Source organism: Hemitrygon akajei, chromosome 4 (genome assembly GCF_048418815.1).
Source record: "Hemitrygon akajei chromosome 4, sHemAka1.3, whole genome shotgun sequence".
Taxonomy (NCBI): Eukaryota; Metazoa; Chordata; class Chondrichthyes; order Myliobatiformes; family Dasyatidae; genus Hemitrygon; species Hemitrygon akajei.
In genome coordinates, this window is record NC_133127.1 from 90,945,425 (window position 1) to 91,017,513 (window position 72,089).

The following is a 72,089-nucleotide window of genomic DNA, read 5'->3' on the forward strand; positions in this document are numbered from 1 at the left end:
GATCCCCTACACAAACTTATGTCACTTGCCCTTTCTTATTCCTGAAGAGGAGATCAAGCATCGCACACTCTCTCATTGGGATATTTGTGTACTGATCAAGAAAACTCTACTAAACACATTTGACAAACTCTATTCCACATAGTCTTTTTACAGTATGGGAGTCCTCATCAATATGTGGAAAGTTAAAGTCATCTGCTATAACAACCTTACGTTTCTTGCAACAGTTTGTGATCCCTACAAATTTGTTCCTCTAAGTCCTGTGTACTGTTGGGTGGCATATAATATAGGCCCAATAACATGGTCATACTTCCCATATTCCTCAGTCTCACCCATAAAGCCACAATAGACAATATCTCCAATCTGTCCTGACTGCTCGCTCCCATGACATTTTCCCTGGCTAGTAATGCCAACCCTCCCCCCTTTAATCCCTCTCACTCTGTCACGTCTAAAACACCAGAACCCTGGAATATTGAGTTGCCAGTCCTGTCTCTTCTGCAGCCAAGTCTCACTAATGGCTACACTATCATAATTCCATATGATCCATGTCCTAAGCTCATCTGCCTTTCCTACAATACTTTTTGCATTGAAATATACACATCTCAGAAGACTAGTTACACCATACTCAACCTTGTGATTCCTTACTTTGTTTGAGATCTTAACAACATTGTTCTCCACGACCTCTCCACGGCCTATTCTGGCACTCTGGTTCCCATCACCCTACAAACTCCAGTCTGAAATGCCCGTGCAGCACAGGCAAACCTTCCCATGAGGGTATTAGTCCCCCTACAGTTCTGGTGGAAACTGTCTCTTCTGTATAGGTCCCACCTTCCCTGGAAGAAAGCCCAAAGATCCAAAAATCTGATGTTCTCTCTCCTACAGCAACTCCTTAGCCATGTGTAAAACTGTATGATCTTCTTATTCTGGCCTCATTAGCACGTGGCATGGGTAGCAATCCAGAGATCACATCCCTGGAGGTCCTATCCATTAAATTAACACCTAACTCCCTGAATTCACTTTGCTGAACCTCAGCACTCTTCCTACCTATGTCATTGGTATCTACGTGGACCATGACATCTGGTTGGTCACCCTCCTATTTAAGAATGCTGTGGACTCAATCCGAGATGGCCCAGTCCATGGTCCCCAAGAGGTCCTGTGAATCTTGTTCTGGTCCACAGAAACTCCTGTCAATTACACTAATGAATCCCCAAACAGCACAGCTTGCTTTGTCTCCCTTCTTTGCTTCTGGATCACACAATCAGACTCAGTAACAGTGACCTGATCGCTGTGACTTTCCTTTGCTAGGTCATGCCCCCTAACAGTATCCAGAAGCAGTGTACATATTATTAAAGTGGATGGCCACAGGGGTACTCTTCACTGGCTTTTTAACATCTTTCCCAGTCTTGACTGTCACCCAGTGTCCCCGGTCCTGCACCTTGGATGTAACTACCTCTCTATGTACCCTGCCTATCACCCCCTCAGCATCCTGAATGATCTGGAGTTCATCCACTTCCAGCTCCAACTCCTTAACATGGATTGTTAGAAGCTGCTGGTGGATGCACTTCATATAAGTGAAGTCATGAAGGAAATGGAGATCTCCCTGCCTTCACACATCCCGCAAAAGAAGCATTCAAATATCCTGCTTGGCATCCCCACTGTTCCAAGTGTGCAAATATAAAGAAGGAAAACAATAAATAAACTGGGAAAAATAAAAAAAATTCTACCTACAGCATTTTACCTTCTCTCTCTCAAGATTCCACACATTGAAGCCTCGAAGAACTAATGCCTCAAATAACCACTCTATCACTGTCCACTCCAACAATAGCCTTTACAACAAAGGTCATTCCATTTGCCTCTACCTTATTTTAATTTGTTACCAATTAATACTAATTGCTGATTGGCCGTCACTCAAAACACCAAACTGATGCAAATCGATGTCTTACGTACTCAGTTGGAGAACCTGAGTGAGCTACATCTTGTCACGCATACTCATTACTGTAAGGTGAACATGAGGGAGAGACCCTTCACTCAGAGGGTAGTGAGAGTGCGGAATGAGCTTCCACCGTAAGTGTTGCATGTGGTGTTGATTTTTAACATTTAAGAGAAATTTGGATAGGTATGGAGGGCTATGGTTCAGGTCGATGTGACAAGGCAAATTAATGGTTTGGCACCAACTAGATGGGCTGAAGGGCTGTTTCTATGCTGTAGTGTTTTATAACTTTAATGCCTCCACAAGAGTCTCAGTATCTCAGAATAGCCCCAAAAGAGAACATGTAGTCCTCCATGGCTGATGGTGTAGAACATAGAACATAGAAATTTACAGCACATTACAAGCCCTTCAGTCCACATCGTTGTGCCAACCTTATAACCTACTCTAGACACTGACTAGAATTACCCTACCGCATAGCCCTCTATTTTTCTAAGCTCCATATACATATCTAGGAGTCTCTTAAAAGATCCTGTTGTATCCGCCTCTACCACCTTTGCTGGCAGTGCATTCCACACACCCACAACTCTCTGGGTGAAAAAGCTAGCCCTGACATCCCCCTTGTATCTACTTCCAAGCACCTTAAAACTATGACTCCTTGTGTTAGTCATTTCAGCCCTGGGAAAAAGCCTCTGGCTATCCACATGATCAATGCTTCTCATCATTTTATACACCTCTATCAGGACACCTCTCATCCTCCATCACTCCAAAGAGAAAAGGCCAAGTTTATTCAACTTATTCTTATACAGGATTCTTACCATTAATACTATATTCTGTCTTCAAATTTGAACTACCAAATGAACCACCTCACACTTAACTGGGTTGGACTCCATTAGCAACTTCTCAGCCAGTTCTGCATCCTATCGATGTCTTGCTATTACCTCTGCCAACCCTCCAGACTATCCATAATACCCCCAACCTTTGTGTCGTCAGCAAACTTACAAACCCATCCTCCACTTCTTCCAGGTCATTTATAAAAATCATAAAAAGGAGGGGACGCAAAACAGATCTCTGCAGAACACCACTGGTCACCAACTTCCATGAACAATATGAACCATCTACAAGCACTCTTTGCCTTCCTTGGGCAAGCCAATTCTAGATCCACTAAGCAAGGTCTCCTTGGATCCCATGCCCCTTACTTTCTAAATGAGCCTTACATGTGGAATCTTATCTAATACCTTACTGAAATCCATATACAATATATCCACTGCTCTACCTTCAACAATGTGTTTGTTACATTCTCAAAGAATTCATTCAGGCTCGTAAGGCACAACCTGCTCTTGACAAAGCCATGCTGACTAACCCTAATCAGATTATGCCTCCCCAAATGCTCATGAATCCTGCCTCTCAGGATCTTTTCCAACATTTGCCCACCACTGAAGTAAGGCTCACTGGTCCTGGGTTATCTCTACTCACTTTCTTGAAGAGGGAACAACATTTGCAAATCTCCAATTTGTTGGACCTCTCCCATCCCATTGATGATGCAAAGATCCTTGACAGAGGCTCAGCAACCTCCTCCCTCGCCTCCCACAGTAGCCTGGGGCAAATCTCGTCCTGTCTCAGTGACTTACCTAACTTAACGCTTTTCAAATCTCCAGCACATCATCTTTCTTAATGTCTACATGCTCAAGCATTTCAGTCCACTGTAGGTCATCCCCACAATTCTGAAGTCCTTTTCAATGGTGAATACTGAAGCAAAGTATTCATTAAGTACCTCCACTACCTCCTCCGACTCAGTGCACACGTTTCCACTATAGCACCTGACTGGTCCTATTCGCACACTGCTCGTCCTCTTGCTGTTCATATACTTGTTGAATGCTTTTGCGTTTTCCTTAACCCTGCTTGCCAAGGCCTTTTGCCTTAGTTCTACAATCTGTGTCTGTCTGCCAAGTAAATACTGATACAAAAAAATCAATTTTTCCCACTATCTTTTGTTGCATGCATAGATGACCACGCTGACCTTGAAGAGTACCAACTTTGTCACTTGCTATCATTTTACTCTTAAGGTAGTTATAGAAACTCTTGGGATTTTCTTTCATCTTCTACAGCACTGCAACCTCATGTTCTCTTTTACCCTCCTGATTTCTCTCTTAAGAGGTCTCTTGCATTTCTTATACTCCTCAGATGCCTCATTTGATCCTAACTGTCCTTCCTTTTCTTAACCAGGGCCTCAATATCCTTTGAGAATCAACATTCTCTAAACCTGTTACCCTTGCCTTTTTCTCCAAAAGGAACATAAATTCTGCGCTTCCAATATTTCACTTTTCAAAACCTCCTTTTTACCAAGCACCTCTTTGCCAGAAAACAACCATGCCTGCCAGATTCCTTCAGATGCCACCAAAATTGGTCTTTCTCCAATCCAAGGACCAATCCTATCCTTCTGCATAATTATCTTGAAACAAACGGTTCCATGTGGTTTTCAAAACCGTGGGGGGAGGGGGAAGGAGGTAGTGGGGATAACCTCCCACTACCCATAAATGCTTTCAACGGCATCTGTTTCAAACAGCCTCTGACAACCAAGTCCAGCTCCTGGCCTTCACATGTGGCTTGCCTCACAAGACCGGTGGAACTGTTTCTCCTGACAGTAATATAAAAGGCAGGGTATTGGTGCCTTAAAACTAGTCACTTCGTGTTTGGCAGCTTATCTAAACAGGAAAACTCTGACCTCAAAACTCCGATGCCTCGCGGCCGTACCCACAGTTTGGGCTTTGATTCATCCTACAGAGCAAGAAATCCTACAGTTCTGGCTTGCGTATGGGCTTACATATCACATAGACAGCTAATCAACAAATAATGCCTTTTTAGACTGCTGCTTCTGAAATGTACAGTGACCCCATGGACAATATAATATGTAATATCATTTTAAGGTGTTTAAAAAGGTTGAGTATGCATTATGACTAACTCCTCATAGAGAACAAATGTGGGAGTTCTGTCTCACTTGTATTCACCCAACCTGGACCATCTAGTGATCAAATGTCATCTCTTTTAGGTGCCGCAGGACTTTTCAGACATAATTTTGGACCATAATATCGGGGCAGAATTAGGCCATTTGGCCCATCAAGTCTACTCTGCCATGTCATCATTTCCCTCTCAGTCCCAATATTCTGCCTTCCCCCGTATACCATCCTGTCCTGACTAATCAAGAATCTATCAACCTCTGCTTTAAATATACCCAATGAATGGCCTCCACAGACACCTGTGGTGATGCCTTCCACAGATCTGTCTGGCAAAAGAAATTTCTCCTTATCTCCATTCTACATAGATGTCCCTCTGTTCTGAGGATGTGTCCTCTGGTCTTAGACACTGACCAGAGGAACCATCCTCGCCACGTTCACTCTATCGAGGCCTTTAACTTTCAGGAGGTTTCATTGAGATCTCACCTCATTACTGTGAATTCCAGAGAGAACAGGCCCAGAGCCATCAAACACTCCTCATATGAGAAGCATTTCAATCCTGGAATAATTTTCGTGAACATCCTTTGAAGCCTCTCCAACGCTAGCACATCTTTCCTTAAATAACATCCCAAATCTCTCACAATACTCCAAATGAAGCCTTACTATTGCCTTATAAAGACTCAACCTTACATCTTTGGTCTTAGTCATCTTGAAATAAATGCAAACATCTTATTTACCTTCCTCTCCACCAATTCAACCTACAAATTAACATTTAGGGAATCCTACACGAGGGCTCCCAAGTCCCTTTGCTTCTCAGACTTTTGAATTTTCCTTCCATTTAGAAAAACTACACTTTTATTTCTTCTATTAAAGTGCATGATTGCATAGTTATTGACACTGTATTCATCTGACACTTCATTACTCACTCCCCTAATCTGTTTAAGTCCTTCTGCAACCTCTCTGCTTCCACGAAACTAGCTGCTCTTCCACCTATCTTCTTATCGTCTGCAAACCTGGCCACAAAGCCATTAATACCATCATCAAAATCATTGACACACTGTATAACATAAAAAAGAAGCTGCTCAACACAGACTCCTGTGGACTACCAATAGTCACCAGCAGCGAAGCAGAAAAGACTCCCCTTAATCCCGCTCTTTGCCTCCTACCAATAAGCCACCACTTTATCAATGCTATATTCTTCCCTGCAATACTACGTGCTCTTAACTTATTAATCTTGCCTGATGAACCTGTTGGAATCCTCTGAGGAAATTACAAGTAGAATAGATAAAGTGGATGCAGTGCATCTTGTATATTTGGACTCTCAGACGGCCTTTGACTAGGTGCTATACATGAGGCTGCTTACCAAGTTAAGAGCCTATGGTATTACAGGAAAGTTACTGGCATGCTTAGAGCATTGACTGATTGGTAGGAGTCAGTAAGAGGGAATAAAAGGATCCTTTTCTGATTCGCTGCCAGTGACTAGTGGTGTTCTGCAGGGGTCGGTGTTGGGACCACTTGTTTTAATGCTGTATATCAATGACTTAGATGATGGAATAGATGGTTTTGTTGCCAGGTTTGCAGGTGATATGAAGACTGGTGGAGTGGCAGGTAGAATTGAAGAAACAGGTAACCTGCAGAAGGACAGATTAGGAGAATAGGCAAGAAAGTGGCAAATGAAATATAGAACATATAACATAGAACATAGAATAGTACAGCACATTATGGGCCCTTTGGCCCACAATGTTGTGCCAACCGTTAAACCCTGCCTCCCATATAACCCCCTACCTTAAATTCCTCCATATACCTGTCTAGTAGTCTCTTAAATTTCACTAGTGTATCTGCCTCCACCACTGACTCAGGCAGTGCATTCCATGCATCAACCACTCTCTGAGTAACAAACCTTCCTCTAATATCCCCCTTGAACTTCCCTCCCCTTACCTTAAAGCCATGTCCTCTTGTATTGAGCAGTGGTGCCCTGGGGAAGAGGCACTGGCTATCCACTCTATCTATTCCTCTCAATATCTTGTACACCTCTATCATGTCTCCTCTCATCCTCCTTCTCTCTAAAGAGTAAAGCCCTAGCTCCCTTAATCTCTGATCATAATGCATACTCTCTAAACCAGGCAGCATCCTGGTAAATCTCCTCTGTACCCTTTCCAATGCTTCCACATCCTTCCTATACTGAGGCAACCAGAACTGGACACAGTACTCCAAGTGTGGCTTAACTAGAGTTTTATAGAGCTGCATCATTACATCGCGACTCTTAAACTCTATCCCTCGACTTATGAGAGCTAACACCCCATAAGCTTTCTTGACTACCCTATCCACCTGTGAGGCAACTTTCAGGGATCTGTGGACATGTACCCCCAGATCCCTCTGCTCCTCCACACTACCAAGTATCCTGCCATTTACTTTGTACTCTGCCTTGGAGTTTGTCCTTCCAAAATGTATCACCTCACACTTCTCCGTGTTGAACTCAATCTGCCACTTCTCAGCCCGCTTCTGCATCCTATCAATGTCTCTCTGCAATCTTCAACAATCCTCTACACTATTTACAACACCACCAACCTTTGTGTCATCTGCAAACTTACCAACCCACCCTTCTACCCCCACATCCAGGTTGTTAATAAAAATCACAAAAAGTAGAGGTCCCAGAACCGATCCTTGTGGGATACCACTAGTCACAACCCTCCAATCTGAATGTACTCCCTCCACCATGATCCTCTGCCTTCTGCAGGCAAGCCAATTCTGAATCCACCTGGCCAAATTTCCCTGGATCCCATGCCTTCTGACTTTCTGAATAAGCCTATCGTGTGGAACCTTGTCAAATGCCTTACTAAAATCCATGTAGATCACATCCACTGCACTACCCTCATCTATATGCCTGGTCAACTCCTCAAAGAATTCTATCAGGCTTGTTAGACACGATCTGCCCTTCACAAAGTCATGCTGACTGTCCCTGATCAGACCATGATTCTCTAAATGCCCATAGATCCTATCTCTAAGAATCTTTTCCAACAGCTTTCCCACCACAGATGTAAGGCTCACTGGTCTATAATTACCCAGACTATCCCTACTACCTTTTTAGAACAAGCGGACAACATTCGCCTCCCTCCAATCCTCTGGTACCATTCCCGTGGACAACGAAGACATAAAGATCCTAGCCAGAGGCTCAGCAATCTCTTCCCTCACCTCGTGGAGCAGCCTGGGGAATATTCCGTCAGGCCCCGGGGACTTATCCATCCTAATGTATTTTAACAACTCCAACACCTCCTCTCCCTTAATACCAACATGCTCCAGAACATCAACCTCACTCATATTGTCCTCACCGTCATCAACTTCCCTCTCATTGGTGAATACCGAAGAGAAATATTCATTGAGGACCTCAGTCATTTCCACAGCCTCCAGGCACATCTTCCCATCTTTATCTCTAATCAGTCCTACCTTCACTCCTGTCATCCTTTTGTTCTTCACATAATTGAAGAATGCCTTGGGGTTTTCCCTTACCATACTCGCCAAGGCCTTCTCATGCCCCCTTCTTGCTCTTCTCAGCCCCTTCTTAAGCTCCTTTCTTGCTACCCTATATTCCTCAATAGACCCATCCGATCCTTGCTTCCTAAACCTCATGTATGCTGCCTTCTTCCACCTGACTAGATTTTCCACCTCACTTGTCACCCATGGTTCCTTCACCCTACCATTCTTTATCTTCTTCACCAGGACAAATCTCTCTGCGAGAGATCCTTAAACATCGACCACATGTCCATAGTACATTTCCCTGCAAAAACATCAACCCAATTCACACGCACAAGTTCTAGCCTTACAGCCTCATAATTTGCCCTTCTGCAATTAAAAATTTTCCTGTCCTCTCTGGTTCTATCCTTTTCCATGATAATGCTAAAGGCCAGGAAGCGGTGATCACCGTCCCCCAGATGATCACCCACTGAGAGATCTGTGATCTGACTCCATTCGTTACCTAATACGAGATCTAGTATGGCATTCCCACTAGTCAGCCTGTCAACATATAGTGTTGGAAAATGCATAGGTCATGCACTTTGGCAGTAGAAGTAAATGAACAGATTATTTTCTAAACGGAGAAAATCCAAAGATCTGAGATGCAAAGACTTTGGAGTCTGTTCGCAGAATACCCTAAATATTAACGCAGGTAGAGTCAGTGGTGGGAAGGCAAATGGAATGTTAGCATTCGTTTCAAGATGTCTAGAATACAAGAGCAAGGATCTAATGCTAAGACTTTATAAGGCACTGATAAGGCCTCACCTTGATTATTGTGAAGAGTTTTGGGCCCCTCATCTAAGAAAAGATGTGCTGGCATTGGAGATGGTTCAGAGGAGGTTCACAAGGATGATTCCGGAAATGAAAGGGATATCACAGGAGAAATGTTTGATAGCTCTAGGTCTGTACTCATTGGAATTTAGGATGATGGGGATCTCATTGAAACCTTTTGAATGTTGAAAGGCCTAGGCAGAGTAGGTGTGGAAAGAATATTTCCCATGGTGGGGGAGCCTCGGACAAGAGGGCACAGTCTCAGGATAGAGGGGCATCCATTTAAAGCAGAGATGCGGAGGAATTTCTTTAGCCAGAGGGTGGTGAATTTGTGGAACTTGTTACAAGAGGCAGCTGTAGAGGCCAGGTTGTTTGGTGTATTTAAGGTGAGCTTCATAGGTTCTTGATTGGACACAGCATCAAAGATTATGAGGAGAAGGTCGAGGAGTAGCTGAGGAAGGGGAAAAGGGATCAGCCATGATTGAATGGCAGAGCAGACCCAATAGGCCAAATAGCATAATTCTGCTCCAATGTCTTAAGGTCTTATGTGTGGCACCTTGTCAAAGGCTTTTTCTGAATCCAAGTACAGAATGTCCATTGATTCTCATTTCAATATCCTGTGTGCTATTTCTGCAAAGGTTTACAAAAACTTGGTCAGGCAAGATTTTCCCTTAAGGAAACCATGCTGACTACAGCCTATTTTATTGTGTGCCTCCAAGTTCTTAACAATTAACTCCAAATGTTCCCAACCACTGAGGTTAGACTAACTGGCTTATAATCTTTTTTCTGCCTCTTTCCCTTTTTGAAGAGTGGAGTGAAGATTGCAATTTTGCAGTTCTCCAAAACCATGGTACAATATATTTATTCTGGAAAGATCATTATTCTTGCCTCCACAATCTCTTCAGCCAGCACATTCTGAACCCTGGGCTGTATACCATCTGGTTCAGGTGATTTATCAACCTTCAGACCTTTCATTTTCCCAAGTGCCTTATTCTTAGTAATGACTATATTACTCTCTCCAGCACCTTACATGCTTGAGCTTCCAGCATACTGCTAGTGCCTTCCACAGTGAAGACCGATGCAAAATACATATTCAGTTCATCCACCATATCCTTCTCTCCAGCTGCTACCTCTCCAGGACATTTTCCAGAAGTCCAAATTCTACTCTCGCCTCTCTTTACATATCTGAAGAAACTTTTGATATCCTCTTTAATATTATTGTCTAGCTTACCTTCATATTCCATCTTTGTGTCTTTTTTTTAGTTGTCTTCTGTTGGTTTTGAAAGCTTCCCAATCCTCTAACAGTCTTGCTGTTCTGGGGAAACGAAGAGAAATTAAATTCACATGCTTATAACTAGACAATGACAGAACCATGTACACTGAGAGTCACGGATTTATACAGCCTGAGAATCTGTCCACACACTCTACACTACCTTGTCTACTTGTGTCGCCTCTTTCAGGGAACTCCATACTTCTACCCATTGGTCCCTCTGTTCTCCCTGGGCCCTGACATTCACTCTCTATGTTCTACCTTGGGTTAACTTCCCAAAATCATACTTGTCCTGTTAAGTTCCACCTGCCATTCCTTGGCCCACATTACCAGGTGATCTCCATTCCATTGTAACCTCAGACAACCCTCATTTTCACCACACATTCATTTTGGTGGCACCCAGAACCTCACTAATTGTTCATCCTGAAATTTTGGAACATAAATAGAAACATCTGAATAACCTGTCACTGGATCTTTTGAAGCATCTGTGTAGATATGCAAGAATCCATACTATCTGCCATGCAGATATTTGTTTCTGGTCTCCAGGTAACCAGAGTTTAAACCCTGTAGTGATGCTGCATCTCATTGTGATGTGTCCCACTCGTGTCACAGTGGCCTTATGATGTCAGTGTTTGACCTCTCCCTGAGTGGTCACACCTCAACAACTCTGTGTTTACTATGAGTGTTTCTCATTGGCTGGGTTACAAAGACGTGATGAGGATGAAAGGTGTAACTGGCTTTCATAGTGACCCTGCGTCTGTGAACTTGGGTATGGTAGAGGTGGGATTATTCACTTTCCTTGCCCCTTGTCCAGGTTAAGGGAGATTCAGTGTTAAAGCAGAGCTTGCAAACAAAGAATTGGCTAACACATTTGCAAGCCTTGTTCTTTCCAAGAGCACTGCCTGTAAATAATGTCCCATTTGTGAGTGTCACATTCCTGGGGACTCTGGGATATGCTGTCACTCTTGGGTGAAAGTAACTCATACATCTATTTCATCTATTCCAACAGCCATTTAACTCCAGGCCTTCAATAATTGAAGTGTAAAATTATATTTCCTTTCTTCATTCCTATTTATGAAATATCTACCTTCTACTAGAACACAAACAAAGTAATAGAGGCCTTCAGCAGGTCTGGCAGCATCTATGGAGAAGAATAAACTGTTGCTCCTTCATCCTGAGACCCTTCATTCTACATTCCCCTGTTCTTGATCCCATTGCTGATATGAAGAGCTTCCTTGACAGCTGATTGTTGGGAGAGTAAGTGAAAGGGTACAGGTTACAGGGAAATCATGTGGGAATGGGGTTGCCTTCGAGCCTTTATAGACTAAAACCATAACACCATAAGACATTGGAGCAGAATTAGGCCAATCAACGCATCAAGTTGGCAAGGCCAAGGAGATGTTAAGAGGGAGAAACCATGAGCCAGTACTCTTTGGTGGATCAGAGTTGGAGAGGGTCGGAAACGTCAAAATTCCTGGACATTTCAGAGGATCTGTCCTGGATTCCGCAAATAAGCGTCATTACAAAGAAAGCATGGCAGGGCTACATTGTAGCGTGGCATTGGAACTCCTATGCCCTTGAACTAATGGATATAGCCCAATCCATCACGGGTAAAGCCCTTCCCACCATTGAATACATCTACTCGGAGGATTGCCATAGGAAAGAAGCATCCATCATCAAGTTCCCACCCATCCAGACCATGCCCTCAGGTTCCCCTTAAATATTTCACCTCTCACACTAAGCCTATAATCTCTAGTTCTAGTCTCACCCAACCTGAGGGGGAAAAAAACATCAACTTCATTAATAGCTGCCTACTTGCATTTACCCTATCTATGGCCTCATAATCTTGTATACCTCTATAAGATCTGCCCTCACTCTGCTGTGCTCCAGAGAATAAAGTCTTCATCATGTGGTGAAGGTTGTATGTGTACAGCTTTGGTCACCCTATTGTAGGAAAATCATTGTCAAGCTGGAGAGGGTGCAGAAGAGATTGACAGGGATGTTGCCTGGACTAGAGGGCCTGAGTGCCGGAGAGGATGGCTACACTGGATCTTTATTACCTGGAGTGCAGGGTAACATGAGAAGTTCATAAAATCATGTGGAATATGGATAAGGTGGACGGTCATTGTCTATCTGTTTGTCTGCAAACTGCCAGGAACTGCACCATTAGTTTGCGGGTCATGTCACTGAGGGAATGGGGCTCTATATGTAATTTATTTTGAGTAACTGTATGTTTGCTGACTATCTTAAATGTGCTGTGTTGTGTTGTGTATCTTTTGCACCTTGGCCCCGGAGGAACGCTGTTTCATTCAGTTGTATTGATATATTGTTGGAATGATAATTAAACCTGAACTCTTCTTCCCAGGGTTGGGGAGTCCAGAATTAGAGGAAACAGATAGAAGATAAAAGGGCAGAGTTTGAAAAGTGAGGTGAGATGTAACTTCATAACACAAAGGCTAGTGAGTGCTTGGAATGAGCTGCTGAAGAAGGTTGTCAAGACAGTACATTTGCAACATTTCAGAGACATTTTGACTGAAACAGGAAGGGAAGGTCTTGGAGGGCAATTGTTCAAACATGGGCAACTGCAACAATGCTGTGATCCGCATGGTCCAGTTGGACCAAAGGGCCTGTCTCCATGCTGTGATCCGCATGGTCCAGTTGGACCAACGGGCCTGTCTCCATGCTCTGTTGCTCTATGACTCTATTTAACTGTTCCCTTTAACTCAGGTTCTCAAGTTCTGGCAACATCCATATAAACTTTCCCTGCACTATTTCAGTCTTACAGATATCGTTCTCATAGGCAGACGAACTCCAGTGCTCGAGATTTGGCCTCACCAACATCCCAACTCTTGTGATGCAACCTTTGATATCTTTGCTTGATGTCCACTTTGCCCCCAATCTTGCTGACATCTGCAAATGTGCTGATCCAGTTTCCCACATTATCACCCAGATTGTAGATATAGATGACAATCAACGACAGAGCCAGCACAATCCCTGCAGCACACCAGCAGTCACAAGCCTCTAGTCAGTCATGAATTTCTTGGGAACTCTTCAGAAAGCTTTACGATTGGTTAGACATGACCTACCATGTACAAAGCCACTTTGATTATTCCTAACTAGGCCTGCCTATGCAAATACAGTAGATTTTGGTTAATTAGTCCAATTAATTGGCTGACCTAATTAGCCAAAATTTCATGGAAATAGTTTTAAAAAGACAAACTACCACTTAACTGATTAAAAAATTTGCATTTAAATGAAATACAGAACAAATTAGAACACTACCAATCTTACTACAGTATGATAAAACTGTGTATTAGTTCCTAATAGTTAATGACAGAGAAATTAATCCATTGTACGCTGCCGTGTTCTTTTGATTGACTGCAAATGAACAAAATCAGTGCAGAGACTTTTAGTGTAGATAATGGACTGCCTTCATTGCCTTCCTGCATGTAGTAATCTCGGAATCCAACAATAAATTTCCCAGCAGCCTCTGCTGTCACTAGCTCAAGTTCAGATGTGTCACCTTCATCACAAGGTGTAGTGTCTAAAGACCACACAAGTGCACGTGACTGTCACTGGTTAGAAAATGTTTGGTAGCAGTCTCCAATCCAGCTGAAGAGGCATTGTATCCCAAATAAACAAAGGGAAGCCTGGCTATTTTCTCAATTAGTTTTTGTTCTTTAAGAGTTGTCCCGGCTGCCCCAATTAACCAGAATCCACTGTATTTATTAATCCTGCTCTTTAGAATGCTTTTCAATAAAGCCTGACATCAGGCTCACTGCCCGATAATTTCCTAGCTTTTTCTCAGAACCTTTCTTGAACAATGGAGCAACATTAGTTAACCTCCAGTCCTCCGGCAGCTCACCCATGACCAAGGACGTTTTAACTATTTCTGCCAGGGCCTCTGGAGTTTCTGTATTAGCCTCCCACAAGCTCCAAGGGGACAGCTTGTTAGGCCCTGGTGATTTATCCACTCTGATTTGCCTGAACACAGCCAACAGCTCCTCTTCTGTAATACAGACACAGTCCATGACCACACTACACTTTTGTCCCAGTTCAACAACCTGAATCTGACTTCCAAGTAAATACTGATGCAAAAAATCCACCTCTCCCCACTCTCTTTTGGTTCCATGCACAGATGACCGCGCTGATCTTACTTAACTTTGACTAACTTTGTGTCTATCCTCTTGCTCTTAAGATAGTGACAGAAACTATTGGGATTTTCTTCATCTTGTACAGCACTGCAACCTCATGACCACTTTTATACTTCTCATTTCTCTCTTAAAAGGTCCCTTTCATTTCTTACACCCCTCACATGCCTTATTTGATTCTAACCGTCCTTACTTTTCTTATCGCCGGCCTCAATAGCCCTCGAAAACCAGCATTCTCTAAACCTGTTGGCTTTGCCTTTTTCTCCAATAAAAACATACAAATTCTGTGCACCCACTATTTCACTTTTCAAAACCTCACATTTACCAAGCATCTCTTTGCCAGAAAACAGCCTATTCCAATCCATGCCTGCAAGAACCCCTTAGATGCTGCAAAAATTGGCCTTTCTCCAATTTAGGATCACAATCTGAGGACTAGTTCTATCCTTATCCATAATTATCTTGAAATGAATAGTTCTTTCAGGTTGTCATAGCCAGGGGGCGGGAGGGGTTAGTGGGGGGAACCTCCTACTACCTATTAAATGTGCTCAATGGCGTCCATCTCAAATAGGCTTTGACAATCATGTGCAACTCCTGGCTTCGCACACTTCAGTCACCTCTCCTGTCTCAATTCCCAAGAAGAGACCCAGCACTTTTTGAAAATAAAATAAACTATATTTATGATAAAAATAATATTTACAAGTACAAACCATTCAATGTCTTTTCACTCTTTACATATATGGTCAATGCAGCAAATTCCAGGGTGACAATAAGAAGGCGACTTGTGTGAGTAGCTCTGACAGAAATCATCAAATTTTCTTTAGATCTTCTAAAATCCTCTTTAGATGGCCACAGCTGAACCCCACAGCTACAAAGTTCAATGTAAAATTTATTATCATGGTACATATATATCACTGCATACAACCCTAAGATTCTTTTTCTGTGGGCATTCTTAGCAAATCTATAGAACAGCAACTGTAAACAGAATCAGTGAACAACAAAGTGTGCCAATGCAAATGTAAGTAAATAGCAATAAACAACTGGAACATGAAATAACAAGATAAAGAGTCTTTAAAGTGAGACAATCGGTAGTGCAAACACCAGAAACAGAATGAGTGCAGTTATCCCCTTTTGTTCAAGAGCCTGATGGTTGAGGGGTAGTAACTGTTCTTAAAACTAGTGGTGTGAGTCCTAAGACTTTTGTACCTTCTATCTGATGGCAGTAGCAAGAAAAGAGCATGGCCTGAGTGGTGAGGATCTTTGATGATGGATACTGCTTTTCTTAGGTAACATTTCAAGCAGATGTTCTCAGTGGTTGGGAGGGCTTTACATGTGATATACTGGGCCAAATTCATTACCTTTTGTAGGTTTTTCCTCTCAAAGATATTGGTGTTCCCATACCAGGTCGTACACATTTCACCACGCATCTGTAGAAGTTGGACAAGGTTTTTGATTACACAACCTATCTCCCCAGACTCCTGTGGAAGTAGAGATGTTGTCTTGCTTTCTTTGCAATTATATTTATACGATGTGCTCAAGCAGGTACTCTGAGGTAGCAACACCCAGGAATCTAAATTAATTGACCCCCTCCACCACTGATCCGCCTATGAGTACTGCCTCATGAACCTCTGGTTTCCTTATGATAAGCCTTTCAATCTCAGGATAATTTTTGTGTACCTCCTTTGAACCCTGTCCATGCTAGCACATCGTTTTCTAAATAGTGGGCCCAAACCACCAACAATACACCAAGTGAAGCCTCCCCAGTGCCTTGACTTTACATCGTTGGTTTTATATTTCAGATGTCTTGAAAGGAATGTTAACATCGCATTTGCCTCCCTCACCACCATCTCAACTTGCAAATTAACCTTAAGGGAATCTTGCACAAGGACTCCCAAGTTCCTTTGAACCTCAGATTTTTGATTTTCTTTTCATATTTCCCTCAATCATAGGACTCTGGAAAGAGTGGTGCGGACAGCCCAGCACATCTGTAGATGTGAACTTCCCACTATTCAGGATATTTACCAAATCAGGTGTGTAAAAAGGGCCCAAAGGATTATTGGGGACCCGAGTCACCCCAACCTCAAACTTTTCTAGCTGCTACCATCTGGAAAATGGTACCACAGCATAAAAGCCAGGATCAACAGGCTCAGGGACAGCTTCTTCCACCAGGCCATCAGGCTGATAAATTCATGTTGATACAATTGTATTTTTATGTTATATTGACTATCCTGTTATACATACTATTTATTATAAATTACTATGAATTGCACATTGCACATTGCACATTTAGATGGAGACATAACGTAGATTTTTACTCCTCATCTAAATGAAGGAAGTAAGTAATAAAGTTATTTCTTCTACTAAAGTGCATGACCATAAATCTCCCAACTCTGTATTCCAACTTTCACTTTCTTACCCTATCTCCTAGTCTGCCTCCGTCCTTCTGAGCCCCCCGTTTCCTCAAAACTACTTGCTCCTCCACCTACCTTTGCATCGTCTGCAAACCCACCCACAAAGCCATTAATTCCATCATTAAAATTCATCGACATTTAACGTAAAAAGAAGTGGTCCCAACACAGATCCCTGTGGAATACCACTAGCCACTGACATCTAACCAGAAAAGGCTCCCTTTATTCCCACTCTTTGCTTTCTGCCTATCAAACAGTACTTCTATCTTTCTTGTAATATCATGGGTTCTTAACTTGCTAGGCAGCCTTATGTGTGGCACTCTGGTCAAAGATCTTCAGGAAGTCTAAGCGCACAACATCCAATGATTACAAAATTACCAATGTCCTCAAAGAATTCTAACAGATTTGTCAGGCAAGATTTTCCCTTGAGGAAACCATGCTGACTACAGCCTATTTTATCATGCACCTCCAAGTACCCCAAAACTGCATACTTAACAATTTGTTCTAACATCTTCCTGAAGTCAGACTAACTGGCTTACAATTTCCTTTTTTCTGCTTCTCTCCCTTCTTGTAGAGTGGAGTAAAATTTGCAATTTTCCAGTCCTTTAGATCCATGCTAGAATCTCTTCAGCCACCACTTTCAGAACTCTGGGGTATAAACCATCTGGTTCAGGTGACTTATCTACCTTCAGACTTTTCTGTTTCCGAAGCCCCTTCTCCTTAGTGATAGCAACTTCGCTCACTTCAACACCCTACACAGTTGACTAACTTTGTCTCTTAAGATAGAGCTAGAAACTTCTGGGATTTTCTTTCATCTTATATGGCACTGCAACCTCACGTCCTCTTTTATCTTCCTGATTTCTCTCTTAAAAGGTCTCTTTCATTTCTTATACTCCTCAGGTGCCTCATTTGATCCCAACTGTCCTTCCTTTTCTTATCTTGGCCCTCAATATCCTTTAATAGCTAACATTCTCTGAACTTGTTAGCCTTGTATTTTACTCCAAAAGGAAGATACAAAATCTGTGCTCTCAATATTTCACTTTTGAAAACCTCCCACTTACCAAACACCTCTTTGCCAGAAAACAACCTATTCAATCCATGCCTGCAAGATCCCTTCAGATGCCACCAAGATTGTCCATTCTCCAATTTAGCATCACAATCCTATCCTTCTGCATAATTGTTTTGAGACTAATGCTTACTTTGAGGTTTAATCTTCTAATTAAACTTGCAGGTGATACTACATTGATTGGCCTTATCTCAAATAATAATAAGGCAGCCTACAGAGAGAAAGTCATCTCCCTGACGCAGTGGTGTCAAGAAAATAACCTCTCCCTCAATGTCGCAAAAACAAAGGAGCTGGATGTAAACTACAGAAAGAATGGAGACAGGCTCACCCCTATTGACATCAATGGATCTGGTGTTGAGAGGGTGAGCAGCTACAAGTTCCATGGTATACATATCAGCAAGGATCTCATGTGGTCTGTAAGTACCGGCTGTGTGGTGAAAAAAGCACAATAGTGCCTCTTTCACCTCAGACGGTTGAACAAGTTCAGCATCAGTCTCCAAATCCTAAGAACTTTCTACAGGGGCACAATTGAGAGCATCCTGACTGGCTGCATCACTGCTTAGTATGAGAACTGTACTTCCCTCAATCGCAGGACTCTGCAGAGTGGTGCGGACAGCCCAGCACATCTGTGGATGTGAACTTCCCACTATTCAGGACATTTACAGTGACAGGTACGTAAAAAGGGACCAAAGGATCATTGGGGACCTGAGTCACCCCAACCACAAACTGCTCCAGCTGCTATCATCCGGGAAACAGTACTGCAGCATAAAAGCCAGGAACAACAGGCTCTGGGACAGCTTCTTCCAGCAGGCCATCAGACTGACTAATTCATGCTGTCACAGCTGTTTTTCTATGCTATATTGACTGTCCTATTGTATACCTTACTGTACATACTATCTATTACAAATTACTATAAAGTGCACATTGCACGTTTTGATAGTGACATAATGTAAAGATTTTTGCTCCTCACATATGTGAAGGATGTAAGAAATAAAGGTAATTCAGTTCAGTTCTGGTTGCAATGGTACACCTCACTGGCTTCACAATTCACTGCCAAGATAAGACTGTTGAGTATGCTTTATGATTAACTTCTTGTGATGTAGACACATGAGAGTTCTGTCCCACTCCTACTCACCTGAACTGGAACATTTAGTGATCAACTGCTGTCTATTTTAGGTGCTGTGGTACTTCTCAGCCATCATCTTAGACCATAAAATCTTGAGGCAGAATTAGGCCACTTAGCCCATTGAGTTTGCTCTACTACATCATTTCCCTCTCAGTCCCCGTACCCCCTCCCTGCCCTGACCGATCAAGAATCTATCAAACTCTGCCTTAAATATACCCAATGATTTGGCCTTCAGAGCTGCCCGTGATGACAAATTCCACATATTCACCACTGTCTGGCTAAGGAAATTCCTCCTCATCTCCGTTCCGTCTCCCTTTTCTCTGAGGATGTGTCCTCTGGTCTTAGACCTCCCTAGCAGAGCAAACATTCTCTCCACATTCGCTGTATTGAGGCCTTGCAAAATTCAAGAGATTTCATTGAGATCTCCCCTCATTATTCTGAATTACAATGAGAACACCTCCAGAACCATCAAACCCTCCACATACGACTGCCCTTCCAATCACAGAATCATCTTGCAGAAACTCATTTGAACCCTCTCCAATGTCAGTACATCTTTTCTTAAATAACAGGCCCAAACTACTCACAATACACCAAATGAAGCCTTACCAGTGCCTTATAAAGTCTCAACATTACATTTTTGCATTTATATTCTAGTCATCTTGAAATGAATGATAACATTGCATTCGCCTTCCCCTCCACCAACTCAACCTGCAAATTAACCTTTAGGGAATCTTACACTAGGACTCCAGAGTCCCTTTGAACCTCTGATTTTTAAGTTTTCTTTCCATTTAGAAAATAGTCTACACTTTTATTTCTTCTACCAAAGCGCATGACCCACACTATTGGTTATAGTTTTTTCATTAATTCTTTTATAGTTCTTAAGTTTACTGAGGATGACTGCAAGAAAACAAATCTCAGAGTATTTACAGTGACATATATATACTTTGATAATAAATCTACTTTGAACTTTGAAACACTGAACTTTATTCTGCATTCTGCTATTATTCTACCTTGTAAAACCTTAATGCACTTTTGTAAAGAATTGATCTGTGTGATTGATATGCAAGATGTTTTTCACTGTAATATGACAGTGACATATGACATATGACAGTAATAAACCAATTTACTAACGTGGCATCTCAGCTCCTGTACTCAGTGATGAATGCATACACGCAATATTACTTTCTCAACACTCTGTCCACCTCTGCTGCCAATTTCAAGTACCAGGACCGGTCTGATCATTATGCATATCCCACCCTGGCTTACCTTGCAAAATTCATCACCTGACATTTGACTGAGCTAAATCCCATCTGCCGTTGCCTTGCCTATGGTTGTAAGCTACAGGATGATTAAACTAATTGGTTGAATAGGCAGAGCAATGACAGGTGAAATTTAATAATGATAAATGTGTAGCGATGCACTTTGAGTTGGCCAATAAGGCTAGTTTATACACAATGAATGGTGGGAACCAAGGGAGTATTGATGAATTATTGGAAAATCCAAGGACCACTGAGAGTGGCATCAAGGTTATAAGGTTGTGAACAGGCATTCTTGCCGTCATTGGTTGGGGCATAGAATGTAACAGCAGAGAAGTTATGCTACTGCAGGACAACAGAGTACAGTTCCAATCACCATACAACAGGAAAAGAGAGATTGCACCAGAGAAGTTCCAAAGGAAATTCACCAGTGTTACAAGGATTAACCTCCAGTAATGATGATCAGCTTAGTACAGAGGGAATCTACTTGCTGACAAGTAACTTTATTGTCTCAGCTAACAAGTCCGTGAATTTACAAAATAATATCTACATGCACATCCACTGGGTTTCCCTGGCTCTTCATGAAGGGTCAAAGAATAGAAAAGGTAATACCTAGACAAAGGCATCTTCACTGGCCAGGCAGTCCCTGGATCCCAATGTAATCTCTACATTTCCGATGTGGGGTCATACACTTCCGCATAAAGTCTCCACAGAATTGTTGCTGTCTGTGCTCCTGAAGTTCACCATTCCTATTGTTTTCCTTAATGAAATCTTTCAATTTCAGTGTCTCAAACTCACCTGGCTGACCTGTGTCACTTCCCATTGGATGTGGCTCAAGGCTACAAGGAGTATTCTCGTACCTTTGTTCTGCCCAACTATTTTGACCAGATCAACCAAACACTGAGCCTTGACAACCAGATCAGAAGTTATTACTTCTATAAGCCTATTATTCTACATAATGAACAGCTTCTTACCTGAACTTAGCTTAAACAGATAATTTGCGGAAACTCTTTTTGTCTATATTCAGTTGCTCCTGTGCTTATATCTTTGAGCAAGAACCAATACCAGGATGCTACCTGGGTTGGAACATTTCATTTATGAGAAGAGACTAGACAGGCTGGATATACACAAAGTGTTAGAGGAAATCAGCAGGAGGGCAACACCTATGCTCCTCCAATTTGACAGTGGCTCGTCATGGTGGTAGAGGAGGTCATAGACCGAGATATTGGAAGGGGAATGGACAGCAAAAGTAAAATGGTTAGCCACTGTGAAATCCCAGCTGTTAGGCCAGATGGAGCGCAGATGCTTGATGAAGTAACATTCATATTCCGCCTTGCTACCCTCCAACCTGATGATATTAACATTGACTTCTCTAACTTCTGGTAATTTCTTCCCCCTCCCCCTTCCCACTTTTTCCACTCCTCATTCTGGCTCCCCTCTTACCTCTTCTCTCCTCCTGCTCACCTGTCCATCACCTCCCTCTGGTGCCCCTCATCTTTTCCTTCTCCCAGGATTTGCTGTCCTGTCTTATTCATCCTTTACCTTTTCCACCTACCACTTCCCCGCTTCTCACTTCATTCTTCCTCCCCCACCCTCCCTCCCAACTTTTCCCTCACCTGCCAGCTTGTACTCCTTCCCCTACCCACATATTCTTATTCTGGCTTCACCCTATTCCTTTCCAGTCCTGTGAAGGGTGTTGTCTTGAAACTACAACTATTTATTCCTCTCTATAGATGCTGCCTGGCCTTGTGAGCTCCTCCTGCATTTTGTGTGTGTGTGTGTGTGCGTGTGTTACTCTGGATTTCCAGCATCTGCAGAATCTCGCTTGGTATGTAAAAGCCAATGCCTTTGAATGGAAAATCCTACAAAAAAGTAGTTGATTTGGCCCAGTACATCACGGGTAAAAGTCTCCCAACCATTGTGCACATCTACATGAAATACTGTTGCAGGAAGCCAGCATCCATCATCAGGGACCCACCCTCACCCCCAACCACCACCCAGGTGACGCTCTTTTCTTACTGCTGCCATCAGGTAGAAGGTACAGCAGCCTCAGGACTCACACCACCAGGCTCAAGAACATTTACTACCCCTCAACTATCAGGCTTTTCAATAAAAGGGGATAACTTCACTCAACTTCACTTTCCCCACCATGGATATGTTCCCACAACCAATGATCTCACTTTCAGGGATACTTTATCTCATTATCTCATGTTCTTGTTGCTTATTGCTATTTATTTATATTTTGCATTTGCACTGTTTTTTGTCCTCTACACTCTAGTTGATCTTTCATTGACCCTGTTATGGTTACTATTCTATAGATTTGCTGAGTATGCCCACAAGAAAATGAATCTCCGGGTTGTGTACGGTGACATATTCAGTATGTACTTTGATAACAACATTTATCAAACAACTTGATCTCTTGTGTTTATAGGCTTGATATGATGTGTTTGTTCTCTTTAGAGCAGAGAAGATAGGAGGGACATAATAGTAAGCATAAGTATGAGGGCCATAGATAGGGCATATGGTAGGAAACACTTCCCCATTACAGAGGTGTCTAAAACTAAGCAGGTAGGTTTAAGAGTAAGGGATATGAAGTGTAGTGTGATGCAGGGAAGAACATTATTAGCTAGAGGGTGTTTGGAGTTCAAAGTGCTCTGCCTGAATGTTTGGTGGAGATAGAGACTCACCGAACACTGACAAAATATCAGGCTGGGTACTTGAATTGCCAAGACTATAGACCAAGCACTGGTAAATTGGATTAATATAGACTGGTACTTGATGATCAGCAAGAACATGGGCTGGAAGTCCTGGAACTGGATTAAAGACTGTGATGAAATACATCTCCGCTCCTGCTGAGAGCCTATAACTCCTGAGAAAGTCAGATTTCGAGAGGCTGTATCTGCACTGAATCAAACCTTTCTAGGACAATGTTGATGTCACTTACAATAATGGTGTATATATTTAGGTTTGCCTGGTATGATACTCAGTCCTACCAGTACTTTTATGGACAGGGAAATCACAGTTCAAAGTTCAGTGTATATTTAATATCAAAGTATGGATATGTTATACAACCTTGAGATCTGTCTCCTTACAGGTGACCACAAACAAAGAAACATCAGAGAGCCCATTAAAAAAGACCATCAAGCACCCAATGTGCAGAGAGAGAGAAAAAAAACTAATTGTGCAAACAATAAAAGTAAGCAAATAGCTTCAGAACTGAAGTTTTACAAAAGACACAAAGCCAGGCATCACTGCAGCCAGAGCAGACCACAGCCTCAGTTCATCACAAAGCCCAGTAAATGTTACGAGACCACAGATGTGAAGCCAGGCATCACTGCAGCCAGGGCAGGCCACAGCCTCAGTTCAGTGCAGAGCAGAGTAAACGTCGCAGAGCAGTGACTAGAACCAGGCAGAACCAGTCGTTCTTGCCTAGCTTCTAGTAACAATGCCCTGGCCTTTTCAGTGTAGCCGCTGTATTTCTATAGTTATCTATACTTTTGACTGCCTCAGTAAAGCAACTGCTGTAATCGAAGACCCCACCCACTCTGGGGATTCTATCCTACTCTCCTCTTTGATGGGGCAGAAGACACAGAAGTCTAAAAACACATACCACCAGGTCAAGACAGCTTCTACGCTGCTGCTATAATATTATTAAATAACTTCCTAGTATGAAAAGTTGGACAACCTAGCTCATGAAAATCTCGCACCTTTCTGTTTACCTGTACCGCACCTTCTGTGTGGCTGTTAATTTTTGATTGTTATTGCTTTAGCTTGTTCTATTTCAATGCACTGTGTAATGAACTGATCTGTACGAGCAGTATGCAAGACAAGCTTTTCACTGTATTACAGTACGTGTCACAATAATAGACCAATTCCAATTCCAAATCCGTCGAATTTAGATCTGTCCTGCCAGTTCTGCTAGGGAAGTCTCAGACCAAAATTCGGTAAAAGTAGGCTGTTATGAGTTTAGTCTTTCTAAAGGCCTCTGAAGTTCATCACAAGTATGCATTGACATTGATATCTGGAGTGATTTCCTCTTAACTTTTGTAGTGGATGCTACCTATAGCTGAGTTTCTGGGCAGACATTTCTGTATGAGGCTATAGAGGGAAATGAAGAGTTGACTTCTCTGTCCGAGACCCTTCGTCAATGTGGGATTAAAAAGTTATACCAAAAGGTGCATTATAGTTAGAATTTATTGTTCACATTATTGAAAGTTATGTGTTATGTGTTACAATTTAAAAAGTGACTAGAAACTGAAGCAAGTTGTCCAAATTGTCCTCCTTTCCTGTGAATCACAATCTCCCTAGCAGACAATGCTGGAAGAAGCCTTACACAAGAGTTCTGAAGGGAGGAAAGAAAAGGCAATTCTTGAATGCATGATGAGAGTAACTGTGCCCTGGAGGAGATGGGACATCCTAAATTCCAGCAGTCAGACCAACTTACAGTACAGACTTAATTTATTAATCATCTGCTCTTCTGCTGTTTGAAATGGTAATAATTATCTGGTTGAGAAACTCAGTGGAATGTTGCTTTTACATCCTACCTGAAATTTTCTTAAATTTATTGCAATGGAGTATAAAATTAGGTCAGTGCAAAGCCAGGCTTGCAGCTATTTCCCAACACGGGTGGTTTAGATTAACATTACTCCTCCTAGTTGACGTGAATGATATCCTATGTTTATACCACACATGTATTTAATAGGTAGCAAAAATTCTTTGTCTGGCCGTGCAGCTGTTCCGCATTTCCAGTGTACATGTTGTCTATGGTATTTCATGGAACAATCTAGTCTATTCATTCACGGAAGAAACACCATCTTCTGTCTTTGCCAAGTTGCAAATGGTACAGAGAAAAGGGAATGTCAAATTCTTGGGTGAGCAGGAACCCTGAACAGTCTGTACACAATTCTGTTGAGAGAAATAAGACTGACTGGAATAAAGACTTTTAGATATTTGAGTTTAAGTTTAATTATCTTTCAGCCATATATGAATATAACCAAATTAAACAGTATTCCTTTGGGGTCAAGTTGCAACACACATTACCAACAGCAGATAGCACAAATAGCACATACGCTTACAATTTCAGAAAAAAAAATCATACAATCACAAAGAAAAAGAATAGTATAACCGAGACTCTCAGTGGCATAACTGTGGTTCTGGTCCAGCTTATTCGTCCACCAAGCAAACACTAGAGCAGTACAGACTGAATGCCAGAGGGTAGCACCAAGCGAACACTGGAGAGCAGCCCCAAGTAAATATTGAGGGCTGCGCGGAGCAAACACTAGAAAGTAGCACAGAGTACACACTGGTGAGCAGCATTGAGCAAATACTGGAGAGTAGCACAGAGTACACACTGCAGAGCAGCACAAGTGAATATTGGAGGGCAGTGCTGAGCAAACACCAGAGGGCAGCACTGATGAGAGGGGCCAGCCCAAACGCAGTACAAATTCCAGTGTGACCTTCAGAGTCTCCCTCACACCACCTCACTGCCTCCTCTCCTGGGTGGCTGCAAAAGGCTTGGGCCTAGTCCTCGCCACAACCATGGCAACATAGCTCCCCCACCATCGGTCTTCCCAATGAACCAGTGAACTGGATTTGCAGTACACTATATCCTGCGATCCCAATAAAAACCTGTAAGATAATTACTCACATCTCATATCGTCTCAGCACAATGCTACGCAACAAGTCCAGACAACTATGTAACAATGGTATGCAGCAAGTTCTGTGCCATCTCTATTGAGCAGCTCGCTGATGGGATAGTCCTGCAGTATCTGATGTTCTTACAATCTTTCAATGTCTTGTGATCGTAAAAAAGATGTACAGGATGATCAAATGCACCTTTGATTGGACCCAGACTGGCTGCTGTGCCCAAGCGCACCACCATCTCAGCAGAAAGCCTTTTCTGGTGTGCACTCAAAATGCTGGATCTGCAATGATAGATGGGAGAGATTTCATGGGTAACGTCCTCAAGAGCAGGCATTTATTGTCATGAGCCTGAAATTCCACTTTCTCAAGGAGGCATTGATCGCAACTTAAGTAGTTTCATCTGTCCAGCTGGCAATCGCTTGTTAAGATGGAGTCTCAGTTTCAAATTCCAGGCATTCTGGAATGACCAGTCCTGTAGAACTATCTGAGTGTAATAAAGCCCTCCATGCCAGATATATTGGCATATGAGACCTTACTGATGTTGGTCTATTTATCCCAGTACAGGATTTTTGAGAATCTTGCAAAGACAGCATTGTTGGTTTCTCCAATACTTTGAGGTACCTTCTATAGTTAGTCCATGTCTCAGATCAGGGATCAGGGATCACTGCTGCCTGGTATACTACATGATCTTGTGCCAAGTTTGAGTTTTGATCTTTCAACACTGTATTCCTAAGGCTGTGTTGACAGATTCAAGGGCCTGGTGATTTTTGATATCAGTGTTTGCCATCATTGATAGGAGGCTCCTACAATATGGGAATTGATCTATATTTTCTAAGCTTTCATCATCATAGCTCTTTGTTGCCAGGAGATGATTTTATATATGGGGGCAGGTGGTACAGGATCAATTTTTTCCACATGATAAGCATGAGGCCTATTCTCTAGATCTTGGTTCAAGAGAGCAGGAAACTGTTTCCTATTTGTTCTACAATTACTTTCACTCCATCAAAGAGCTTGTTGGAGGTTCAATGCAATGCTCTGGAAAGATAATATAGCAAAAGTGTTGAAGTGATGATGCAGCTTTACGTAGAACAGTACAGCACAGGAACAGGCCCTTTGGATGACAATGTTGTGCCAAACCAGTTAAAATGTAAATTAAAAAATTGCAAAAACTAATTCCTTCTACCTGCACAATGTCCATATTCCTCCATCTTCCTCATATTCATGTGCCTATCTAAAGATCTCTTAAAAGACTCTATCACCATACCTGCCATCATATTCCAGGCATCCACCCTCTCTGAGTAAAAAGCTTACCCCTCACATCCCCCTTGAACTGACCCCATCTCACCTTCAATGAATGCCCTCTGGTTTTAGACATTTCTACCCTGGGGACAAAAGATACTCCCTGCGTACTCTATCTATGCCTCTCATTATCTTACAAACCTCTATCAGATCTCCCCTCAGCCTCCACCGTTCCAGAGAAAGCAATCCAAGTTTGCCCAGACTCTGCCCTCAAAATCAGGCAGCATAGCTTTGTTTGACACCAGTCTGCACTGACAATAGTTCTGTAATGGACTCATTGATTAAGAGCATAGAAGTTCCTGCTGCATCAGGTGCTTGGTGACAGTTACCCTCTTGTGCAATCTGATTGCAGCTAGATGTTCAGACTGGAGACACAGGAAACTGCCGATTCTGAAATCTGGGGCAACATAGGAAAAGATCGAGGAACTTAATGGGTCAAGCTGTATCCATGGTGGACGGATGATTTAAGATTGAGACCTTTCATCTGCACAACTGGACATAGATCTCCAGTTAATTTGCATGCAATGTATTTACACAATCAGTATTCATTGTCTTTGCTCAAAGGCATTGCCACTCATTGGATCTCTATCTCTTGCAAACCTTATCTGAGATTCTAGTATGTCTGTTTCATCTTCATGGAGTATAGCTGATTGCAGAAACAAACCAGATAATGATATTCAACCTCAGATGGAAATCATCGGAGTCTCTCTTCCTGCCATCACGGACGTTTACACTACATGCTGCATCCACAAAGGAAACAGCATTATGACGGACCCCATGTACCCCTCATACAATCTCTTATCCCTCCTACCGTCTGGGAAAAGGCTCCAAAGCATTCGGGCTCTCTCGGCCAGACTATGTAACAGTTTCTTCCCCCAAGCTATCAGACTCCTCAATACCTGAAGCCTGGACTGACACCTTGCCCTATTGTCCTGTTTATTATTTATTGTAATGCCTGCACTGTTTTGTGCACTTTATGTAGTCCTGTGTAGGTCTGTAGTCTAGTGTAGCTTCCTCTGAGTTGTTTTTTTTTACGTAGTTCAGTCTAGTTTTTGTACTGTGTCATGTAACACCATGGTCCTGAAAAAAGTTGTCTCATTTTTACGATGTAATGTATCAGCAGTTATGGTCAAAATGACAATAAAAGTGACTTCACTTGACTTGAAAAGTGAACTGTGAAGAGGATGGAAAAAGTGCAAAAGGATTTAAACACATTAAACCAGGGGCAAGAAGTGGGCAAATGGAATATAATATGAAAAAAATGAATTTATCTATCTTGGTAGGAAAAATACTGTATATTATTTCTGATTTTTGCATGATTTTTAAGCTATTCAATATACGTATGCTGTATAAAGTATACAGAATAAGATTTATTTGTTTATTATTTTTTTCTTCTATGTTAAGTATTGCATTGAACTGTTAACAAGTTTCACGTCACATGCCGGTGATAATAAACCTGATTCTGATTCCTCTGGCAGCTCATTACATATTCTCACCAGCTTTTGTGTGAAGAGTTGCTCCTCAGATCGCTTCTAAATCTTTTTCCTCTCACCCTAAATCTTGGCCCCTATGGATGTCAGTGGACTCCACTCCAATACAATGATGGCCTAGATTTCTAAAAGCTACTCAGGTGAAACTTTTTGCAGCTTTTTTTTTGGTGGTGCTGTTGTAGTGGCTTGAGTGTTCAGACCTTTCACTGGTTTTCATCCCAGCCACCAATCCCCAATCCATTGCTGGGCAAGCAGTTTATCTGCCAGCACCTTTAACAGGAATTCACTCTAATCAATCTTGCTCCTTCAAGCAGTAGTTACAATTGTAATCATGGTCCTTAAGGACTTCAGTTATAACAGAACATATTTCAATAAGTTTGCAGTTCCAGCGCAAATACAGAAATACGATGCAATTAATGTACCCAGCTAATCAAAAGACCAAGTTAGCTTACACTATACATAAGCTGAAAAGTTACTCACCAGTAGCCCCAGGTTGAAATTATAGAAGTTCACCGATACAGATTTCATGTGTGTGTTTATCCATATTTGAATTTCTGAGTCTATTTTTAGTATTGCCTATTTTCTCACACATCATCCAAAGTTTTAGTAAAAGATAGTTGCATAACAAGTATATTAGATTTATTCTAAGCACGAGAACATCTACAAATGCTGGAAATCCAAAGCAACACACACGAAGTGCTAGAGGAACTCAGCAGGCCAGGCAGCATCTATAGAAAACAATAAAAAGTCAATGTTTTGGCCCAAGACCCTTTTTCAGGACTGAAAGGGAAGGGAGAAGATGCCAACCTTTCCCACCCACCTGGCTTCTCCTATCACCTTCCTTTCTCTCCTTCCCCACCTTCTAATTCAGGCTACTTACCCTTCCCTCTCAGTCCTGAAGAACGGTCTCACCCAGAAATGTGGACTCTTTACTCTTTTCCATAGATGCTGCCTGACCTGCTGAGTTCCTCCAGCATTTTGTGTGTGTTGCTTTGGATTTAATCTAGGTTTCCCCTGTACAACTCACCTTGCATCTGCAAAAAGAAATCATGATGTTACTTACATGCCTCTCCCATGTTAGCCTGCCCAAGAGCAGCCTGTGTATGGTAACTGAACGTATATGAATTGTTTCACATGTCAGAACATTGTTCACTCTTGCTCTATTGCCCACTGTGCTATATGCACTTGTGTTTGTTTTCCCACCTGTTGAAATACAGGAATTATTTGGTCTAAATAAATGCAATTTGACTATGTTTATTCAGGGTAATGAATTAATGCAAAATGATGTCACAGAGATTCCCAGTGCTCACTTTCTATTAATGGGTGATGGGTATCTGCATTCCTTTGAAGTAACACATTATAATTATTCAATAACTCAGAATCAGGTTTCGTATCACCAGCAAATGTCATAAAATTTGGTGTCATAAAATTTAAATGGCTTAAAATCAAAATACAAAATTTAAAACATCCCACTAATAGTGTCTTTAAGTATCTCTGTTTTCAATATTAGATAAGTCAATGTAATCACCCAGATTCATAGTGATAAGATATGACATCTGTGATGTTCATCTGCTGGAATGAAAAAAAATGACTGCTCTGTTAAGTTGGTAAACCAGGTACTTACATGTACCATTTGTGAGATTGTGCTTTCCCACATGATTTTGAATTGACTTCAAGCACCAGCAGTTAGAAAGTCATTGACTGGATAACTGACCAAATAAAATACTTAGCTGAGAAGGAAAATTCAATCCTGCAGTCAATTAAATGACCATTGGAAGACAATGTTTTTTCCATATATTGCAAATACCAAGGCTTCAGAAGAGATAATGAACCTTTTACTTTGTAGATTGCCCATTATTTTTGTGCTCCCTCTGTCATAGTAGACCTGTACGGATCTACAATATATAGCCAGTGTGCTGAGAATGGATCCAGGGCTCTTGATAAGTTCTTCATGTGAGATGTGTTAACTCTGGGAGACCTCGGGTTACCCTGATAACTACATCTGTATGAAGTACATCAAATTGCTGCTCCTTAAAGACGTGCATTAAAGAAACTGGAGTGGAGCTGGATGACCTTCGGGTCATACAGAGAAGTGAGGAGGTGATAGATGGGATCTACAGGGAGGTAGTCACCCCTGAGTTGCAATAGACTGGTACCTCGGTGACTGCAGAAGAGGGAAAGGGACTAGACAGGTAGTACAGAGTGCCCTTGTGGCCAGTCCGCTCAACAATAAGTATACCGTTTAGGATACTGTTGAGGGTGGGGAACCTAGCAAAGGAAAGCCGCAGTGACCCAGTCTCTGGCATTGAGTCTGGCTCTATGGCTCAGAAGAGAAGTGGGGAGAAGAGGAGTGAAGTAGTGATAGAGGATTCCATAGTTAGAGGAGAAGGCAGAGGACTCTGTGGATGTGAATGAGACACTCTGATAGTATGTAGCCTCCCAGGTGCCGGGGTCAGGGTTGTGTCAGACTGAGTACACAACATTGTAAAGGAAAGTGAGCAGCCGGTAGTCATGGTACATATTGGTCCCAACAACACAGGTAGGAAAAGGGAGGAGGTCTTGAAGAGAGAAGATAGGGAGTTAGGTAGAAAGCTGAAAAGCAGGATTGCTGTCTGTGCTATGCACCAGTGAGGATGAGATTAGGATTACTTGCCAGATGATTACATGGCTGAGGAGTTGGTGCAGGTGCAATGGGCAGTACTTCAGATTTCTGGGTCATTGAGATCTCATCTGGGGGAAGGTTTGACCTGTACAAAAAGATGGGCTTCACCTGAACCCTAGGGGGCCCAGTATCTCTGTGGGCAGGTTTGCCAGAGCTGTTGGGTGGGTTTAAAATAATTTGGCAGGCAGATGGGAACTGGAATGATAGGGCTGAGGATGGGGCAGTTGATATATAATTAGGTCCAATGTGTAGTGAGACTGTAAAGAAGGACAGGTAAATGATAGAGCAAAATTACAGTCAGTGAGATGCATCAAAGTATTTCATGGGGCCAAAATCAACAGAAGGGTGATGAATACTGGACTGAAGGTGTCATGTATGAATGCACACAGTATAGGGAATAAAGTAGATGATTTTGCAGTGCAGTTAGAAATTGGCAGATCTGATGTTGTGGATATCACTGAGTTGTGGCTGAAAGAAAATCATAGTTGAGAGCTTAGCATCCAAGGATAGACATTGTATCATAAGGACAAAGAGGGGGTTGAGTGGTTTTTGTAGATAAAAAATGATATCAAATCCTTAGAAAGAAGCAGCACAGGATCAGAAGATGTAGAATCATTGCGGGTAGAGTTAAGAAACTGAAAGAGTAAAACGACTCTGAAGGGAGCTATATACACAGGCCTGGAAACAGTAGGTAAAATATGGAATACAAATTACAATGGGAGAGGGCATTGAAGTGGGACTACTGGAGACACTTTTGCTTACTGCAGGTGAGATGGGCTGAGCTGACTGTGGCAGCGTGTACTCAAACCAAGTGAGTGAGGCCTTTCTAATGAAACTTCTTCAGAAAAGTCTTCTTTTTGATTTAAGATGGCAATTGGTTTGAGATGGCATCGGTGAAGCACAGTGATGACTTGCTGGCAGCATATCAGGTAACTGCCATAGTTGAAAGTTTTTGAACTTAGAGAAGTTTGTTTTACTTTAATTGTGGGTAGCTGGGAATTGTGTCTCCAAAAAGCTCTAGACCATTTTTGTAAAATGGTTATCTGAGGAAATATAGATATACATCTGAAGTCACCAAGTGGAAAAGAAGCTATGTAAATGTAGAGGGCAGTTCAGCTGATTCAGAATGGGGTAAGAAACATCAAGAAGCATGAATGAAACACCCAGTCAACTCGAATCTATTCCTCTGGCTTGATTTCTGCAACAGACCATTTGTTCGTCAGCTTCATTGGTACATCTTTTTGGTTAATAGGAATTATACCTGTGCTTTAGAAATCCTTGTGTTTAGAAATGTTTCAGATTGAAATCCTCTGTGAGTTTTGAAGTTCAAAATTCATTATCAGAATATGTATATTTTATACAACCTTGAGATTCGTCTCATTCTCGGCAGCCACAAAACAAAGAAACCCAACAGAACCCATTAAAACATCGTCAAACACCCGGTATGCAGGGAGAAGAGAAACAAATCATGTAAGTAGCATTCAGAACTGAAGTTCACAAAAGTGAGCTAGTTGCAGGCCACAGCCTTGATTCAGTGCTGAGGCAAGTAAAATGTCATGGAGCAGCAAGCTGATATTCAGTGCAGAGATGAGTAAACCTCGCCAAGTGGCGAACAGAACACTGACCCGACACTTGGCTCCAGCCCCGACACTCTGACCTCTTTGAAGTGGCCTAGTGCTTAAGTCGGCCAAACCTCGGACCTGGGCTCCGCCATGGCTCTGCCTTCACTCCACTCACTTCGCCTCGGTTCTGCCTCCAAGTCTGCTCCAGCAATGGCCAACACTGGCTCATTCCTGACTCTCCAGCCTGGACCTACCACCTCCACTTGGCCTAAACACATTTTGCCACAACCATCCTGCACCTCTGAGACTTCAGTTCCTACCGCAGAATGCCAGGTGGTTCAACAGCTCAACTCTGACAGGGAAGTTACAGTCTATTGTTTGCCGTGATCACTTACCAGAAAAAGTGTACTCAGTAAAGTATTTAGCTGTTTACTTTGTTTAATTTTCCACCAGCAGGCGGTCGCTGAGCTTCTCCAGCTCTAACTTAAGCTGGAATGTGTTTAAAGAATGGTGTGTGGATTTAAACATGTATTACTGAAAATAAATGCACTGTGTTTTAAACTTCTTTTCCTGTACGTATCTTTTCCTTGGTAAGGAAGAAGGACCCATCGCTCAATTAGTGGGTATTGGCATCTAAGCTCACCATGGAGAATAAACAGGGTGGTAAGCTAGTCTTTGAAGATTGGGTAGTTACAGTATAGCATTCCTTTAGTGAGGGTACTCATGGCTATTTATATTGGACAGGGCTTAGGGTCTGCATTTGAGTTCAGAACTTTGCGGTCAGCAAACCCAATACCATCACAATCACTGGCATATGTCATGAAGTATGTTGTTGTGTGGCAGCAGTACATTGCAATACATAATCCTTCACCCCATCGTAGCAACATCCTGTACTCCCAAGATCCTCCAACCACAGGAATACACCATATAGGAGCAGGAAGGCAGTCAAGGGTTTCCAGGAGACAGGAAGGGAATGCTTGCTGTAAATTCATGCCCAGTTGGTCATGATAAACATGTTAAAAAGTAGCAGCTGTGCGTTCTACTATGCTTCTGAAAATAACTCCCTTTGAAGTTAATGGATTCACATTTTAGAAGCCTAGAAGAGGTGCAGCTGCTGTGTAAAGCATACGTAGTACCACCAAACCGAAGTAACCTTTTAAATGTTTTTTTTCTTTTGGCATTCGGCACTCTATGATGTAAGTGGTTCTTTGGCTTAGGTTATTTATTTTGTTCATTTTGCAGTGATGTTCAGCAGTTAAGAGAAAGCAATCTATGACCGATTGAAGACAGAAAAGACTGCAAATGTTGGAATCTGCAGCAATAAACTTTTTGCTGGAGGAACGGGTTCAGTAGCATGTGTGGGGGGAAAGGAGTTGTCGATGTTTTGTATTGAAACCTTGCATAGGGGTTGGTGCAGGAGGAGGAGGACAGCATTCATGAGTAGAGCAGTTGGATTGGTAGGTCTGAAGGAGATTAGTTGTGTGGCTTCCCTGTTGTTTTTACTCCTTGCTTTCCCTCTCCACAGCTACTCACTACTCATTTAGTGATCAGGACAAAGTCTGCATAATGATGAAGTTGTGAAATATGCAGCAACCCACAAAAATGAAGAATTTTGATGTTCTTAATGGTGCTGTGGTTTTTTTTGTCAGAGTATTCCAAGGGTGTGGAGTATTTGTTTCAAAACCTTGAAGTTACAGTTTATGTTGTATGTATGTTTCTGCTGCTGCTGATAGTTTACAGCACGTTCTGATTCCCAGTTCTGAGCTGGCAGACTGGCCCTCATGCCTCTTGCTTGCACGGACTTCCCAGAACCCAAGGACGTGAAACAGCCAGACACACATGGATGTCCTTCGTCACCCCACATTCCCAACAATGCCACCCAGGCTCTACCAATCACCTGTGTACTAGGGGAAATTTTCAATGGCCAATTACCTACCAACCCACGTATCTTTCAAATATGGGGTAACAGTGGAGTACCCGAAATAAATCCCCATGGTCACAGAGAGAGCATGCAAGTTCCACAGAGGCAGCACCAGGGATTAGGAATGGATGCAGGTCAGTGAGGTCTATTTATGCCACTCTGCTAGCCAGCCTATTCTGCTATGCTAGATGCCTCCAGCTCAATTAGCACAACAAGATTATGAAAAGGAAGCATGGTGGGTGTCTACAGGTAGCTTAAAGCATATTCCTGGGAATTAAGTAAAGGTTGCTAGTCATTAACTTCTTAAAGTTGGCTTTATATCTTCAAAGATTCAAAGTACATTTATCATCAAAGTACAACCTCGAGAATGGTCCTCCCACAGACAGTCATGAAACAAAGAAAACCTTGGAACACGTTCGAAGTAAAATATCAAATCCACCCCATGCACAAAAAAGAACAAATCACACAAAGGACAAAAATAAAAAAGAGTAAAAAACACAGAATACAAAACACAAGAAAGAGTCCAGGCATATTCAGTTCAGTTTGTAGAGCATAAAGGGTTAGACATTGTACTTCCTGGAATATCCAGTATTTTTCTTCATGAATTGGTGCCAGCTTTTTCATTTTTATTTACCTCCACTAAGAATATGGTTATGGGGTTAATGATGCTTGGTTACTTGACAACAAATGGGACTGACTCAGTAAACCAGGTGTATATCAATGGCCACCTGGTTTTGTTTGCTTATATCATCCATGAAGCAGCTTTGATAAATGCAACAAAAATGTAGATAATGTAGATTTATCACAGAATTCACATCAATCAAAATGTCATGCCCTTTGATCCACTTGTGCAGGAAGATGCTTTATAAAGTTACCATAACCTCGATATTTTAGTACCCTAAATAATTATTTTATTGTCTGTCGCATGATTCACTGATTTCAGGCAGAATCAGAATTTATTCTGCAACCTCTTAATTGCTTCTAAGGAGATGGTGGTGAGCCTCATCCTTAATCACTTCACAGCTTGCAAGGGCATTTCAAATAGTGGTGATGTTTCATCAGTCACAAGCAAGCCGGATCAGATCGGCAGATTCTTTGCTAAAAGATGTAGATGCATCCATCAGAAGACTTTGCATGACAACTCAATGTTTTTATGAATCACCTTCACACGTACCAACTTTCCAAAGTAACATACAGATTTTCCGACTGAATTTAAACTTCCTGATTGTTGTGGTGGAAATGTGAGTTCCACACTTCATCATTCCGGAATTCCAGAGCAATTTAATCTCTGTGCCCCTGGAGGCCTCAGTTATTACTTATGAATGGTATAATCTTGCATTTAGGCTCAGAGAATGGCACTTCTGTATGGACCAAAATGACTACTAATTTCAGCATGATTAAGCACAGTATGTTTTATCTTGAGCATCTGACTGATAATATACAATGTACAATGACAGCTAAGTCAGCACATAAAGAAACAGTGCATTCTGTTGCAATATTATTTATTGTGGTTATTGATACAAGCTTTAAACACTATCTGCTCAATAGTGAGTGAAAAGATTCGAGCATTCTCAAACCTTGAGGTCCTTGCACTGGGTTGATCTCATTACCTCGAGATAAGGTAAGCAATGAATGTTGATTGCTATCTGAACCTGGGCAATTGTTTGTTATAATCTGTAATTATCAGTAATGGGTGGCCTGCTCTTAGAGGGCTGCCACTCTCATCTCATTCTGTCCAATTCACTGCATCACATTAACTGTTTACCCATTCGTACTTAAATCCCACATCTCATGTCACCTGAGGGATTAGCATTTTCTTCCTCTTTATATGACGACCTAACTACAGATGAAGTGTTTTACCTGTATCAACTTTCTGTGTTTTCCTCTCATTCAATATGCACCACTCCTTGCATAAAGAAGCTTCCCCTGTTTTTAAATCTTCCATCACTGCTCTTAACCCTCTGCCCTCTTGTTCTGAACATCCTTTCCTAAGGAAAAACCCCTGCCACTGCCCCCTGAGATCTTATATATTGTTATCTGATAATGCCACAATCTCCCACATTTCAGGGAATAAAGCCTTCATTTACACAACCTTTCCTTCTTACTCAGGCCTCCAAGTTCAGACAACATCCTGATAAGTTTTTTTTTGCACTCTTTCTAATTAAATTAACATCTTTACTGTAACAGAGTAATCAAAACTACACAATACTTGACGTGCAGCCTTAGCAATGCCTTAAATACCACATTATAATTTCTCAATTCTTAAACTCAGTAGCATGATTGATGAAGGTCAGCATGCCAAATGCCTTCACCACCCTACCTACCTGTAATGCAGTTTGCCCAACACCGATGCTCAGGCTTGTTTTAGGTACACTTCTCTAGTACCATTATTTAAGTAGCCATTTTCTAGTCCTCCAGAACCTCACCTGTGTGTGGCCAGAGATAAAGCGAGAGCCTTTGTAATTTCTTCCATAGCTTCCCCCAAGGTCCAAGAATACACCAGGTCAGGCCTTGAGGATTTATCCACCATGAAGTACTTTAAGGCCTCCAATACCTCCTCTTTGCTAATTTATATGTGATCCAAAAAAAATTACTCATTTTTCCCCATTTCCTTGGCTTCCATTATTTCCTCCATAGTAGAAACCAAAGAGAAATATTCATGAAAAGCCTCACCAATTTCCTTTGGATCCACACACCATGCTGACTGTTAAGGGACCTTTTCTTTCCATCGCCACCCTTTAGCATTTAGTATAGCTTAAGAACCTCTAGGGATTTTCCCTCATCTCCCTTGCCAGGAGCCTGAGGGCACCCACTCAATGATTTCCCATCTGATTTCTGAATGGACATTGAACCCATGAACACTACCTCACTACATTTTTAATTTTTTTGCACTACTTAATTAATTTAAATAATAATATATTATATATTTCAGCAAGTATATATATTATATTAATTTATATATATAAATAACCACTGTAATACAGTTTTTTTCTTTATTATTATGTGATGTACTTCAGCCACAAAGACAACAAATTTCATGGCATATGCCATGACTTGATTCTGATTCTGATTCGGATCTTTCTTTTTGCTCACCAAACTTTTCCCTCGTTTACTCCTAAGCCTCTTGTAGACATCAGAGATTCAGTAGTTTCCAGTTGCTATTGCGTTATGAGTGCCTCCCTCATTTGCTTAGCCAGTGCCTCAATGTGTCTTGTCAGCCAGGTTTCTCTAAACCTGCCAGACTTACCATTCATTCAAACAGGGCATGAAGGCCCTGAGTTTCTGACATCACATTCTTAAAGGTTTCCCACTTGGCTGGTACTCCTTTCCCTGCAAGTAATCTCACCCAAACAATCGCCGAAAGATCCAAATCCTATTGGATCCAAAATTTGCTCTGGCCCGCTTCAGGATCTTCACGTGTGAACCGGCTGAATCCTATTTGATAGCTACTGTAAAACTAATTCACCTGAACTGGATTGTGCTAGATATCAGCTTAGGTTGAAATTGCACCAAACACGAATTGGATCAAACATTTTGATCGCTATGCATTTTAAGGTACTAATATTTTCCCAGCATCGTGTTTCAGTCTGTATTGGAGCTCACAGCCCAAACTATTATCGTTGTGGAAGTCTCGGTAGAACTAAGGTCTCATTATGCTGTTGCTTGCTTTGCTCACTATTTAAAGGAATATCCAGCTGATATCAAGAGACTGGTTGTGCAGGCTTAGAAATGACAGCTGGCTGCTTTCCAAACCCACTAACTGTGCTGCAACTGAGAGTGATTGCTGCTTTCACCATTACATGATGAGATATTCAGATGATAGAAGCTTCTATAGTAACACAGCTGACCAAATTCTAGTCCTGCAGCTGTTGTTATATCCAAAGCTGGTAATGTGGAGTGAGTCCGAGACAATGGGGCCTGAAGCAATAGTATAACTACCAATGAAGTGACTAGTCCTGCAGTCTTCAGGGGCACTACTTTCTACTGAGATTGCTCTGTTAAACAACACATTCACTGTCTTACTGTATGTTTTCACAAATGGTCATCACTGTGATACATGACACTCTGCAGAATCTTCCTCACTGCAAGCATTCCAAGCACCCGCAAAGGATCTCTGTTGTGTCTTTCAACTTGCTGGTTAGTACGGTATCAGAGAGATCACCTAAACTCCCTAACCATACAGGAATCATTGCCATCTACTAATATTTCAGATGATCCCTCAGGTACAAGGACCTGTTGCTTTCCCATTTGTATAGTTTTGTGTAGTTACATGTAGTTTTTATATATTCTATTGTATTTCTTTTTCTTCCCCTGTAAGTGCCTGCAAGAAACTAATTCTCAATATAGTAGATGGTAACATATATATATATATATATACTTTAATAATAAATTTACTTTGAGCTTTTGAACTTTGAACTTTGAACATGTGCACACAGCCATGTCTCTATATGGGCAATTATGATGCACCATGACCTTTCCATCAATAATGTAGGTCATTGCTTCATAATAACTGACATGTTTCCAAGAAGCACACATGACTCGAACAACCTGAGAGAATCTGCGCTGCTGAACATTGTGCAAGCTTTGTATTTGAGAGGAATTTGAATACCATCTGTTTCACTCATTCCTCATCCCAGTGCACCCTCCAGTCACAGCAGATGTGTTCAACACATTGACAACCGCACAGGTACCAGAATCATAAAGTAAAACCCGATTAGTCTGCTGTGATTTTCATTGACTGATGTAGATGGCAAGAGCTTGTGGAGACTTCATTGTCAAAAGAATTACTTGAGGTTTATAGGGGGTTGAGGAACAAATGTAGGAAATAAATTAGGGCAGCAGAAAGGGTGCATGTAATGAAATAAGGGAGAATCCTAAAATATCTTACGTTAGAAGCAAGGACGTACGTTAGCTAAGGAAGGTATCATGGACTCATGGATCAGAGGAATAATTTATGCATGGAGTCAGGAGTGAGATCATTAATGAATACTTATCTTCAGTAATGACTGGTGAGTTAAGCGAAGGATATGCTGATGTTCTTTCACACAGCTGTATCAAGAAGAAAGGCTAGAAATATTGGAACACAATGAGGTAGATAAATGCACAAGACTAGATGGGATCTGTCCCAGGGTTCCAAGAGAAGCAAGGGAAGAGATCGCTGGGGCTTGGATGGAGATTTTTGCATCTTTGTTAGCCACAGATGAAGTACAGAGGATAGTGACATTTATGTTCACTTGGAAAGGCAGGAAATAATTAGACAGAGTCAGCACAGTTCTGGGCAGAAGAGATCATGTTTCACAAATCTGGTTGTGATTTTTGAGGAAATAACAAAGGAGATTGATGAAGGTAGGAGAGTAGGTATTGTTTATATAGACTTTAGTAAGTATTTTGACAAGGTTCTGCACATCCAGAAAGTTAAGGCATAAGGAATCCTGTCATTGTCCCGTCTGGCAATCCCCCACCTAGCTATTTACCTCAGGAATTGGGCCTCAATCACCTCGTTTACCTTCCAATCATTCCCAGGTTCCACTAACTACAAACACCTGCTTTCCATCAGCAAATACAGTATAAAAACCCTGGAATCACAACAAGGAGCTGCCAGTTCGTTGGTTGACTCTGGTATAAGTAACCTTGTCTCATGGTTTTTAGGACTACCAGTTCTAGGTCAAGCATCACTCCTGGATACTGACTCCACGCTTGCTACGTTAATAATGTCTCCCGACTCTGCCTCCATGCCTGTGTTCTGCACTTGGGTTCGTCCACCGCCACGCTTGTGTAACAGTACGAACTGGCCATAATGAACCCAGTGGACACAAATCCCTGCAACAAGCCCTCACCAGCTAGGGCTCCCTACTGGGCCTACATGATCAGCTGCTCTGGAATGTCATGGAGAACCTCCGTTCCCTGTCAGTGGATTTAAGAAAGGTCAACAACAGGTCGACCAAGTATCTGCCCATCTTACCCCATCGACTCTGGGAACTCTGTCTGACCAGCCCAGACAGCCTGTAGTGGCAACACCCAATGTGTGAACAACACGTCCGCCAAGTGTGCCACAAGTACCTGAACCAGAACCCAATGCTGGAGATCTGGGGAAGTGCCGGGCCTTTCTACTGCAATGCTCCTTGGTGTTCGAGCAGCAGAAATCCACATTCGCCACGGACAGGTCAAAAATAGCTTACATTATGGGGTTGTTGAGAGGAAATGACTTAGCATGGGCCACTACAATTTGGGATAAGCGGCCCGAGACCTGCTCTTCCTTCTCCACATTCATCTCAGAAATAAGGAAGATTTTTGACCATCCTGTCTGCGGTAAAGATGCCACTAAGCGCCTATTCACCCTCCGTCAAGGCTCACACAGTGTTGCTGAATACTCCATGGAGTTCCGGACGCTAGCGGCCAACTCGGGCTGGAATGATGAGGCACTCCAGGAGGTATTCTGGCAAAGCCTCTGTGACAAGGTAAAGGACGAGTTGGTGGCTAGGGATGACACTAACAGCCTGGATTCAGTGATCTCCCTAGTCACCAGGCTGGACAACCGACTCCAAGACGTCTGAGAGAGAAGACTGGTGACCCCGTTCCTTGGGCCATCCCACGGTCCACCTTACCTTCTTCCATCAGCCCTAACCTCTCTCCCCCTTCTGTTCCTCACAGAACTCCTGCTCCTACTGTTCTGGTGGGTCCGCCGACACTCCCTTCAGCCCCCCAGACTCGGATGTGGATCCCGGCTATCGTGAATTACCAACGACAGTCTCTATCCCTATCTGCTTTGGTGGATTCCGGTGCCGAGGGCAATCTGCTGGACGAGGACATAGCCTCCCAGGCTGGAATACCTCGCGAGCCACTAACTACCCCCCTGGGGGCCCGGGCCCTGGATGGAAAACTGCTGGCTCGGGTGACCCACTGTACGTCTCCCCTGACCTTGATCCTATCCGGCAACCATCGGGAGGAGGTACGGTTCAGTCTCATTCATTCACCTCAAGCCCTGGTAGTTCTAGGGTACCCATGACTGACCCAACACAATCCCCACATCGACTGGTCTACCGGGAGGATAACCAAATGGAGCCAGTCTTGCCACGCCAACTGTCTGCGGTCAGCCCCATCTCCCAGAGGAGATACCATGACCCCGCCTGTCCCGGAACCCCTCAATTTGTCCCGAGTCCCCATCGAGTACCATGACATGTGACTAGTATTCAGTGAACAACGGGCTCTTTCCCTGCCTCCGCACAGCCCATATGATTGTGCCATCGACCTTCTCCCCAGGGCCTTGCTACCCACAAGTCGCCTTTTTAACCCATACCGACCGGAGAGAGAGACCATGGAGAAGTATATCAGTGAGTCCCTCACGGCGGGCATTATCAGACCTACATCTTCCCCGGTAGGCGCTGGTTTCTTCTTTATAGAAAAGAAGGATGAGTTACTTCATCCTTGTATTGATTACAGAGGCCTAAAATGTATAACAGTTAAGTACAAGTACCCTTTACCCCTCATTTGTTTGGCTTTTGAACCACTGCATGGAGCCACCATTTTCTCAAAGCTGGACCTTCAAAATGTATACCATCTAGTCAGGGTGAGAGAGGGGGACGAGTGGAAGACGGTCTTTAATACACCTCTGGGCCACTTTGAATATTTGGTCATGCTGTTTGGCCTCACCAATGCTCCCACCGTTTTTCAAGCCCTCATCAATGACGTACTGAGGGACTTTATTAATTGGTTTGTATTTGTTTACCTTGATGATATCCTGATATTTTCCAACACCCCCCAAGAACACGTTCGCCATGTCCGTCAAGTCCTCCAGAGACTGTTGGAAAACCAATTATTTGTGAAGGCGGAGAAATGTGAGTTCCACGTTCCTTCGGTCAGCTTCCTAGGTTATATCATCGAGAGTGGGCAGGTGAGAGCAGACCCTGAGAAGATCCGGGTAGTGTAACAATGGCCTAGGGCCATGATGCACAAACAACTTCAACGATTCCTGGGATTTGCAAACTTCTACCACCAATTTATCAGAGACTACAGTCGAGTGGCAGCCCCCCCTTACCTGGCTTACCTCGCCTACTACCCCCTTCTGCTGGGACTCTGAAGCTGACTCGGCATTCACTGACCTGAAGAGGCGTTTCACCACCGCTCCCATGCTGATCCTGTCAAGAGGTGGGGACAAGGGTGCTGGAAGAGGACTCACACGCCGGACACAAACACGTCTTTCTTAGGTACAATAAAATAACGTTTATTACTCGCTACACAGAAGATCGGGAAATCGAAGACAAAGAGAAACAAGAACCTTGGACTAGGGGACTAGGGACTTGGATCTCCGTAGACCTTGGACTTGGACGGGGGAGCATGGACAGCCGCGGATCTTGGACTTGGACGGGGGAGCATGGACAGCCGTGGACCTTGGACTCGGACAGTGGGAGCATGGACAGCCGCGGACCTTGGACTCGGACGGTGGGAACATGGACAGCCGCGGACCTTGGACTTGGACGGAGGAGCATGGACAGCCGTGGACCTTGGACTTGGATGGAGGAGCATGGACAGCCGCGGACCTTGGACTCAGACGGGGGGAGCATGGACAGCCGCGGACCTTGGACTCGGACGGGGGGAACATGGACAGCCGCGGACCTTGGACTCGGACGGGGGGAGCATGGACAGCCGCGGACCTTGGACTTGGACGGAGGAGCATGGACAGCCGCGGACCTTGGACTTGGACGGAGGAGCATGGACAGCCGCGGACCTTGGACTTGGACAGAGGAGCATGGACAGCCGCGGACCTTGGACTTGGACAGTGGGAACATAGACAGCCGCGGACCTTGGACTTGGACGGTGGGAACATGGACAGCCGCGGACCTTGGACTCGGACGGTGGGAACACGGACAGCCGCGGACCTTGGACTTGGACGGAGGAGCATGGACAGCCGCGGACCTTGGACTCAGACAGTGGGAGCATGGACAGCCACAGACCTTGGACTCGGACGGGGGGAACATGGACAGCCGCAGTCCTTGGACTTGGACAGTGGGAACATGGACAGCCGCGGACCTTGGACTCAGGCAGTGGGAGCATGGACAGCCGCGGACCTTGGACTCAGACAGTGGGAGCATGGACAGCCGCGGACCTTGGACTCAGACAGTGGGAGCATGGACAGCCGCGGACCTTGGACTCGGACAGGGGGAGCATGGACAGCCACGGACCTTGGACTCGGACGAGGGGAGCATGGACAGCCGCGGACCTTGGACTCAGACAGTGGGAGCATGGAGAGCCGCGGACCTTGGACTCGGACGGGGGGAGCATGGACAGCCGCGGACCTTGGACTTGGACAGTGGGAACATGGACAGCCGCGGACCTTGGACTCAGGCAGTGGGAACATGGAGAGCCGCGGACCCTGGACTTGGACAGGGGGAGCATGGACAGCCGCGGCCATGACTGGGACCCTGGGGACTGGGACCGCCATGGCCCTTGGACTTGGAGACTGGGACTTTGATTCACCGCCGCCAGACCCTTGGATACCATGGATCGCTGCAGCCAGAAATGTGGACACCAAAACACAGGACAAGGAATCTTGAACCAGGACTCCTCCTTCAGATCAGGCATCGAGCCGGGACTCTTCGAGGGGTAGACACGGACAAGGGGCATGAACATCGAGTCAGGACTCTGCCTTCCACTCACCCCTGGTAGATTGACGTTGCTCGGACCCACTCTGGCGACGGAAGGCGAATTGCTGGTACTCTGATGTGGGCTGGATCAGTCTTGGCTTGTTGTAGCGGTGGCGACTTGCGAAGGCTTCTTTAACACTCTCGCCCCGAACGGCTAAAGCCAGGGGCTTATAAGCTGCCGGTTCGGGTCGAGGGTAGATGACCTTGATTGCCAAGCTCAAAGGATGCGTGAAATGAAATTAAAAGGGAATAAGGCGTCAATGGTCTGGATCGCAACCTAACTAAATTTAAAGGGGAACCGATCTGGACCATGACAGATCCATCTGGACCCAGCCCGTCAATTCATTGCTGAGGTGGATGCGTCTGACTCCTGGTAGGAGCAGTCCTGTCCCAACAATCAAGTTCAGATGAAATGTTTCACCCCTGAGTCTTCTATTCTTGCTGACTGTCCCCTGCAGAATGGAACTAGAACGTGGGGAATCTGGAACTCCTGGTGGTGAAACTAGCATTGGAAGAATGAAGGCACTGGCTGGAGGGGGCAGAACAACTGTTTGTGGTATGGACTGATCATAAAAGCCTGGGGTATATTCAGACTGCCAAACATTTGAATTCCTGCCAGGCCCGTTGGGTGTTATTTTTCGGATGATTCACGTTTTCCCTCACATACCATCCAGGGTCCAAGAACGGGAAGCCGGACACGCTCTCCCACCAATACAACTCCAAGGAGGACACTTCTAGCCCAGGGACTGTCCTCCCACCATCCTGCGTGGTTGTCACCCTCACTTGGGAGATTGAGTCCAAAGTAAAAGAAGCCCAACGGGATGACCCCAACCCTGGCAATGGACCCAGCGATCGCCTGTATATGCCAGTTTCCGTTAGGCCACAGGTTGTCCAATGGGCGTACATGTCTCAGTTCGCCTGCCACCCCGGGAGTGATTGGACCCTAGCAATCCTGAAAAAACACTTTTGGTGGCCATCCATAGAGGCGGATACTTGTTCCTACATCTCGGCATGTTCCATCTGTGCCCGGGGAAAAACCTCTCATTGGCTACCTGTGGGTTTACTTCGTCCTCTACCTGTCCCTGGTCATCCCTGGTCGCACATCACCATAGACTTCGTCACTGGTCTACCCCCTTCACATGGGAGCACCACCGTACTCACCATGGTAGACTGGTTCTCCAAGGCGGTGCACTTCGTAGCCCTCCCTAAACTCCCTTCCTCTCAAGAAACTGCAGATCTCATCCACCACATCTTCCGCCTCCATGGAATCCCCCCAGACATCGTCCCCGATCACGGTCCCCGGTTTGTCTCACAGGTTTGGAAGGTCTTCTGTCAAGCCTTAGGTGCATCGGTCAGCCTGTCATCTGGCTTCCACCCCCAGACGAATGGGCAAGTGGAACGGGTCAACCAAGACCTGGAGGCGATGCTACGTTGTGTAACGGCAAACAACCCGTCAACCTGGAGCGACCACCTCCCGTGGGTTGAGTACGCCCACAACTCACTGGTGAGCTCTGCCATTGGAAGGTCTCCATTCAAGTGCTCCCTGGGGTACCAACCCCCGCTGTTCCCCGCGCAGGAAGAGGAGATTGCGGTACCATCGGTTCAGGACCATATCGATCGGTGCCTTAAGGTCTGGGAGGAGACACTCACAGCACTACTCGGATCAGCAAAACGCAACAAGAAGACGGCCGACTGACACCAGACTCCGGCGCTTGAGTACCAACCGGGGCAGATGGTGTGGCTTTCATCCAAGGACATTCTGCTGAACAACGAGCATAGGAAACTCGCCCCTCGCTTCCTGGGATCATTCAAGGTCGAAAGTGTTATCAATCCCGCAGCGGTCTGCCTAAAATTGCCAAGATCCATCCACATCCACCCGACTTTCCATGTTTCCCAGTTAAAGCCAGTCTCTGTCATCCCCTTGTGTCCCCAGCTGAGACTCCATCACCTGTCTGTATCATCGACAACCATCCAGCATACACTGTCCAAAGACTACTGGATGTGTGCCGTAGGGGCAGGGGTCTCCAATACCTGGTAGACTAGGCAGGGTATGGTCCGGAAGAGCGTTCCTGGGTCCCCTGCTCCTTCATCTTAGATCTTTCCCTCATCCAGGATTTTCATTGGGACCATCCAGACCGTCCTGGAGGATCGCCAGGAGGCACCCATTGGGGGAGTGGTACTGTCATGGTCCCTTCTGGCAATTGCCCACCTGGCTATTTACCTCAGGAATTGAGCCTCAATCACCTCGTATAGTTCCCAATCATGTGAGGTTCCACTAACTACAAACACCTGCTTTCCATCAGCAAATGGAGTATAAAAACCCTGTGATCATAACAAGGAGCTGCCAGTTCGTTGGTTGACTCTGGTGTGAGTAACCTCATTTCATGGTTCTTAGGACTACCAGTTCTAGGTCAAGCATCGCTCTTGGATACTGACTCCACACTCACTATGTTAATAACGCCTCCCAACTCTGCCTCCATGCCCGTGTTCTGCACTTGGGTTTGTCCACTGCCACGCTCGTGTAACAGATCCAAGGCATGTTGGTGGCTGGATCCAAAATAGGCTAGCTGACAGAGAGACGGTAGTGGAGGATGAGTGATCCTCTAACTGGAAATCTGTAACAAGTGGTGTGAGATCAGTTCTGGGACTTCTTTTGTGTATGTAAGTTATATGGTTAAAAAGATGAGGGGATATGATTGGTAAGTTTACAGACGACACAAAATTCCTGGAGTCATTGATAATGAAGATCATTTAAAAATACAACACAAAGTAGATCAGTTGAAAGTTTAGGTGAAGTGGTGGCAGATGTATGAGAAGGTTAAATTCTGGAAGGACATGGAGCAAATGGCAGATTGATGCACCACTGATGGGGTGAAAATCCATACCTCTGAAAAATGCAACAGAGGTGGATAGGATAAAGAAGTAAGGCCTATGCTTACCTTCACAGGCCAAGGCATTGAGCATAAGAATTGAGATTTCATATCGCATTTGTACAACCATTGGCTGCAGCACATTTGGACAGTTCTGATCACCAGAATATGGGAAGGGTGTGGTAGAAATAGAGAGATACACCAGAACATGGTCTAGAATGGAGGGCTGTGATTATAAGCAGAGGTTGGCTTGAATGAGTTTATTCTCACTGGAGGCTGAGTGCTAACCTCATAAAGCTTCATAAAATCATGAAGGCATCGGTATGATTGATAGAATCTTTTTCCAATAGAGGGCACAGGTTTAAAAGAAAGGGGAGAAATTTAAAGATCTGAGGGGTAAATTTTTTCTTACAGTGGACAGAAATATTTGGAATGAGCTCTCTGAGGAGGCAGGGGAGGTAGATACTGTTACAACATTTAACAAGCATTTGAACAGATAACTACATAAAAAAAAAGGAGAATATGGATGTTTCAAATGGGATTGCAGTGCCTAGTGGGTGGGACTGTAGCGTAGGTGGGTGACACAGTAGTGTAGCTGTTGGTGTAATGCAATTATCAGAGCTAACAATTACCAATTTAGGTTCGATTCCTGCTGCTGTCAGTGAGGACTTTGGACGTTCTCCCCATTATTCTGTAGATTTCCCACAAGGTGCTCCAGTCTCCTCCCACATTCCAAAGAGGTACCATTAGGGTTAATGTATTGCAGGCTTGCTATGATAGTATTTTGGTGTTGGAATCATGGCGATGTTAATGGGCTGCCCATTACCATTCTCGTTGATTAGATATGATACAAATGTCATTCTGATCGGAATGTTTCAGTGTTTTGATACACACCTAACAATAATCCTCCCCCAGGTGTGGTGATGCTGCTGGTGTGACTGCAGGGAGGTTGGTCACTGGTTCTCCTCTAACATTTTCACCGGTCGAACAAAACCCACCCCCTCTAAGAGCTGGGGTGCACTGGACGCTGGCCTGCTCCTGGACTCCCGGACCTGGGTGGGGGGTGGGGGTGATGCTTTCGGTCTCCTGGAGCCTGGGGCCAGAGGTCTCTGTACAACTCCCAGTTTCCAGAATCTGGGGGCAGAGGTCTCTGTACAACTCCCAGTTTCCAGAATCTGGGGGCAGAGGTCTCAGTGCAACTCCTGGTTGTCTGGAGCCAGTATTGACTTGCTGCTCCCAGTCTCCAAGAGCTGTGGACTAATGGCCTCTGCTGTCCCAGTATCCCTGAGCTGGGGATTGGTCAGCTGAACTTCCAAATCCATACTTTCCTTTCTACCTTTTCCTCTCCTATTTGAGGATCCATCTTCTGGGGTTCTTGTTTTCCCACACTCCTTTCATCATCGGATGAGAGATTCCAGTGTCTGTTTGCTGCCCTAAACTTTTCTTCCCATTCCTTTTATTTTCCTCAGCCTGTTGTCATCTAAGACTTCTTTCTCTTCACACCTGCCATTCTTCTTCTTGTCCCTCTGCCTTCCTCTCGGCTCGTGGAGGGTCCTGGAATTTTCAGGCAATGAGGAGGATGTGGGAACTCGAGGTAATTCACCTTCCCTCAGTCACAGTCTATATTTCAGTGCTGACTGTGCCCTCTGCACTGGTGGTGGGCACATTGGTATTTGCTTGGGCACTATTGGTGCCAGCTCCCCTTCTTGTTGCCTACACGCAGGAGCTGGCAAGTGTTGGGCAGGTTTTGTAGCGGTGACCAGCCTCTCCAGAGTTTGTAGCATTTACTCTCCTTTGTCTGGTGGCCTTCCTGATTGCAGTTTTTGCCATTCACTGCATTGCATTGGGCTGTGACATGTCCTGATGTGTTACAGTGTCAGCATAGCCTGGGTTGACCTGCATACACCATGTAACAACGGTTCATTCTGATGGTGAAGACTGATGATAGAGCCATTCGAATCCACCCTCAGCTTTACTTTGACATGGAGCTTGCTTGTCCACGTCCGGAACGTCTCCTTAATGTCCACAGTTTCCTGCAGTCTTGACATGACAGACAAGGACGATGAAGACCTCTTCAGGGGTCCCTGATGATGCATGCTGCTTTCCTACAACTGCACCTCATGTGGAAGGGATGTGTTTTGTTGGTGACCACTTTTGTAGCATGCCACACAAGGCTATATCCAATGTTAACCTTTCTCCTTTTCAGATTCCATAACACAACTCTCCCTAGTCACCTACTACAAACATTCCAAGAGGACGCTGGTAATCGCAACCTGTAGGTGCTCTTTCTGCAAGAGCAAACCAAGGCTACTTGCAGTAAACAAGATACTTCTAGTCAGGAGGGATGGACTACGGGGGTATAAGTACCACAGGACTAAACCCAGGCATCATCCCTGAAGAAGATGGCAAAGTTTGTCATCGAAACGTAGGTTATAATCAAGAACCACAAGTGATAGAAAGCTCTTAACTTCCCTCAGTGAGTGGACCTCCATCTGAGTGAAGAAGCTCGAAAGGATAAAGCTGGCCATTAGATCAGCTCCTCTGCTGTTCACTCACGCTGTCACAGGCACCAAAGCCATGCTGTGGTAACTCTGCAAGGATCGTGCTCAAATTCATGTTGTACACCATCTTTGACAACTTCCCTTTCAGGCTGTACATTTTCCAGAAATCGTTAAACATCACCGGCCGTGGGTCAACATCCTAAAGTATACAGTGGGTACAGCTCCACCAAGCAGCATGAGGGAGTTCAAAAGGCACAGAGGCAAGCAATAAACCTTAGGCTTGTCAGTGGCACCTTGGTGTTGTATAGGAAATGACAATCCAGGCAGTAACAGCTTGAGACACAACAAATTGCAGATGCTGGAACGTGGAACAATGAGTAAGCTGCTAGAGGAATGCGGGAGATCAGGCAGCATCTGTGTAGGGAGATGAACAGTTGACATTTCAGTCAGAGTCATGGAAAAGTACAGCACAGAAACAGGCCCTTCGGCCCACCTAATCCCTACTGAACCATTTAAACTGCCTACTCCCATCAATCTGCTCCGGGACCATAGCCCTACCATCCATGCGCCTATCCAAACTTATCTTTAAATGTTGGAATTGAACTCGCATGTGCTGGCAGCTCATTCCACTTTCTCATGACCATCTGAGCGAAGAGGTTTCCCCTTATGTTCCCCTTAAACTTTTCACCTTTCACCCTTAACCCATGCCCTCGAGTTGCAGTCTCACCTAACCTCAATGGGAAAAAAGCCTGCCTGCATTTACCCGATCTATATCTCTCATAATTTTGTATACCTCTATCAAATTTCCTCTCAATCTTTGTTCCAAGTAATAAAGTCCTAACCTGTTCAATCTTTCCTTATTGGTCAGGTCTTTCAGACCAGCAACATCCTTGTAAATTTTCTTTGTATTCTTTCAAGCTTATTTACAGTTGCAGAACCTTCATCAGAATTGCAAGTCAGAGAGCCTATAGCCAGTGTGAAGGGGTGAAAAGAAGGTGTGGAGCAACGACAGTGGAAGAAGAGGAAGGAGCAGGATGACGGAAGGCTGTGAGGAATGGAGGCACTGGGTGTGAGCAGGAGATAAGGGGAGAGATAGTCTGAGCCTTTGCTGGCAGTAATTTTCTGAAAGATTTCTCTAGCAGGACGTTCAGTGTTTTCGTTTCAGTGTTTCAGTGCTCATAATTGCTACTTAGGAACAGTTGTTCCAATAAAATCCTATTTGGTTACATTTTAATATTTATTCATCAATTTAAAGCATCAGACATTATTCTGAGCCCTCCTTCCTCCCTGTCTGAATTTCTATTGCCATCATCAAATTGGCTTGTATGCTTGTCATGTACTTTATGATTGCTCACTTATCCTTTTCCTTGGTCAGAACATTCATTTCAGTACATTATTAAATACAGATTTTTATGCCATCGTGTCACAGGACGCGTACATCACTGAGGGAATTACATGCTGCTGCATCTCTTTGTTGAAACCTGAAAGCATTCATGACCTGAATTTTAAAATCAAATCAAACACAATCGTTCAGGTAACTCCAATTAAAAGAAACAGCCACACTCCCTCGGTTCACAGGGATGCTCAAAGGGTGCTAAGATAGTTTATGTACAATGGGGAAGGGAACCAAAGGACAGTGGAATCAGGCACGAAAGTGGAATTTAATATTATCGAATAGTTGGGCAGGTTTGATGATTCATTTAGCTTACCATGTCTATTTTCTATGCACAGATCCAATATCTACGTGAAATCAATGATCACAGATGTAAATGAAATTTTTAGGACTGAAACTGGTGGATTTACCTGAGTCATATCTGTGGGTTGATGACTTAAGATGGTTAAATAGAGTTACTGCAAATTAAGCATGATCTAATTGAATGGCAAAGCAGGACTGAGAGGCTGAACAGCTTACTCCTGTTCTCATTTTAATAAAAGCTGAAGTTTTTTGCAAAAGCAGAGCTTGCAGTGTTTTAGAACACAATCAAAGTGACTGGTCTGACTTAGAATGGCAATAGAGCATCAGTCTCAGCACTGTTAGGCTGGGCTGCTGGTGTGGGTGGAGTGGCAAGCAGTAGAAAAAGCCAGGTAGTTGTTCATAACCAGTGCGGATGGGAGTATTTCAGGCGATTGCCAAATTAAAGATCTGCTTCAGTGTTTCCTTACGTAATTATTGTTCAGTCCATAAGAACATTAGAAGTAGAAGCAGGGGATGATCATATGGTGTCTTGATTCTCCTCTGCCACTGAGCAAATTTAAACAGAATTGAACTCTGTCGTCACTGCTTGAGTGAATGTTACAGCAGCTGTTTCCCTAAGATGTGAGAGTTCTACCGACGGCATCGAGTGTAATGCAGCGACTTGCAGAAAATGAAGGAAATTAAACTAAAAAGGATTGTTTTATTTTTTTAAAAAAAAATTCTGTCCTGTGAAGAATCTTTCTCATGCACTTCTTAAGAACTTCTTTTTCCTGAATGATGTTAATATTACTGCATGTAGGGCAATAGAGATAATTTAAATTCAACTTCCTGTTAAAAAAAATGCTTGTAGGCATCTTTGTTCAAACTGTATTGAAATTAAATGTTCACAATCATTCTTTAATAACATAAGCAATAATTTTTAATATCAGCTCCTTTGTTACACAAAGCAAATAGATTCTGCCTTTAAATAATTTCTTTCACAAACATTCAATCCTTGGCTACATCATCCTCATATAATCAGGATATCGACTTAAAATAAATGGGGATTTATTTCTTTCAATTATCAATTAGTTTAAATATATTATAATTCTGGTATGATTTTCAGACCACACTCCTGATATGGAAAACAGAGCGCGGAGGCCATCATCTGAGTGGACGTAGTCAGAGTAGTGATCTTAAGGCTTTAGCTCTTTGAGGCTTCATCCAAGAGAGGTTTCTCTCAGGAAAAGCTCAGATTTTTCCTTCTCTTCTTCATATCTGCTCAGCCAGGTAGAGATGACAGGCAGGATAGTGCAATGCTCCTCTTGTGGGATGTGGGAAGACAGGGAGACCTCCAGTATCCCTGACCACTGCTACTGTGAGAAGTGCATCCAACTGCAGCTTCTAACAAACTGCTTTAAGGAGCTGCAGCTGGAACTGGATGAACTCTGAATCATTTGGTAGGTTGAAGGGGAGAAGGATAGGCCATATAGAGAGGTAGTTACACCCAAGGTGCAGGACACAGGAAACAGTGAGGAAGGGGAAAGGAGTTAAGGAGCAAGTGCAGGTTGTGCCTGAGGCCAATCCCCTCAACAACATGTATATCGCTTTGGATACTGTCGGGGGTTGGGGGGGGGGGGGGGGGAGATATGACCTAACAGAGGAAAGTCACAATGCTCGGGTCTTTGGCACTGAGTCTGCTTCTTTGACTCAGACAGGACGGGGGAAGAAGAGGCTTGCTGTGGTGGTAGGGGATTCATTAGTTAGGGGAGTGGACAGCAGATTCTGAGGGCAAGAACGAGATTCCTAGATGGTATGTTGCCTCCCATATGCCAGGGTCTGGGATATCTTGGACTGAGCTCTCAGCATTCTTAAGTGTGAGGATGAACAGCTAGAAGTCGTGGTCCATGTAGGTACTAATGTCTCAGGTAGGATGAGTGATGAGGTTCTGCACAGGGAGTTCAGGTAGTTAGGTGCTAAGTTAAAGGGTAGGATCTCCAGGGTTGTGATATCAGGATTGCTACCCATGCCACCTGCTAGTGAGGATAGAACTAGGAAGATTATACAGTTTAAAATGTTGGAAAGGAATTGGTGTAGGAGGGAGGGCATAAGATTTTTGGATCATTGGGCTCTCTTCCAGGGAAGGTGAGACCTGTACAGAAGGGAGGGTTTGCACCTGAGGTGGAGGGGGATTGATATCCTAGTGGGAATGTTTGCTAATGCTGTGTGGTGGGGTTCAACTAAAGTTGCAGGGGGATGGGAACTAGAGTGCCAGAACAGATAGTGGAGAGGTTGTGGAGGCAGATGTTGGTAAAACCTCAGACAAAGTTAGGAATCATAAGGTTAAGCATGGTGTAACAAAATCGGAAAGGGTGAACACAGGACTGATGGTGTTGTATCTGACTGTGCACAGTATACAGAATCCGGTAAATGATTTGCCACATATTTGTAGATTGGCAGATATGCTGTTGTAGGCATCACTGAATCATGGCTTAAAGGTTATAGCTGGGAGCCTAATGTCCAAGGATACACATTGTATCGAAAGGATAGGCAGGAACACAGATGGAGCAACTTTGCTCTGTTGGTAAAAAATGAAATCAAGTCACAAGAAAGAGGAGACATAGGGTCGGAAGGTGTTGAATCATTGTGGACAGAGCTAAAGAACTGCAAGGGTAAAAAGTACCTGATGGGAGTTAAATGCAAAAACCCAAACAGTAGTAAGGATGTTGCCTACAAATTGCAATGGACATCGAAAATGCATGTCAAAAGGGCAATGTTACATGGGGGACTTCAATATGCAGCTAGATTGGGAAAATCAAATTGGTGCTGGATAACAGGACAGGGAATTTCTAGAGTGCCAACCAGGTGACTTTTTAGAGCAGCTCATGGTTGAGCCCACTAGAAGATCAACTATTCTGGATTGTGTGTTGTGCAATGAGCCAAAGTTGATTAGAGAGCTTAAGGTAAAAGAACCCTTAGGGGTAGTAATCCTAATATGATAGAATGCACCTTGAAATTTGAGAAGAAGGAGCTAAAGTCATATGTACCAGTATTACAGTGGAGTAAAGAGGCCTGAGAGAGAAGCTGGCCAGAATTGATTGGAAAAGATCACTGGCAGGGATGACGGCAGAGCAGCAATGGCCGGAATTTCTGGAAGCAATTCAGAAGGCACAGGATATATACATCCCAAAGAGGAAGAGGTATTCTAAAGGAAAGAATACACAACCATGGCTAACAAAAAAAATCAAAGTCAACATAAAATCCAATAGATTTTATAATATAATAGAGTGAAGATTAGTGGGAAGTTAGAGGATTGGGAAGCTTTCAAAAACCAACTAAATAAGTCATTAAGAAGGCAAAGATGGAATGCAAATTAAAGTATTAATGAGGATACCAGAAGTTTCTTCATGTACAGAAAGTGTAAAAGAGAGGTGAGAATGGATATCGGACTGCTGGAAAACTATGCTGGAGAAGTAGTATTGGGGGACAATGAAATAGCAGATGAACTGAATAAGTATTTTGCATCCTTCTTCACTGAAGGACGCTAGCAGTATGGTGGAAGTGCCAGGTGTCAGGGGGCATGATGTGTGTGACGTAACGATAACTGGAGAGAAAGTTCTTGGGAAACTAAATGGTCTGAAGGTAGATAAGTTACCTGGACCAGATGGTGTGAATCCCAGAGTTCTGAAAGAGGTGGCTAGAGGGGTTAGTAATGATCTTTCAAGAATCACAAGATTTTGGAATGGTTTCAGAAGACTGGAAAATTGCAAATGTAATCCACACTTAAAGAAGGAGAGAGGCAGAAGAATGAAAACTATAGTCTGACCACAGTGGTTGGGAGGATGTTGGAGACAATTATTAAGGATGAGTTCTCTGGGTACTTGGAAGCACATGATAAAATAGGCCATTGTCAGCATGGTTTCTTCAAGGGAAAATCTTGCCTGACTGATCTGTTGGAATTCTTTGAAGAAATTACCAGCAGGATAGACAAACGAGACACATGAGGCTGCTTAATAAGCTACAATCCATGGTATTACAGGAAAGATTCTAGTATAGGTAAAGCAATAGCTGATTGAGAGGAGGCAAAGTGTGGGAATAAAGGAAGCCCTTCTGGCTGGTTGTTGGTGACTAGTGGCATTCCTCAAGGGTCCATGTTGGGACCACTTCTTTTTATGTTATGTGTCAATGATTTGGATGTTGGAATTGGTGGCTGTTGAAACATTTGTAGATGATATGAAGATAGCTGGAGGTGTAGGAGGTTTGAAGAAGTAGAGGGGCTACAGAAGACATAGTCAGATTAGGATAATGGGCAAAGAAATGGCTGATAGAATACAGTGTTGGGAATTCTATGGCCTTCCACTTTGGTAGAAGTGAAAGGGTTGACTATTTTCTAAATGGAAAGAAGATATAAAAACCTGAGATGCAAAGGGGCTTGGGAATTCCTGTGCAGGATTCCCTAAAGGGTAATTTGCAGGTTGACTCTGTGGTGAGGAAGGTAAATGCAACGTTAGCATTCATTTCAATAGGACTAGAATATAAAAGTGGGTATGTAATGTTGAAACTTTATAAAGCACTGGTGAGGCCTCACTTGTAGTATTGTGAGCAGGTTTGTACACCTTATCTTAGACAGGGTGTGCTGAAACTGGAGAGGGTTGAAAGGAGGTTCGTCAAAATGATTGCTCTGGGCCTGAATTCACTACAATTCAGAAGAATCACAGGTGACCTCATTGAAACCTATTGAATGATGAAAGGAATCAAATAGAGTGGATATGGAGAGGATATTTCCTGTGGTGGTGGTGTCTAAGACCAGAGGTCACAGCCTCAGAGATACGTCCTTTTAGAATGGAGATGATGAGGAATTTCTTTAGCCAGAGAGTGCAGAATCTGTGGAATTCTTTGCCACGGGCAGCTGTGAAGGCCAAGTCTTTATGTATATTTTAGGCAGATGTTGATAGATTCTTGATTGATCAGTGCATGGAGGGATACGGGGAGAAGGAAGGAGATTGTTGCTGAGTGGAAAATTGGATCAGCCATGATGAAATGGCAGAGCAGACTTGATAGAACAAATGGCCTAATTCAGTTCCTCTATCTATGGTCTCATAGTTAACTTTCAGAGCTTATGACTCCCTGGTGTTACTAATAACAGTATTTTAAACAAATGTATTACTATGGTATTTGCATTTATTTTTACACGACCTTTACGAGTCAGAGATTTATCAGTGAAATTGAGAGATTTTTTAATGTTGCACTCTAAAAGAACAAAACAAAATCAAACAGAGGCAAATATAGTTTTAGATCTTCTTCTTGTACAATATATAAATCATGCAAATATTGCACACAGAACTTGCACAATATTAACCCATCTAACTTTTAATCTATTCAGATACTCACCAGCCTCACCCCAAAACCCAGTGCCATGTTGATCAAGAACATCAACTTGAAGTTTGACATCTACTTGGCACTCTGCTATACTCTTAATCAACACAATTTGGCATTGAGCTATATCAGGACATTCCAACCCTGAGGATCAGAGCTCAAAGAAGCATAGTTTAAGGAACATCCTGAAAGGAGGAGAAGGAGGTCAATATGCAGAGAGATTTAAGGAGGAGATTTCAGAGGTTAAGACATGGGTCCCTGAATTCATGAGTACCATGGCTTCTGAGATCATCGAAACTTAGAACTGACAAGGAAGGGTGTTCCCATTTAACTGCTGTCCTTGCCCTAACTAGTGGTTTTGTGGGTGGGATTTGCTAATGATGGAGAAGCCTAAGTGCATAACTTCTGTAGATGTACAGAGGAGAGTATCCGAATTGGCTGCATCATGGCCTGGTATGGTAATACCAATACTCAGGAACAGAAAAACCTAACACTAACATGGTAGATACAGCCCAGACTCTCATAGGCAAAGCCCACCCCACCACTATTGAATACAATTACATAGAGTACTGTCACAGGAAAACAGCATCAAAGACCCCCACCATCCAGTCCATGCCCTCTTCTCACTACTACCATTGGGCAGGAAATACAGAATCCTCTGCTACTGGCCTTCCAATATCCTTTCTGCTTCTCACAATTTTCCACCATTCATTCTCCTCATCTTCCTCACCGGCCAAAGCATCTCAATTTCCTTCCCCCGTGACCTTCTCGCCTGTCGGTCTGAAATCGTTACCTCCCCTCTGCAATCTTTCCCAACATTCCCATATTCTCCCTAATTATTCCCAGATAATCACAGCTGGTAATGCAATCACAGCTACAATCTGCTCCCCACATAACCCTGATCCACTTCCCTCTCTTGTCAAACTCTCCCAACTACGACGTTGTTCCTGCAAACAAATCTCTCCAACTTCCATTATTTTTCTTTCCCACTCTCTGCTCTTCCTTTCAATCCCCCCCCCCCAAACAATTCAGAATATCATGAAAATAAGACATTAAGCAGCTTGCATGCAGTACACATGTGAGGCTCAAGAATGCCAATTCTATCTGCACATTGTTTTAATCATTGTGAAAGGTGCAATACAGACCTTTCTCAGGACCAATGTCATAGCAATCTTGCTGAAGCAAAATGCCAAGGTGTGTTTTTATGCTCTGTAATTTTTTTTCTAGCTTTCATATCTTCTTCATAAACCTGAACATTACTGTTTGATGATCATCATACAAACGACTAATATTTCCATTGAGGTCTTCTCCCTACACTAATGCAGGAGGATTAAAGCCCTTACCATATGCAGGTTTGAACCTTTGTTAAAACACCAGGCAAAGAACTTAATACAATGTAAAAAGTGTTCATCTTAGAACACCAGCGATAACAATTCGTATCCAGAAATGCGTATGAGTGATCATGGAGCCTGTGAATAAGAGCACCAGTTTAAAGAGAATATTTACTCAAAGATTAATTGATTTGTAATTTAAAAAAAAAACAATGGTTTATTGGAACACTTCAAATTGTAGCTGCTGTTTGATTGGCTACAATGTTAGTCAACTATATCGATCCTGTAAGTGATCTATTACAGGATTAATAAATTTAAGTATTTTAAACATAAGCAGCAGAGTTTCATTAGTATACAGTCAACCAAGTATTGTTACCCTTCGTGATAAATATTGTTTAAGGTTTACATAAATGAAGTAGATGTACCTATAATCATTCTTTGATTGTAGTGGAGAATATATTGAATGACTGCCTCACAGCCTGGTATGGAAACACCATTGCCTTTGAAGAGAAAATCCTACCAACAGTAGTGGATTCAGCCCAGTACATCACGGGTGAAGCAAGCCCCAACACATGAGCACATTTCCATGAAACACTGACGTAGGAAACAGCTGCTGACATCAGGTAGAAGGTACAGGAACCTCTGGACTTGCACCATCAGGTTCAAGATCAGTTACTACATCTCAACCGTCAAGCTCTTGAACTAAATATGCCTTTTGATTTAGTGTTTTATATTCTGTGTTTTTGCTTTTTTTGGTTGCTGTTTATGCAATATTTTTTGCATGTGGGGAGGAAGTGGGTTTGATGTTTGATGTTTTTCTTTGAATGGGTTGGTTCCACGGTTCTTATTTGTTTCGTGACTGTCAGTGGGGAAGATGAATTTCAGAGTTGTAAACTGCAAACATACCTTGATAATAAATATACTTCCAATCTTTGAATCTTTGAAACTACATTCAACTTCACTTGCCCCATCATTGAAATGTTGGCATGACCAATAATTTCACTTTCAGGGACTCTTTATCTCATTATCTCATCTTCACATTATTTAGTGCTATTTATTTATATTTGCATTTGCACAGTTGGTTGTCTTCTGCACCCTGGTTGATCGCTCATTGATCCTGTTATAGTTACTATTTATAAATTTGCTGAGTATATCCACAGGAAAATAACTCTCAGGATGGTATGTGGAGACATATATGTACTTTGACAATAGAACTTACTTTGAACTTTGAATAGCCTCTTCATTGATGTAAATGATCCTTCTTCTACTGCTATACATTATAGATACCAGGAGTGCAACAAGTATCAGTGCTTCTTGTTGAATTCCTGATACCTAAAATGCATGTATAGTGGTACCACTTTCCACAAGCCTGCTATTAAAAGCATAAATAAAAATTGTCAATTAGTATGGTATTAAATCGGTGCTCTTGTTCACAATCTACACCCTCTATCAATTTTCATATTGCCCATTTGTTCAGCTGAAGTGTTATTAATGTTCAGCATATTTTCCACTTGGTGCATTTTGGCAGCATAAACAGAAAGCATTGACTGTAAATCCCATTGAATTACTATGCAGTTAGTCAGCAAAATTGCTCGTTACAAATGCCATCAATATAAAATGCAAATAGTTTTAGTGGCATGAATGGAATTTGTATTGAATATCTTCAACTGCGATTCATTCAGCCCTTGATACCCTACAGTCTGCCTACCAGGAGCACAATGGAGTCGATGATGCTGTCATCTTCCTGCTGAACAGGGCCTACTCCCATTTGGATAAGCAGGGCAGCACTGTGAGGATCAAGGTTTTTTTTTGATTCCTCACATGCCTTCAATACTATACAGCCCTCATTGCTGGGGGGAGAGCTCCATTCAATGCAGGTTGACACTATCCTGGATAATGGAATACTGACTGGCAGGTCACAGTTTGTGCGGCGTCAGAGCTGTGTGTCAGACATGGCTACTAGCCGCACTGGGGCCCCATTGGCTCCCTGCCTATTTGCCCTGTATACCTCGGACTTTAGATACAGCACTGAGTCATGTCATCTGCAGAAATTCCCTGATGACTTAGCAATAGTTGGGTGTATAAAGGGAGGACAGGAGGATAAATACAGGGCCCTGGTGGAGGACTTTGTCAAATGGTGCAATTTGAATCATCTGCAGCTCAGTAAGACAAAGGAGATGGTGATGGACTTTAGGAAGACTAAGCCAACATTTCTCCCTGTTACTATTGATGGTGAGAACTTGTATGGGGTGAGGACATCCAAGCACTAGGGGGTGCACCTGGATAACAGACAAGTGGAACACCAACGCAGAGGCTGTGTACAAGAAAGGTCAGAGTTGCCTCTACTTTAGAATGTGCAGGTCTCCCCTTCACATGCTCTAAAAGTCTGTTGTTGCCTGTACAATCATCTATGTGGTGCTGTGCCGGGGCAATGGCATCAACATGGGTGATGCCAACCGGCTCAATAAACTGATTAGAAAGGCTGGTTCTGTTATAGGAGTTAAACTGGACACACTGATGCCAGTGTTAGAGCAAAGGACCCTACAGAAAATCCTGGCAATTCTGGACAATCTTTCTCACCTTCTGCATGCCACCTTGGCTGAACAGAGGAGCACTTTTAGTAACAGACTAAGACAACTGTGCTGCTCCAAAGAGCGCTATATCAGGTCATTCTTACCTTCAGCCATTAAGCTCTATAATGAGTGAACCTATAGCTGGAGAAGTGATGACCCCCTCCTAGTAGACAGTTTGTAGTAATTTATTTTTAATTTTTTTTGTAGCTCTTCTAATATTTATATCTGTTCACTTCGAATGCTACTGTGACACTGTAATTTCCTTTGGGATCAATAAAGTATCTATTTATCTATATATTCATGAAGTCACCCAGAACATGTAAGGAGTCTTTTGTGATAGAGCCAAAAGAATAGACAAATTTTTTTGTCTTGATAGTACTGTTTGCTGAGATTCAGCACGTCATCTAAAACTCTGACAAACTTCTATAGATGTGTGGTGGAAAGTATATTGACTAGTTGCATCATGGCCTGACATGCCCTTGAATGGAAAAGCTTACAAAATGTAGTGGATACAGCCCAGACCATCAGAGGTAAAGTTCTTCCCATTTACATGGAGTGCTGTCACAGGACAGCAGCATCCATCATCAAGCTCTCCACCACCCAGGTCACGCACTCTTCTTGCTGCAGACATCAGGAAGAAGGTACAGGAGCCTCCAGACCCACACCGTCATGTTCAGGAACAGTTATCACACCTCAACCATCAGGCCCTTTAATCAGGTGGGACTAATTCACTCGCTCCATCCTTGAAATGTTCCCACAACTTATGGACTCACTTTCAAGGACTCTTCATCTCATGTTCTCAAAATTGATTGCTTATTTATTTATTGTTATTATTGTTTTTTTCTTTTCGTATTTACATGTTTTGTTGTCTTTTGCACATTGATGGTTTGTCCATCTTGGTGGGGGCAGTCTTTCATTGATTCTATTGTGCTTCTTGAACTTACTGTGAATGCCCACAAGAAACTGAATCTCTGGGTTGTATATGGTCATATGTATGTACTTTGATAATAAATTTACTTGAAACTTTGAACTTTGAATAGTTTTGCTTGTGTTCCACTTCAGGGCAGTTTTTCAAAATCCTAGCATGAAGCCCTCCAGTACTGAGAAATACCAGAACAAAGTTCAGAGCACTTTAAAGTATTTTGATGTTCTGACTCATCTATTTAACACCTTTTGTGTCTCATTTATACTTTTCCAAAGTGTGTTAAAGCAATACTTTAACAAAATTAATCATCCTGGTTATAAATCATCAGCATTCACAACTTCCTCTGCAACATACTTGTGGGATTGAAATTTTGTGATCCAACAGAACAAATTTAGTTTTCTAATTTTGCAGTATAAGCAGGGTGAGGTAGTTTATTTGTTAAATGGTAATTACTTTGTTGTCAAAATTAATTTGCTGATTACAAAGAAAAAATTGGACTGTGCTGATATAATATATTCCAAATACAATTCTAGAAAAAAATTGCAGATGTTTGAAATCTAAAATAAAAGCAAAAAATGTTGAGCAGTAGGACAAGCCACATACTTTGGAAGTGAAACAAAGACAAATTTTCACACATTAACTGTTTCTCTTCCCACCAATCTGGTCTGGCATGCTAATTATTTCATTTTCTGCTTTCTTATGTTCCAAATACTATTTATTATTGGACAAGTTCAATTAGAAACAAAATATAGAAAACATGGAAATCCATCCTCTTACAGAATTTGCTGTTCAAAATGGAAATCAAGGAGCATAGAGGTATACATTTTTGAGGTTAAAGCCAAGTTCTAAGACAGACACCACCAGATCATTAGCTAGGTTAATACACAACTTTAAGTTCATCATCTACTCTTCAGTTCTCCATGATTTGCTTGGGTTCCCAATAAAAATAATTAAAACAATGAAAGAATTCTGCTGGTTAGTCAAATTCTGCATTATTTTCTGCAATTTCGTATGGTTTCCAATTAACCAAATAACTTTCAACAATCATCACTTGGTAGTATTGACATCTGCTGTGATGAAGTGATTTGAGAGGTTTAATCTGTGCCAACCAAATGGCAGGAGTGTTCAATGGCATGTTTAACCTCTCACTGCTGCAGTCTGAGGTTCCTGTCTGTTTCAAAAGGGCTTCAATCATCCCAGTGCTTAAGAAGAGCAGGGTGAGCTGCCTCAATTACTATTGCCCAGTAGCACACATATATGCTGTGATGAAGGGCTTTGTGAATTTGGTCACGGCTAGAATTAACTCCTACTGGAGCATGGACCCAACCCTGCTGCAATTTGCCTACCACCACCACAGCAATGGCTCTCTATTGCCTTTGGAGCACCTGAACAACAGTAATACCTCTGCACAGGCTGCTGTTTATTGATTACAGTTCAGCGGTCAACACCATTATCCCTTCAGTATTAATCAACAAGCATCAAAACCTGGTCTTCTGAGCATCACTCTGCAGCTGGATTCTTGGCTTCCTTATTGGGAGACCACAGTCAATGCGGATCAGTAATAACACCTCCTCCTCACTGACGGTCAATATCGGTGAGATAGATCAGTTGATGGAGAGGTGTCACAACAACAGCCTTACACTCAACATCAGCAAGATGAAGGAATTGATTGTGGACTTCAGGAAAGAGAACTTGTGGAGAACCCAAAGCAATTCTCATTGAGGGGGTTGGTGGAAAAGGTGATCAGCTTTAGGCTCCTGGGTGCCAACATCTCAGAGGATCTATCCTGATCCCAAAATATTGATGAGACCATGAAGAAGGCATGCCAGCAGTTATATTTCATTCAGAGCTTCAGGAGGGGTTGCAAATTTATGGTAGGGAGCATTTTGACTAGTATGGGGCTCCAAAGGCTGGGATTAAAAGAGGCTGCAAAGAATGGTAAAGTGAGCCAACTTAATCAGAGGCACAGACCTCCCTACATCGAGGACAACTTCAAAAGACGGTGCCTCAAGAAAGTGGCATCCACCATTAAAGACCTTCACCAGCCGGAACATGTCCTCTTCTGATTGCTGTCGTCAGAGAGGAGGTACAGGAGACTGAAGACCCATAGTCATTGAGTTAGGAACAGCTTCTTCCCCTCTTCCGCTGATCAGATTTCTGAACAATCCATGAAGTGTTAAACAGTCCTCTTGTCCTTACCTACCTCCCCTTGAGCCTCTGCATCAAACACGTCATCCTCTGCAACTTCCGCCATCTCCAAAGGGATCCTACCACTAAACATATCTCTACCTCTAACCCGTCCCCAACTTTCCACAGAGATCGCTCCGTCCACAATTCCCTTGGCAATTTGTCCTTCCCCACTAATCCCTCCCCCAACATTTATCCCTTCAAATGGCCTATGTGCTACGCCTGCCCATACACTTCTTCCCTCACCTCTTTCCAAGGCCCAAAACACTCCTTCCAGGTGAGGCAACATTTCACCTGCAAACACGAGGAAATCTGCAGATGCTGGAAATTCAAGCAACACACACATAATGCTAGTGGAATGCAGCAGGCCAGGCAGCATATATAGGAAGAAGCACAGTCAATGTTTCGGGCAGGACTATCTGAAAGAAAAGATAGTAAGAGATTTGAAAGTGGGGTGGAGAGGGATCTCCCCCTCCCACTTTCAAATCTCTTACTATCTCTTCTTTCAGTTAGTCCTAACGAAGGGTCTTAGCCCGAAACCTCGACTGAGTGTCTTCCTATAGATGCTGCCTGGCCTGCTGCGTTCCACCAGCATTTTATGTGTGTTACTTCACCTGCAAATCTGCTGATGTCTCCTATTCAAAGATTCAAAGCACATTTATTATCAAAGAATGTACAAATTATTTACCTTGAATTGTGTCTATTTACAGCAAGAAACACGAATAACCCGATTTTAAAAAAAAGGAACCAAAAATCACTGCACAGAGAAAGAGAGAGAAAAGAAAACACCAATCATGGAAGCAATAGAAGCAAGCCAACAGCATCCCGAACCAGACCGAGTCGCAGATCCACTCCCATAACAACCGGAGTAAGCCCATGCCTCAGTCCCCAGTTCATCACACCAGCAGGGTAGAAATGCTCAGCAGCCAGATCAGTTCAGAGCCTCAGCGCCACTGAGAAATGAATAAACATTTGTGAGAGAGTGAGTGAAATCAGCCCGACTCTCTCCTCCATTCCCAACACCAGGCTTCCAGAATATCTGTGCTGGCGTTTACTTTGACCAAGCACTGGGCAGCGCGTCACTCTGGGACCCAGACCCACACCATGATATGCTTCTGAGTCCCAGCACGGCTCATACCACAAACCATTCTCACCTCTGCCTGCCTCCTCTCAGTCTGTAGCAATAGTTCACTGCAACTTGCTCAGAAAAGATGTTATAAGTAATATCTTTAGTCAAATCTTTTGCATTTTGATCCACCAGTAAGCTGTCACACACTTTGAGTAGCACCATCTTAAATTCAAAATCATATTATGTCTGGTATTGATGCAACTTCCTCTGTTTATGTTAGTGACAACTTTCATAAATTGGGGAACCACTTCGCTGAGCATCTCCGCTCCATCCACCACAAGCAGAACTTCCCCGTGGCCAAGCATTTTAATTCCAATTCCCATTCCCATTCGGACATGTCAGTCCATGGACTCCTCTTATGTCAAGATGAGGAGCAATGCCTTATATTCCATCTGGGTAGCCTCCAACCTGATGACATGAAAATCAATTTCTCCTTCTGGTTGAAAAAAATATATTTCCCACCCACTCCTCTCTTCTTGTATTCTGCACTCAGGCCTCTTACCTCTTCTCACCAGCCAATCACCTCCCCTGGGTTTCCTCCTTCCCTTTCTCCTCTGGCCCACTCTCATCTCCTATCAGATTTCTTCTTCTCCACCCCTTTACCTTTCCCACCTACTTGGTTTCACCCATCACCTTTCAGCTGCCCTGCTTCCCATCCCCCTACCTTTTTATTCAGCCACCTTTATTCCTCCTTACTTTCCAATCCTGAAGAAGGATCTTGGTCTGAAATGTCGACCGTCCATTGATTTCTATAGATGCCACCTGACCTGCTGAGTTCCTCCAGTATTTTGTGTGTGCTTTGGATTTCCAGCATTGCAGACTCTCTTGTGTTTATGACTTACTCCCTCTCTGTTCCACTGTTTATTTATTATTGTAACTTATAGTAATTTAACTTGTCTTGCACAGTACTGCCAACCCAAAACAAAACATTTCATGATATTGTCAGTGATAATAAACCTGATTTTGAATCTGATTTAACATTTCAAATTGCATTCCTTTTCTCGTGAAAGCTGGTTCATTATAGCTGGTTAATATATTTTGGTTCTGTTTTAATTTCTGCTTGATTTTCTGTATTACTTTCTGTCTTCACTCCCACAAGCACTTTGGAAGTGAACTCTATATAGTACATGTTACAGAAGTTCAAATAAAAATCAATTTTTCAATTGTCTCCATAAAACATGTATCCTATGTCAAATTAAATTAAACATATGGATACCACCAGTCAAAACAGGAAATCCCTGTATATAAAAACAGTGGTTTGTTGACAGTAATTAATCGGCTTGTAATGATTTGGGCCTTTTGCTGGGAGTTCTGCAAGTATTCACTGTTGAATTTGGAGTTCATAACATGGTATAATAGACATAGGCTGTGAGACACATTGCTTGTAACGTTTCACACTTTTCTTTTATATAAACAGACATGATAGAAATTCATTAGATCTGTTCTTGGGGTGTGCAAATACAGGTATGCAGTACACCAATTCTCATTCAATTCTACACATTTGCAAATTGAGTGCAACAGTGCAAGTGCATGATATTTTCAAGGGATACCTCCACATCTGGGTCATTATGGTTGCTCTTCCAATTTCAAGCAGCAGCTCCCCATGCGGCAAGCAAAAGAGGGCTTCAACACTTAAAGGAGCCCTCTCCATGGCAACCCAACAGCTACAGCTACCATCAGTGAGGTAGATGCAGAACAATAACGGGAGATATCCCATGATCAAAACATAAGAGGCCAAGGAAAAAGTGCTGGTGTGTAAGATCAGTACTGATGAGGACTGGTGGTGAGTATGACTATAGTGGGTCAGAAGTTCTGTTTCTGTGTTGTATGAACATATATCTCCTTGGCTTGGAGATATTGGTGGACAAAATTCACAGTATGACAGATTTGCTGTGCTCTATGGGGGGGCTAGAAGCCATAAAGTTTGGATGGCAAGTGATACCCTCCAGGAGTAACACACCATGGAATAGGGAACAACACAGGAAAATTACTATCCATGCTATGACAACTGTTCTGCCTGAGACCACAGAAAACTGCAGACAAGTGCAAGATTATAACAAGCTAGATTATGAGCTTTGGAGTCCAATTTATCCAACTAGATGACTATTAAATAGTCTTATAACAGCTGAATAGAAGCTCTCCTTGAGCCTGGTGGTACATGTTTTCAAGCATTTGTATCTTCTGTCTGATGAAAGGGAGAGAAGAGAGAATGTTTAGGGTGGCTGGGATCTTTAACTATGCTGCCTGCTTTACTGATGCAGTGAGAAGTACAGAAAGAGTCCATGAAGCTTTCCATAATGTATTGCGCTGTATCCATGATTCTCTGCAGTATCTTTGTGATCACATGCTGAGCAGTTGCCATACCAAGCTCTAAGGAATCCAGATAGGAGGCTTTCTGGGGCACATCAATAGAAATTGATAACAGTTGATGGTTTCTTAGCCTCTTGAGAAAGTAGAGGCATTGGTGAGCTTTTTGGTTGCGGTATCTGCATCATTGAACTAGGACCAGGGTTATTGAGCATGTGCACCAACCCCTTCCCTTCCTGAAGTCAATCTCCAGCTCTTTTGTTTCGTTGGCATTGAGGGAAAGGTTTTTGTCATGACACCGTGTCACTAGGCTCTCCACCTCAATGGACTCTGACTTGTTACTTGAGAAACAGCCCAGTACACTGGTGTCACCTGCAAACTTGTGAATGGAGCTAGGTCTGAATCTAGCCATGCAGTCATGAGTGTACAAGGAGTAGAGTCAGAGGCTGAGGGGTAACACTGTGGAGCATCGGTGTGTAGACAAACCATGGTGGGACTGTTGCTGTCTGGAAGTCAGGAAGGCAAGGATCCAATTCCAGAGGGAAGTGTTGACTTCCAGAGTCTGGAGTTTGGTGAGGAGTTTGCTTGGAGTTATAGTGTTGAAGGCGGAACAGTTTCTAATAAACAGTAGTCTAATATAGGTGTTCTTACTGTCCAGATGATCCAGAAATGAGCATACAGAAAGGGAAATGGCAACCACCATTGGCTATAAGTTTTGGCTGTAGGTGAATTACAGTGAATCGATAATATCTGTAAAGCTGGAGTTGATGGGTGCCATGACCTGCCTTTCAAAAGACTTCATGATAATAGATGTCAGAACCACTGGGCAGTAGTCACTTAAGCACATTTCCTTGTGTTTCATAGATACCAGGATGATACCAGTAGTCTTCTTAAAGCAGATGGGAACTATAGGTTGAAGCAAGGAGAAATTAAGAAATGTCTGCAAATAATCTTACCAGCTAATCTGCACAGGATCAAAAGATGCAGCCAGGGTCAACATCGGGGCCAGATACTTTCTACAGGCTCACTCTCCAGAAGACTGCAATGGTGGCTGTGGGTTCAGGTTCACTGCAAGCTGTCAGGGTGGCCATTGGCACAGCCATTCCCTTCTGATGCATAGAGTGTGTTATCTCACAGGAAGGTACCTGTATGTGCTGTTGTTGGCAAGGCTACCCACTTTGTGTTGTTACCCCTGGGACTCGATGTTGGACTGGTATTCTCTCTCTTAACATCTTTAATAGCTTTATAAACCTTGCACTTTATTGTTTGCCTGCACAATGCTTCCTCTGTTACTGCAAAACTTTATTCTGCATTCTATTATTGCTTTGCCTTGTACTGCCTCAGCACATTGCTGTAATGAAATGATCTGTATGGATTTTTACTCAGTATATATTCACTCTCTACTTCATCTTTGGCAAGTGGCCATCCACTTGTGAGTTTTGCAATACTGTACGTAGAACCTGATTAGATTGCAAACTTCACTACCATAGTTGACCATGATCCATTATCAATCCCTACTGACTGTGGAACACCAATTAGCATAAAGACATCATGAAGATTTGGCATAGTAGTGCTTATAGACAGAGAGCTGGCAGTTTCTATAATGAGGAATCCCATGTAGTTATTGATAATTCTTGGCAAATGATCAAATTGTGGATAGTCAAACTCAAGAGGAATGTCTACAATGTTCTCTTTGGATAAGTACAAAAAAAATGCTGAAGGAACTGAGCATGTCAGGTAGTATTTGAGCCCTTAATCTGGACTTCATCCATTTTAGATGAATGGTCTCAACTTAAAGCATTGACTGTTTATATCTTTCCACAGATGCTGCCTGACCTGTTGAATTTCTCCAGCATTTTCTGTGTTGCTCCAGATTCCAGCATCACCAGTTATTTTACCCTATCTATTTTATCACTGTCACTTGCATTTATTGATGCAGGCTTTGTGCTGTTCCTTTCTGTTAACCAAGAAATGTGTAAATTCAATGATCTAGGAGCAAAACATCTTCTCTGAAAAGCTGTTTAGATTTCACGAACATTGTTGGCCCTCGTGAATACCAGTGATAACATTTGTCATTGTGATTGTGGGATCGTAATTCCTTTGCACTTTAGCTCAGTGTATGATGAGGAGTTCATGAAATTTGCATAAATCTTGCGCCATATTGCGTATGTGAAAGGGTTTTGCTTCCATGATGTGCGTCTACCCTTGTGACTGTTTTGGTGTCATGAAAAGGAACTCTTTGTTTTGTTGCAACTTTGATCAGTCTCATCATCAATTTGAGTATTCAGTTGAATCTCAATGCAAGCACATTTTAGATAGATAGATAGATAGATAGATACTTTATTCATCCCCATGGGGAAATTCAACTTTTTTTCCAATGTCCCATACACTTGTTGTAGCAAAACTAATAACATACAATACTTAACTCAGTAAAAAAATATGATATGCATCTAAATCACTATCTCAAACAGCATTAATAATAGCTTTTAAAAAGTTCTTAAGTCCTGGCGGTTGAATTGTAAAGCCTAATGGCATTGGGGAGTATTGACCTCTTCATCCTGTCAGAGGAGCATTGCATCGACAGTAACCTGTCGCTGAAACTGCTTCTCTGTCTCTGGATGGTGCTATGTAGAGGATGTTCAGAGTTTTCCATAATTGACTGTAGCCTACTCAGCGCCCTTTGCTCAGCTACCGATGTTAAACTCTCCAGTACTTTGCCCACGACAGAGCCCGCCTTCCTTACCAGCTTATTAAGACGAGAGGCGTCCCTCTTCTTAATGCTTCCTCCCCAACACGCCACCACAAAGAAGAGGGCGCTCTCCACAACTGACCTATAGAACATCTTCAGCATCTCGCTATGGACATTGAATGACGCCAACCTTCTAAGGAAGTACAGTCGACTCTGTGCCTTCCTGCACAAGGCATCTGTGTTGGCAGTCCAGTCTAGCTTCTCGTCTATCTGTACTCCCAGATACTTGTAGGTCTTAACCTGCTCCACACATTCTCCATTAATGATCACTGGCTCCATATGAGGCCTAGATCTCCTAAAGTCCACCACCATCTCCTTGGTCTTGGTGATATTGAGACACAGGTAGTTTGAGTTGCACCATATCACAAAGTCCTGTATCAGTTTCCTATACTCCTCCTCCTGTCCATTCCTGACACACCCCACTATGGCCGTGTCATCAGCGAACTTCTGCACATGGCAGGACTCCGAGTTATATTGGAAGTCTGATGTGTACAGGGTGAACAGGACCGGAGAGAGTACGGTTCCCTGCGGCGCTCCTGTGCTGCTGACCACTGTGTCAGACCTACAGTCTCCCAACCGCACATACTGAGGTCTATCTGTCAAGTAGTCCACTATCCAATCCACCATGTGAGAGTCTACTCCCATCTCCGTTAGTTTGTGCCTTAAGATCTTGGGCTGGATGGTGTTAAAGGCACTAGAGAAGTCAAGGAATGTAATCCTCACAGCACAACTGGCCCCATCTAGGTGAGAGAGTGATTTGTGCAGCAAATACATGATAGCATCCTCCACTCCCACCTTCTCCTTATACGCAAACTGAAGAGGATCCTGGGCGTGCCTGGTTTGTGGCCTCAGATTCTGTATTATCAGCCGCTCCATGGTCTTCATCACGTGCGACGTCAAGGCAACAGGTCTGAAGTCATTCAACTCCTTTGGTTGTGGTTTCTTCGGTACCGGGACAATACAGATGTTTTCCACTGTCTGGGTACTCTTCTCTGCTCCAGGCTCATGTTGAAGATGCGCTGTAGTGGTTCTCCCAGCTCAGTCGCACAGGCCCTCAGTAATCGTGGGGAAACTCCATCCGGTCCAGCCGCCTTGCTGGTACAGATCTTCCTCAGTTGACCTTCCACCTGTGCAGCCGTAATCCTGGGCATGGGCAAGGTCTCCTGTGAGTGGCTATTTTCCTGTGAGGGAAGTAAGCCTGGTGTGGATTTCTGCGGTGAGGATGAGATTGAGCTGTCGAACCTGTTGAAGAAGTTGTTCAGCTGGTTCGCTTTCTCCACATCTCCACTTATGTTCGCCCCCTGCTTTGCACCGCATCCGGTGATGATCTTCATCCCATCCCACACCTCCTTCATGCTTTTTTTCTGCAGCTTTTGTTCTAGCTTCCTCCTATACTGCTCCTTTGCCCCCCTTAAGCCATACTAGGTGTTCTGTTTCTGTACAGTGATATAGTATATACTATTGCCGATGTTTAATGTATCTTCAAGTCTTTGTAGGACAACTATATGAGGATCTGAAGCTGTTGAAATGCTGAATTCACTCTGCTATTGAACAACTTGTGTTGGAAAATTGTCAGAACTCAAAATTATTCACTAAAGTTCAAACTGACAGTGGGCAGATTAAGGTCTAGCTTTATTAAATGCTTAGATCTGATGACTTTTATGATAACTTTATCTGCAATTAGAGTGCACGATGGTCAGATTTGATCATCTGATTGGGTGCATCCAGGTTTGGACAGTGGGGAATCTAGTTTTACTTTTAGGCTTCTTGACAACTTGTTTGGGTGAAACTCAGTTGGCTCATTTCCAACTCTCT